Here is a 55,387-nt window from a genome sequence, read left to right on the forward strand (position 1 = left end):
TTGGTCCATGAAAACGTGACTCAAAACTACAATGAGATATATCTTACAGGCAGCTAAAGAAGAGCCAGCCTACCTCCATTTTGGCTTAAAAGCCATCTTATAGTAAAGACAAACTAGGTTCATCCCTATTTATGATTAAATCTGTTTTCAAGGGTTGGGCTATGCCCCACCTATAACCTTAACTACAAATGATTCTGTGCTGCCTGTTGCAGGAATGACAATTATGCCTTTGTCTCACAAAGTTATTATGATCATTCTGCAACTCTACCTTTTTTTCACAAGAGTTGTTATGACTACCTGTTGTTACAACTGCACTGCAATCATGTCTGTTTTAGGAGATCCTTGGGATCATCTTAAGATGTTCTGCTTCTGCAACTTTGCATATTTTACCAGACACCCCCCCCCCCAGCTATGAAACCCTCGTTTTCCTCACATCCAGTGCTGTCAGCCCCTGTACTTGAATGAAAAAGCTTGCTTTAATTAATTGTTTTAATAAACTTGGTCATAATGACTTCAGTTGGTGGTCTTTCTCCTCCCATCTTTGGGATTAATACTGTGATGGCTGTAATGATCTTTTTAAAAAAGAAGTTATAAATGTTGGCGAGGATGTGGAGAATATGGGAGCGTAAAATGGTGCTGATGCTTTTGTGAGCAGGTTGGTGGTTTTTCAGAATATTAAACCTAGAATCCCCACATGACTGGACAGTTCCACCCCTAGATGTAAATAGCCGAGACTGAAAGCAGGGACTTGACCAGGTGTTTGAACGAGCATGCCCATAGCAGCGTTAGTAACAACAGCCAGTGCTGAAGTAATCTGAAGCCAGGCGAGCCAGGTACACATCTACGATTTTACTACTGAGGAAGCTGAGGAAGGAATACCAAGAGCCAAGGCCAGTCTAGAGAGCCTGTCACAAATGAAAATGTACACACACACACACACACACACACCATAAACACACCCAAATACACACACACGGGGGTGGGGAGAGAGAGAGAGAGAGAGAGAGATAACCAGCAGATAATGCATGAATGAATGAATGAATGAATGAGTGGAATGTTGCATATAAATGCAGGGGAATGCTATTCAACCATTTAAAGGAATAAAATGCCAACACATGCTACAAAATGAATGGACTTTTGTTAATTTTGGCTTGCATTCTGCAGTGAAACATAATGACCAAAAACAACTCAAGGAGGAAAGGGCTAATTCTGCTTACACTTCCAGGTAACAGTCCACTCCCTGATGGAAGTCAGGGAAGCACCTTAAGGGCAGGACACTAAAGGAGGCAGGCGCAGATGCAGAGGCCATGGTGGGGGCGGGGTGGGGGGTGGAACCCAAGCCCAGAGGTGGAACCACCCACAGTGAGCTTGGCCTTCCTCCATCAATCACTAAGTAAGAAAATGCCCTACAGACTCACCTACTCAATCTTATGCAGGCATTTTCTTAACTGGGGTTTCTCTCCTCTCAGATGACTATAGCCTGTGTCAAATGAAGCAAAGGTTTGCTTGAGTAGCGATGGGATCTTGTTAATCACAGCCAGCTCCTCATCCCCAGCTAACCGGAACCTCCCATTCTTGACTCAGAAATGCAATGCTCATGACTGAGCATTTAAGTGACTCTCAAATGTTCCTCTGAAACTTCACAGCCAGGCTTCCATCATCTGTATTGTTCTCAACATTCTTATTTTCCAGGCTCCCATAGAACAGCTCGCCCAACTCTGAGCACCTAATGGTTTTCACCAGAGTTCCGGTCTTTCACCAGTCTTCCCACAAATAACATGGTCAGGTCTGTCACAAGGATACCCCATATTCCTGGCACCAGTTTCTGTCTTGACAGGAAGCTAGAGGTAGTTGCAAAGATGTTAACTATAGAGGTGAATATGTGGGTATGGAGCTCAGTTCTGGACTAGAGAGACACCCCAGTGTGCAGATGGTCTTTTTGGCCATAGGAGTAGTTGATAAGAGGAAGAAAAAAAGAATATCCACCCCCAGCCACAAGATACAAGGTCCCAAAATGGCAGAGACTCCAAGGAAGAGAGGAAACTTGATGTGGTTATTTAATGGAAGCTTCCTCTACACAGGGCAGAGCAATAATCTTACTCTTGACTGCAAGAAACTCTGGTGGGCTCAATTCAGTGGCTGCTTAATTCCTACCTAGAGAGTAGACACGTATGGCTAAGATTTGTGTTCTTAAACAGAACCCTTTCAACAACACACTGTATGTCAGAAACTTGGATGAGCAGGCTAACATGCATAAGGACTCTGATAAGTGATAAATCAATCTGACTTAACAGAGGGAGACTTAATTCAAAATATCACTAGGGGGAAAGGGACTGTTGCAACAGGGAGAACACTGGGGTCATGGGATGTATGAGAAGTTAGGCAGAAAGGGGGTTCTCATATAGAGATAAATAAACACAGCTGGAAAGAGTGGGAGCACAGAGAAATAGGACAAAGGGTAAGTTAGTGGCATGGCACATCAGAATGTCTTACTCAGAGACTAGCCTGTTCTCAGGAGAGGCTGCGAGTTGGCTAGCCTGAGGGTGGTCAACAAGGGGCATGTCTGAAGACAGGAGACTGCTAACCAGTGTATGGCTAATGAGTGGTTCGTCAGTGGAGTGGTGGGCTGTACAGTCCACTCATCACTTATGAGACCAAGAGTGGGAATTTGCTGAATTTGGGTGTTTTTTATTTTGTATTGCTTTTTTTTCCTTGCCACTGTGACAAATGCCTGATACAAATCAATTTAAGGAAGGATGGCTTTGTTTTGGTTCAAATTTGGAGAGTATAGCCCGTCTCAGCAGGGAGAGCATGGGTCAGGAGTATGAAGAGGCTGGTCACTCTTGTCCACCGTCAGAAATCTGAGAAGGGCGGAGATACAGCATGTCACCCCGTCACTTTCTCTGTTTTTCTTGGTCTGGAGCTCCCACCTCATGGAGTGGCGCCATCCACATCCAGGACGTCTTCCCTCCACTGCAGCTGAATCTCTCTGGAAAGGCCCCGACAGACATATATGTCCCAGGTTTGTCCCCTAGGTCAAATTGCCAATGAAGGTTGACCATCCCTTGTCAAATTGACACCCAAACACATCGCTTTTAATCCAGCCAAGTTGACAATCAAGTTTAACTATCATGGCCCTTCTGTTGTCTTATTCAAGTCAAATGGTAAAGAGAAGTTCATTATACAAAGCTATTTCCCAGAACACAAGAAAAGGTGGGGTTTACCTAAAGAGAAGAATTCCTTTAACACTTAGACTGCTTTTCCAGAGTCAGAAGATGCAGCTAAACCCTAATCTTGCCAACATACTCTGAGATGGAAACTTTATCCCTTCAGTTTGGGTGACAGCTTTACCTTCTGAGGCAGCACAGGCTCTAGTCCACAGCCCGAGGACCACCCTCTTTTTCTTGAATGTTTGAACTTTTTACTTTATTTTATTTCATGTGTAAGGTGTTTTGCCTACACATATGTGTACCACATCCATGTCTAGAAAGAAAAGGCATCAGATCCCCTAGAGCTAGAGTTAGAGATGGCTGTGAGCTGTCACATGGGTGCAGGGAATCGAACCTGAGTCCTCTAGAAGATCAGCCAGTGCTCTCAAAGCCCAAGGCTTTCAACTCCTCCCTCGAATGGGTTCTCCTGTTTGACTTACTAAAATCCTGTCTTATACTCTGAACTTTACCCTAAAGGCCCAGCCTCGTACTAACAACAACGGATTCACCATTTTGAGGACTGGATGTATCCATCCTATAGATAGAGCCCAAAGCACACTAGTGTTTTGTTCCCAGAGAGTTCGGCTTTGTTTTTTAAACTTGTATTTAAAAGCCCACGCCAAGTATATTGATGTCAAGAGGCTTTAATAACAAGGATATTAAATCTAAAAATCCAGATTTCTAACTTATCTTGAAAAGTGGATCGCTCCAGTGATTCTAGCTTTGTGCATGTGCTTTTGCCTTTTAAACTAGTTAACAAGATCCTAGACAGTGAAGTATGAAATCGAGTACTTATTTATGAAAACAGCTATTACTCTGGATGCTGTTGCTATTATGTAATCAAAGCAAAGGCAAGAACAGACTCGCTCTCTCTGCTCATCAATGTTCACCCAGCCTATTCGCTCACTTGTGTTTCCTGTGTGTGCATCCATTTCCTGCAGGGAGCTATTTTCCTCTAGTAACAGCACACACAGTGTAGCAAAGGGAATTTGCTTTCAGAGGATTTGTTAGTCAAGATACCAGCCGAGGGAAACTGTATGCAATTAATGCCACCAAGTTTATGCTGACTCATCTCATGAAGACTTGGTGTCATTAATGTAAGGTCCTCTGTGCCCTTAAACGCTTACCTGGACATCGTATCTGCCTCAAGACCAACTTAGATCTCATGAAATGTGACGATGCATATTTTGGTCACCTCCTGCTTCTTGACTTCTTCTATACACCAGGAGAGGCTGTTGGGCATCATTGGTGGGTGTGGGAGTCCTGGGGAAACATTTCCATATTCCTTTTCTTTTGGGTACAAAGCTAGCTTAATTTGGGGTATAGGCTTAATTCCTGTGCTTTAAAACCTTTCAAGCATTGAAGCCTTTGATCTCTGAGGTCTTTGATGTCTGAAGTGTCTCTGGCTTTCCTTCTCTTGAGTTAGGGGTTTCCCCCTGGTGTTTCCACAGCTTCCTGGGTCTGCTCCTGTTCTTGTTCACCATAAGGTATTGTACAGCCTGTTACTGAGAGCCATGACTGGAGCCCAAGTCTAGTCAGCCTTTGATCCAAGGGCATCATATACCCGCCCCCTTTCTCCCCACATCGGCCTTTCCCCAGAGCAGTTCCTGGGTGAGGCTTGAAACCTTAATGTCCGTGGATATCTTATGTCAAAACTTAGCACATCAATTTTCCAGTGACATTTAGAGCTCCTGAGCTCTGCCTTCTGTCTCATCTGTACCACTAAGTAGCCCCCTATCTCTTGATCACAAAGTTACTCAACCACTGTTGCCTTGCAGGGGGTTTTATAGACAGCGTGTCTCTACCGTTGTCTCTTGGGAACAGATGTAAAAAACGGCAATCAATTTATTCAGCCAACTGGCGTGCAGTACTCTCTGCATTCAGACTGCGGTGTTTACTCGCCCCACCCCGTCTGGCTGGACCAACCAGGCTTTTACACAGGTGGGTGAGTGCATGACCTTTGGCCAGCTGGCAAAGAATATGGCTGCACCCTTTCTCTCTATCCAAAGGGTGGGTTTTACTGTGGTGGTTCCCTAGATACCGTCAAGATCTGGGCTTGTGAAATACAAGCCTATTCTACCAAATTCAAGGTCCTCTGGCTGCTGGTCCTACCTTCTTGACGTTCACAGAACCTCTGCCCCTGCTGCCTACAGGATGTTTGGTTTCGATTATGTAAGCATTTATGTGATGTGATTTCTGAGGGCACACTAAATTCTACCTATCCACTCCCTAGTCTGTTTATTCATGCTTGAAATTGCTCTAACAAAATTTTCATCTCCAGTTAAAAGTTTTTAAGAGCCATAGACACAGACACACACACACACACACACACACACACACGTATACATTATACAGCTCATATTATAAATGCACATAATACTTCTAATTAATAATTTAATAATACACACTTCAATTAAATTAACATTTAATTAATAACTTAATAATTAATTTTCACCAGATACAAAAGAAACCCATGGAAGGATGTAAATCACAGCTGTAAAAGAGCCACTCACACCATGAGCACCATGGACGGATAGACCATTCCCATTCTCAGAGCTCTCACCTCTTGTCCTCTTCCCTTTCTAGTTTTGTTTTTTAGACGCTGCCAGTGACTTACAGCATTATTGGTGCATACATTTGGTTTTTAAAAAGTTGCTGGATAAAATATATTTCTGCTTACCCTCTCAGCAGATTGCTTTGAGATATACTTAAAACATGGAAGGACTAGACAAAGTTAATAACATATGCATTCTTTACACGAGCATCACATTTGTTTGCTTTTGTTCTTATCTTAAGATTTATCCACACAATGGTGTTCGGTTGTCGTTTGTCCAAGTTTTTTTTTTTTTTTTTTGGATGTACAGTAGTCTACTGTGCACTTAAACCAAACTTATTTAACTATTTTAAGTTGGGTTGCTTCTAGTTTCTTCCTTACTAATAGATTGCTATAGATATTCTAGTTCAGGCCTTTCAGTGAATATGAACATTTTGCTGTTAAAGAACCAAATAAATGAAACATTGATATGCTTATTCAACATTAGTCAGTGCTATTCAGCACTCTTCCCAAGCCTCGGCACCAGTGTGTACAAGTTAAGGTCTTGCACATCTTCACCATCAGTAGATCAGCTGCCGTCTCCTTTATCCACTCTGGTGTGCGATCATGTGTTCTGTGTTCACAGCCTGCATCTGTCCGATGACAGTAAACAGAAGTGCCATGCTGCACACGCTTTGGCTTTGGTGTCCTCTGTGAACGAACCGTTCAAGTCTTTAGCCATCTTTTCCCTACTGCAATTCTACTTTTAGTGCAACACGTTTCCCCCCATGCTTTTAAAAGAGTGTTTTAAATTTTTATCTGCATAGAGTTTTTCCTGTATATCTGTATAGCACATGTGTGAAATGCCCACAGAGGCAGAAGATGGCATTGGATCTCCTGGAACTGGAGTCACAGATGTTTGTGAACTGGCATGTGGGTGCTGGGACTCAAACTTGGACTCTCTGCACAACCAGCAAGTGCCTTTAGCCTCTGTGACATCTTTATAGACCCTAGTATAGTAGTTTTAAGTATAGTTCTTTAATGTATAAACACTCGTGGTGTGTGTGTGTGTGTGTGTGTGTGTGTGTGTGTGTGTGTTTGCATGCCTTGGTGTGAACATATATATTCCTTTTTTTCCACCGTGCAATTTAACTTTTCATTTTCTTAATAAAATCTTTTAAATGAACAGAAGTCTTAACTTATTTATGCTTCCTTGTGCACTCTATTTAAGTCTTCCTGGTTCTAAGGAAAAAAATATTTTAAAATACCATAAAGATGTTTTTCTGTTTTATTTAAAACTGACTTGTATATGATGTAAGGTAGGAATCAAACTTCACTTTTTAAACCATATGTTGTGCAGCAAGCTCTTCTAACTTCTTTTTGAACAACTTTTTTTAAAAAGATTTATTTCTTCTTGATTTTATATATACACACACACACGTGTAGAAGCAGGTGTTGGAAGAGACCAGAAGAGGGCGCTAGAACACTTGGAACTGTGCTTACAGGCAGTAGCCTGATGTAGGTGCTGGGAACTGAACGAAGGTCTACTGTAAGAGCAGTATGTTTGTGTTCTCAACCACAATTTCTTCCAAATTAAAATATTATATCCTGGAGGGAAGTTCCTAATTCTCTGTAAGGTCTGAAGGAAGGCCTGTTAAGATTCAGGCTGTAAACAACTTCTAAGTCTCAAGAAGTCCCTGAAACTTGCCAGACTTACAAGGCATCTTTCTCCTCACGGTTATTACTGCTGAGGAGAGGGAACTCTGACCTTCTGAGATGAGTGTGCTAAGAGCTCCAGGATGCTTGCTTTCATGAGTTATCACCCATACCAGGAGAGCTTTTGTAGATAGAGCTGCCCGTGGGTTGTCTGTGTTCCTGTAAGTAACCCTCACCAAACTCCTCTAGGTGAGCCCAATACAATCGCTGGTTCGATGGGCTGTACTTTGGTGGTATTGTTCCTATGGTCTGTCATTGGTCCCCTATCTGAAATGAGTAGCTGGGATGAGTATCATGCTTCCCCAGAAAACGTCTCATACAATAAATTTCTATTCAGTTGACCCAGAACTATGTATTAGGCAGACAATATTAAATCCTATGCTGTTAACCACAAGGCTGTGTATGTATTGATCTTGGGTATACTTGAGAAACAGTTAATAGTTGAACTTATTCTGACACTATTTGATTATTTTCACAAGTTGCACTTGCAATAGTTACTATGAACAAGGCATCATTTCACCAGAATCACTTCATTTTAAATTTCATCTGTCACTGTAACATAGATACTTGTATCACCCCATTTTACAGGTAAGGAAATAATTTGTCCATAGTTCTCTAGCTTGTAAATGGCAGGTCTATGACTTCAGGGAAATTCAAGTTGACTCTTGACATCTGAGGAGCTTTTGATGGGGGAAAGACAGTGATGATATCATGTTGTTAGGAGAGAGATAGAGAAAAGAGCTATTTTGTGACAGACTGGAGAGATCGCTCAGTGGTAAAGAGCATACAGTGGATCTGGGTTTGGTTCCCAGTACTCACATGGCACAGCTCAGCTGTAACTCCTGTTCCAAGAGTTCTGATGCCCTCTCCTGGCCTCCATGGTCACTGCATGCATTTGATATAAGCATATACATGCAGGCCAAAAAACCAAACCAAAACAAAACACACACACACACACACACACACACACACACACACACACACACACACAACCCCTCATTTACACAAAATAAAAATCCTTAGAAAAGAATGAAGATGCAGAGAATGTCTTAACTGAAGTATGCAAATATCAAAGTTTTTTACATAAGAGGTATTTTTAATCTTGTTGTGTGCTTTGTTAAAGTTTCAAATTTCCTCCAAAGCAAATTGATGATCACTCCAGGAAAATGTTATAATTTTTAAAAGTTATCCTCTTGGGTTCCACTGGGATGCTTACAATCCTTCAATCTTTTCAGCTTTAGAAGCACCTTTCATTTCTCTATTCCTCATCTTGTATCCATTTAGCTACAACTTCTACCATGCATTCCTTCAACTATTAAATTATTTCTTTCCGTTCCCAACACTGACTGCCATCTGTTCTGATGAACTCCCCGCTGTCCCTCCTGCCTCCAGCTATCCTATTAAATGGATAATATACTATTCTGCATTCTATTAAAGGGATGATATGTTACTAAAGCACTGTACATAGTGTCTCCTTTTTAAAGCCAAACCCTTTACATGCAGCATCTAAGCTGATTTTCACATCTTTGTCCATCCAAAATGACACCTCTGTTTCATAACTCTCCTTTATAAAGATGCCAACATTTAGTATTCAAGAACATTCTAAATCTGCCTCAAGATCCCTCTGTGGCATTACCTTCACTACTTTTTAAAATTCTGCTCTTAATGAAGTCACCCCACTCATTTCCCTAGACAAGTTGTAGATATTTCTACCTCCAGTTTTTATCCTGAAAGTCCAGTCTTGACTATCAACTCCCTTCCATAACCTTTAGTATTTAAGATCTACATTTAAATTGTAGCTCGTCTCCTTTCTTCTAAAGTCTTTCCCACATTTTACTAATCTTTTTCTCAAGTTATTTGGTTACTTTTCTTCATTAAAAAAAAAAAAAAAAAAAAAAAAAAAAAAAGCTCCTGACTTGCCCAAGAATCACAACTGCCGTCAGCCTTACCAAAAGACAGTAGATAATATTAAACACAAACCTGGAATTCACAGTCAATTGCATTTCGGCTCATTTATATCATCATGACTTTGGGAAATTGGGAAAATTAATTTCTCCAAATCTGCTTCCTTGTCTGTAAAACAGGGATGATAATACTTTGTCTTGTTTAACAATGTTTACATATGTACATTTTTTTGTGGGTGTAAACCTGTGGGTGTGACAGCATGAATGTGGAGGTCAGATGACACCCCAAGTGTTGGTCCTCAGAGGTCTTCCATTTTTTTTGAGACAGTACTTCTCTTGGCTCTGGACCCTGACAGGTAGTCAGCCTAAATGGTCCAAAAGCTTCTAGGAATCCACCTATTTAGCCTCGTTTTCACCATCACTGAGATTTCAGGGGTATACTAGCAGGCCCATATTTTTACATGGATTCTAAGGATTCAAATTCAAGTTCTCATGCTTTCAAGGCAAGCACTCAAACCATCTACTCATCTCCACCCCTTCAGCAAACATTTAGGTCAATCGCTTACCTACCATTGTGCTAAGGACTGAGGGCTGCAATAGTCATGGCTCCTGTTCTAGCGGAGCTCATATCTATCTCAATGATGGAGAATGGGATAAACCATTAGTGTGTATGTTTGTTAGTAGTGGGTACTGAAAGTGAGGTGTGGGTTATGGTATTCTCACCCAGTCTGTGTACCACTTATGAAAAGCCTTTCCTTTATCTATGAAGTTTTATAGTAAAGAAAGTCATAAATCAAAGAGCTTTCTGATACATTGATGATGTGATGGACATTCTTGGTTGTCAACTTGACTATATCAGGAATTAATTAAAACCCAACTGGCTGGGTACATCTGTGAGGGATATTTTTCTTAATTAAATCATTTGAAGTGGGAAAATCCACTTTTAATTTAGACCTTTGGGGGTGGGAAGGCCCATCTTTCCTCTGGGCCACACCTTCTGCTGGCAGCCTATATAAAACACAAGAAAAGGAAAGCTTGCTTTCTTTGCCTGATTTCTTTTGTAAGTCCATTTCTTCCCTGGCATTGGAGCCTACCTCTTTGGGATTCCAGTGTATACTGAAGACCAGCTAAGATATCTAGACTGAACTACTACTGTATTATTGGACCTTTTAATTATATGTGTGTGTATGGGTGTGAGTTTGTGTATGTTTTGTTCTTCTAGAGAACCTTGACCAATACAAATGATAACATGAAGTAGGTGGGTTATAACTAAGTTGGAGAATCTCTGTGACAGGCCATCTGATGACAAGGGTTGGGAAAAATAGCAGATGTTTGTGTTTTCCAAAAGGATTTACGTAATCTTCACAAGAATCTTAGACCACCCACAGGCGGGTAATACATAGTTATTTAAGGGCTAAAGATAGCCCAAGATATTTGCCACTGGATCTGCAACATTTTGACCTTCCATAAATTGAAATTGTAATCAATCAATTAACCTTGTAGAAAGATTAACATGGGTGGCTATTTTTCTTTTTCTGGGCATCTTTCTTAGTCAGAGTTTCTATTCCTGCACAAAACATCATGACCAAGAAGCAAGTTGGGGAGGAAAGGGTTTATTCAACTTACACTTCCACACTGCTGTTCATCACCAAAGGAAGTCAGGACTGGAACTCAAGCAGGTTAGGAAACAGGAGCTGATGCAGAGGCCATGGAGGGATGTTACCTACTGGCCTGCTTCCCTTAACTTGCTCAGCCTGCTTTCTTATAGAACCCATGTCTACCAGCCCAGGGATGGCACCACCCACAATGGGCTGGGCCCTTCCCCACATTGATCACTAGTTGAGAAAATGCCTCAGAGCTAGATCTCATGGAGGCATTTCCTCAACGGAGTCTCCTTTCTCTGTGATAACTCCAGCTTGTGTCAAGTTGATACAAAACAAGCCAGTACAGCATCTCAATTCACAACACATAGCAAATCACCTCAAGATCTGGTTGCTTGAAGCAACATTTAATTTGCATGAATTGCAATGTGGGTTGGACTCAGTGAAGATGGCTCGGGTCTATCTTACCAGCAAGGAGACAGAAAGGGTCAGGCAGGAGCTGCATCATCATTACAACTCAGCTTCACAAGACTCTCAGTATTATTTCTGTAGAGTTTGACATCTGGGCAGAAACTGCAGATATCAGGTTACCGTGGAGAAGTATCGATGCCATATCATTCTTAATGAAAAAAAATTCATGTGATCATTTTTGGAAAATAAAGTGTGCTCAGACATAAAGTATCAACAGGACATGTCTTAAAAGCATGACTTGATATTTTATGGCCATCATCATCCATCTCTGGCCATTATCTCATGCCTATCACAGCATTTTGTTGCTTTGAGATATGTAGCATCAATATATGGTTGCATTTTTGTAATCATTGATAACATATCTGAATGCCTGGGACCCGTAGGTTTCCATTTACCATATACTTATGGTATATGACAGAATACATTGATTTTACTATTTTATATGCTCTGCCTTTCAAACTAATTTGTCTTCGAGATGAAGAACTGGTTTTTATACATCTGTAATCCCAATGACTGCTCCATCCAATGCAGGTTCTTAATGGGTGTTTGTGTCTTTTAATACTGATTTGTAATTTGTTACTTGAGATTTTCCCCATTGGGTAAGTTTTTTGTCCTGTGTTGATTCAAATTTAGATAATATGATCTATCTATAGCATATATTTTGTATTTAATGTCTCCAGTAGCTGCAGACCTCAAAGCAAAAATGGAAACCTTTGATTGAATGGAAAATAGAAACACATATCTAATCAGAAGCTATTCCCTATGGGACCATGAACTGAGGGATAGGACCTGAATTATGTAAACAGAAAAGTGCTACCCAGCTCCAAACCCTCATGGACCTGTGGGGTCAAGATTCATGAACCCCCCATGTGTAAAACAAAACATGTGTTGAAGAGATGGTGTGTTACAGTTCTATTGCTGTGAGGAGACACCATGAGCAAGAAAATTTATAAAAGAAACCATTTAATGGGGGCTGCTTACAGTTTTAGAGGGTGAGTTCATGACCATCACAGTTAGCAAGCTTGGCAGCAGACAGGCATGGTGCTGGAACAGTAGCTGAGAGCACACATCCTGATACAAAAGTTACAGGGTAGGGGTATATACAACTGGATACACACACACACACACACACACACACAGAGAGAGAGAGAGAGAGAGAGAGAGAGAGAGAGAGATGTCCTGTGGGCTTTTGAGTTCCAATAAATTAGGACCAATCATTCAAGCATATGAGTCTGTGGGACCCATTCAAACCACCATAGTTGGCAAAGCTGTTGAGAGGCTTGCAGCTCTTTCAGAGGACCGGGGTTTGGCTCCCAGTACCTACAATGGATGGCCCACACCACTCTGTAACTCCTGTTCCAGGGCTTACAACCCCATCTTCTCTTCTCCATCTGTAATGTAACATGGAGAAGCGGGTACACATATATTACACATAAGCAAATTTTTAAAAATTTAAATGCAGGGGTTACAACAGCAGCACAGGATTGTTGGAAAACTAAAATGGAGTGGAACAAAATGTTAATGCATGTCAAATATTGGTATAAAAGAGTTGGATATAGGTTACTGGAGTTCTTATTATAAATAAAAGTGTTTGATTTTTCGATACCTACCAAAAATGACTGCTTAACAAAATAACTCAATACTATAATATTAAATTGTGAGGCTTCCTGTTTACAGTTTTAAGGAAACATTTTTACTGTATAATTCAAATGCATCTTTAAATACATGAATTTATAATCATGTAATTAAGAAGATGACACTTAACTGCTTTGTGTAAATCAGGGAGTGTCTATAATTTGCTGCCAGGAATAAAAAGACTTGAATGAATTGACAGGGATGTTGTCAATATACTGTTTAGGATAAAAGATTTAAAAGGAACGAGTATTAAGATTCAGAGTTTTTCTTAAAATGGACCCGCTGTAAAAGCAAGAAGCTTGCCAGTTCTATTCAGCAAATGTTGTAGTAGCTCCTGTGATTTCAAAGGCAGTGTTGGCTGTGGAGGGCGAGATGAATAACCGCTGGTACTGGAGGGAACAAGATCTGAACCCAGTGGAAAGAGGAATGGGAAAAGCACAGTGCAGAAGAGCTCCATGGAGCTTAAAATAATTTAATTTTGCCTGCCTGAGTCTTCTTTCCTTCCTTCCTTCCTTCCTTCCTTCCTTCCTTCCTTCCTTCCTTCCTTCCTATTTTTCTTTCTTTTTCTTTTTAAAAATTCTATATTGGATGTCCTTTCCGCGTATGCTAGGTCGCTTATTGGCATGGAATCCGCGACCCTGTGAAATCTTTCTCATTTCCCATTTCTTCTTTTCCTCGCCAACTCGATCTCTTCACCCGCCAGCACTGCATTTGGAACAGTATCTATTGTGTGGGTGGCGGAATGCGGAGAAGCTATTTTTGTTCTAATTATGAGCACAGTTTTCGTAGGGGGAAAAGAGGGGGTAATAAGACAGATCTGAGGCTGAGCCGCTGGCTGGGCGAGGATGCTCTGTTGAGGCGTTACTAAGGTTACTAGAGAGAGGACCGCAGGTGACAGGCAGGGCTTTTTCCCCCTTCTACAGCAAGATACATAAGATGAATTTTCCAATGAAGGACGTGGGCTAGGCAGTGCTACATTGTACCACATGCTGGATTCCCTAGAGGGAAAAGGAGACGGACCAAAGGAAAAATGAAGATCCAAAGCAGTGAGCCTCCGCTTCTTTTTCCGGACCTTTTCTTCCGCCGTCTTTGTTTACGCCGAGCCGTTCTTGCTGCAGCACACGGTCGGCGCGCCCGGGAGAACGGTACCTTGTCAATGTGACACGCCTTTGAGCCGGGCCGGAAGCGGTTCCCAGCCGGTACCCGTAGGGACTGGCGTGCAGCGGGCGGCGGCGCTGCGTGACTCTGGAGGACCGGCGCGGACCTGCAGCGGCTCGCTGAGGCCGTGGCTCGTCGCTGCAGCTGTCAGGACTCTTGGGGCGAACTTGCCAGACAGGAGCGGAAGGGAAAGGGTGTGTGTGTGTAGGGAGGGCCGTGGGCGTATTTGGTATCAGAGAAGACTTTGAAACTGGCTCCTCTTAGTAGTTGATTTGCCCCATTTATTTTCTTAACTCCCAGTCGATTGGTAGCCTGGTTTGAGTAAGAGCTTTTTAGTGAAGCTACTGAGTTAAGATAGCTCATGGGATGGATGAAGCTGCCAGAGAAATAAGAAATGGGGAATCGGAGGAGGGAAGTGGCGTCGGGGATGAGGGGTCAAGATGATCTACAAGTTCGCATTTACAGGTTTTACTGTACTAGATACGGTTCCCAAACTCTTTAAGCTTGATGTCTTACTTCTGCGAGGGCCGGACTTCTTTACATAATCTTAATGTTAACCTTTACATAAGAGGGGAAGCCGAAAAAGCATGTGTGTCAGCCAGATCTTCGGTTCTGCAGAGATCCAGGCGCCACACTGCCGTTTTCCACCATCAAAATAGGAAGCAAGTGAGGATATAGGATTAGAGGGTAGTATAATTTGAACAGCCATGATAAGATGTGCTAAAAAGTGTGAAATCTGGGTGTATAAAGCAATGATGTCAGTCAGGGAAGGTGGGAACTGTGGCCTGCAAACCTGTGTCCCCAAGCTTGACTGTCATCTTCTTTTTAGCATTTGGTGGGCTAGGGAAGAGAGGTATATACTCACACACCCAAGTTTGAAAATGGAGTTACAGAGACTCACAGAATTTAATGATGTGACATAGCTACCTTATTTAACAGATGGAGTGACATAAGGAAGGTAGTCAAGAATGGAAACACTGGCTGTCCTAGCTGTACTTGCCAACACACATGCTAAAGTTAATGTCACTACCTGGACTGGTTCCTTTCAGCTGTGGAGATTGCAACCCACCTTTACCCCTATTAGTGAGTGTCATAAATTCTGTGCACTTGCACTTGCTGACACAAATACCAAAGCTAAAAAATAGTATTACTTGACCTGGGCTGGCTCTTTTCAGCTGTAGGCGTTTAATATTGATGGCATACGATAGTGAAATCACCAGTAAGTACCCTTGCTCATGTGTTCCAAACTCTGTGTGACACTGGAATCAGATGCCTCTTCAGACACAACTGACAGCTGAAGCTTTTCAGCAATTCTAAGAATGTCAGTCTGAAAATAATAAAACTGACTAAGCCTAGGGGTAAGGAAACTTATCTTAAGGAAACCTCAAAACTAATGTTTAAAAATCAAGGGAAAAATTTAACCAGTTGATAATGTACTGTTTACAAACACTAATTCTGGCAAGTTGTGCCTAATATTCCCAAGAGACTGTTGAAGCTGGGGCCTTAAGAATCAAGTAGGTCAGTTTAACTACATTTTCATCCCTAAAATGCAAATACTTGTTTTTAACTTGAAAAATCATAAGCATGGTTTATAAAGTGCGCATCACTGTGTCTATGACAAAGTAAGAATATGGTCAGTCGTTCATTGCTTAATAAGAAAGAAACTTAAGTACTTCTTGCAACTTCATTGTTCAAATATCACAGAGTATGCTTACACAGTGGTATAGCCATCAAGCACCTATACCTCAGACAGCCCCCTATTTTAATTATTACTGTAGATAATTAAAATGATATTTACACATGTAAACGGTATAGTTGAAGTACTAGGCAATAATTTATCATTTTCCCCCCAGTGGTTTGTCAATGGCTGAAACATCTGTAGGGATGTGTAACAGAAACAAAAGTGATTCATGCGCCCCTTGCATGCAGTTGCTTCTCAGCATCCAGGCTTAGGTTTCACTGGAAAGGCCAATGATTAATCCTTGTTCCCTTAACAGCAATTAAAGGTAGAAAACATTCTGAAGTATCTGTCCCCTTACTTCAAAGAGGGTGAAAGCATTAGGTGGCTGGTAGCCCATGGGCATCAATCTGCCCACCCTGACTTGTAAAGCTTGTAGCTGCTTAAGGTCACTTGATCTTCACTCTCGTGTTTGCCGAGTGACTGGCATCGCAGGTCCGCACAGCTGACTTCACACTCCTTTGCAGATGCTCGGACACGGAGGCTACGACTCTGACTTCAGTGATGATGAGCAAGGTGGAGGGTCCAGCAAAAAGAGGAAGAAGTAAGTTCTCACTTCTAGATGGACACGAAGTGTACATAAATAATCTGGAAAGGTTTGGGATTGACTTTGCATATGGAAACAGCTGTAGCAAGTGAGGTTTTATTCATTACACTGTAATACATGAATTTCAGTTTGGTAGCAGTTGTGGGAAAAACAAAGTTTTGTCGTGAAGGAGTTTATTGAAAGGGAAAGAGGGAAAAGGAAAGATTTCTCTATTGCATGGTTTTTGTTTTGTTTGTTTTCTCATTTGTTAAGATTGTATGCCTACAAATGTTACAGCTTAAAGGAGGCTTAGTTGCTAGTACTTGTCTTCCCATCGAGGTCCAGGTGGAGGATGAACTGTAATTTAGAATACTTGTGATGTTTACTTGGATGAACAGGCCAGAATTGGGAGGACCAAGATCCTCTAGCATACAAAGCCTGGGCCTCACAAGGAGGACACATTCTTTTGTTGTCATTTTTGTTTCCAGAGACGATTTTATTATGTAGTTCAGGCTGGCCTGGAATTCCCTCTATAGCCCAGGCTATCCTACGATGGTGTGAATTGGCATGCCCAGCTGGAGGCAGCATCTTCTCCAAATTACTATGTTTAGGGGCATTGGTCTTAGTTTTCAGTGCTTAGAAATTTCATGTTATGTAGTGACCTAGGAGTGTTTGATTCATAGTAGCAGAACTTAGAGAAACTGTTTATTATCCCATGTTGAGACTTAATATGTTATCATTAACTAGGACTGAATGTTTTATAAGATCACCAGCTTCCATCAATAACAAAAGAATAGTAATGATTATAAAATATTATAACAATGTATGTTTTTTAGATTTCTTTCTTTTTTAAAGATTTACTTGTTATTTATGGGTATACTGTAGCTGTTCTCAGACACACCACAAAAGGGCATCAGATCTCATTACAGATGGTTGTGAGCCACCATGTGGTTACTAGAAATTGAACTCAGGACCTCTGGAAGAGCAGTCAGTGTTCTTAACGGCTGAGCCATCTCTCCAGCTCTGTTTTTTTTTTTTTTTGTTTTGTTTTGTTTTGTTTTGTTTTGCTTGTTTGTTTTTGTTTGGTGTTTTGGATTTTTCATTAAGAAACATTACTTTCTGATCTGATGATGGGACTGAGTTGGTAGAATGCTTGCCAAGGATATATGAAGCCCCATGTTCAATCCCTAGTACTGTGTAAAACAAAGAAAGGTGATATGTGTCCTTGAGAGGAAGATTAAGGCGCATCAGGAGCTCAGGTTTATCCTTGGTTACATAGTGATTTCCAGGCCATCCTGGGCTACTAAGGATCCTCCCTCAAAAGAAATGGTTTAGGAATAGAATTTGAGCAGATTTAGTTGGTTACTATGGTCTAGGGCTCTGTTTATATCAGTGAGGCTGATCATTTGTGGCTAGTGTCCTCTAGTCAGACTTTCCATATTTTTTACCTGCTAAAATTTTATTATACCTACTTTGCAGATGAATAACTTAGGGTAGTCAGTGATTGAGTCAGGAACTGAACTAGGAACCTGCTGGTTAGAAGTAGCCATTTTATCTTTTCCATTTTCTAAGTATTCATTAAAGTTAAGAAGCAAAATGTTTCACTAAAGATCAGAGGCTCTTTTAAAGTTAGTCACTTTCCTTGTTGTGAACCTGTGCCTGACAAGAAGAAACTGAAATATTTGTTTTGGATCAAGATTTAAGAAGGGGTACAGTGAGAAGGGGTAACACATAGAGGCAGGAGCATGAAGGGGCGCAGGCAGGCAGGGTAACACCTGGAGGCTGGACACACTGTGTCTACAGTCAGGAAGCCAAGAGCACATATAAAGTGAGGCGGGGTTATAAAAGGTCAGTCCACCTGCAGCGATCCACTTCCTCCAGCAAGACTCCGCCTTCCTAAGACAACTGAGACGGAGGTCACTAGGAGGACACCTGCCGAGCAGTTACAAACATGGGAAGACTCACATGGCATCCTTTAGGAAAAACTTTTAACACGTTTTCTTTTTGCTATACTAGGACAGTCGAAGATGAGTTGCTGCTTACAAAACCATTTCAAAAAGAAAAGCATGGAAAGGTGGCCCATAAACAGGTTGCCGCAGACTTGCTGGACAGGTGTGGTATTTTGGTGTTATGATGGTCTTTGGTTTAAGACGTTTTATAATCTCAGAACCTGTAGATTTGATTTTGTTAATAAAATATGGACATTTGAATTTACTTAAATTTTTTTAAACAGGGAAGAAGCAAGAAATAGAAGGTTTCATCTCATAGCTATGGATGCTGTATCCTTTTTATAGTCCTATTTTTATAACTAGTAGAGTATTTTTCTTGTTAGCCATGTTTTCCACTAACTTTTAAAAATCAAAATCTTGTCAAGTTACTTAGACTAGTTTTATTTTTACAGGTTAGTAATTATTGATATAGAAGTATACCATTCATATTTTCAGGTGTAATTCTCTTTTGTTAATATATAGGAAAAGTTAGTGATAAAAATAATGAAAAAAATATTAGTTGTGGTCTATACATAGACTTAGTCTACAAACTTACGAGTGTTCTAGCCTGCTCTTGGCAGACTTCCAGCCTTTCCCTTGTCTGTCCATATCTTCTTTAGCATCGTTTTAATTTATTACCTTTCTACCTGGTTCTTGGCTATTTTAAACTTTCTGCAAAACTTCTGTTTTAAAATTAAATCTGTCTGAATACCATCTCTAGGCCTGCTGTTGCTCTGTTCCTCAGGTGTGACTGGAGACTAAGCTGTAAGTCAGACTGTGTCATGCACTGCTACCCTGACCTCATGCTCCTGTGGCTTGTTAGAGGACAGGAGAGGCCAGGGAAGGACTGAAGAAAGAAAGCACCACACTAGAGTCATCTGATGAATTTTATCTCATTCCTTTCCTGTAAGTTACTGTGTTGTAAATTTTTAAAAAATCTCTTTTACCTCCTAACCCATTGGAAGCTTAGCTTAACCTAATGGTCTTATCTCCCATAAACAGCTACACATGTTCTCCCTTCTCTGACACTTTTCATGGAGTGTGTAGGGCGCCTAGTGAAAATAAAAATATAGGTGCCATTTTTCTGGCATAGATGGTAGAGGACCCGAGTTTTGGGGGATATGTTTAGCTATGGTAGAATAGTCACTATGTTAAAAGTTAGTGACTTTGCTAGGTGTGGTGGTGCACACCTTCAATCCCAGCATTCAGAAGGCATAGGCTGGCAGATCTCTGAATTTGAGGCTAGTATAGTTTACATAGTGAGCTTCAAGCTAGCCAAGACTACATAGTGTGACCCTGTCTCAAAAAACAAACAAAAACCTAAAAAGTTAGTGGCTGTCTTAGTTAAGGTTTCAGAATGAAGGGACAACATAACCTTGGCAACTCTTATAAAGGACAGCATTTAATTGGGGCTGGCTTACAGTTTCAGGGGTTCAGTCCATTATCATCATGGTAAGAAGCATGGCAGCATCAGGCAGACATGGTACTGGAGGAGGTGAGGGTTCTACATCTTGATCTTCAGGAGAATATCTTCCAGACTGGGCTGAGCTTGAGCATAGGCAACGTCAAAGCCCACCTACATAGGCCACACCTCCTCACAGTGCCACTTCTTATTCAAACACATGAATATATAGGGGCCATACCTACTCAGTTTACCACAGCAGTCTTCCTAGACTTACTCTTGGCTTTTCTGTGAGGGAGAGCAGGCTGTTGTGTCTTTTGGTGTTTTCAAATTGCTAGCCTCACTGTATAGATGCAAAAAAAAAAAAAAAAAGCCTGGGGAATGAATGTAGTTCAGTACAAGGGCAGTCCCCGGTGTGCCTTTAAATCACCATCTTTCACAGGCTTGTATTTGTTTTTATATATAACATCCATAGGCAAGAGGAGTAGGTTTTTGTCTACTCTATCTCCTGGAAGCTAAGCTCCCACTGCCCTGTTTTTGCTCAAGGAATAGTTGTGTTGACCACAGCCCTGCCTGTTGCCCATGACTGTCACTAGCAGAGCTGAGCTGTGACAGCAGAAACCACTAGACTGCAAAGCCTGTGAAATTTGTCATGTAGCTCCATACAGAAACAATGAACAGCTTGAATAGCATGCCCATTTAGGTAGTTGGAGCGTTTGAACCCAGGCCCTGAGGTGTTTGGCCTGCCTTCCCCTCAGTTTCATGTTCTTCTTAGGTACTGCATTAGAGCACAGTGATGGGTAGACCGCTGTGTCTGAGGATGTTGTCTCCGCAGTCGACAGCTCAGTCTGCAGTGCTCAAGGATGGAGGGTGCTGCCACGGTTTCCAACACTACTGTTCGATGTCCTGTTATTGTGCATGACAAATAGACATGGTTGTGTGGACTCTTGAATTTTAAAAAGAAACCTTACTGTGATTTATTTATTTTTCTCCTTTCTGAGACACTCTCTTACCCGGAGGCCCAGGCTGGCCAGGAACTCTTGTTGCTCCTCCTGCCTCAGCCTCTTGAATGCTGGTATGCTAGGTGTGAGCCAGCACACCTCCCCTTCTGACTTCTTAGGTTTGTGTTTTGTTTTTGAAACCTTAATGTTTGTGAGATTTAATTTTATAAACATATTCTATTTTTATATACTTCATCATTAATTATTACATTGTGTAACAATGGAAGATAAATTCTAATTTTTTTACCTTTAATTTAGAAGCCTCATTTTCTTTATTTGTAATATTACAATTAGACTGGATAAGAGATAAAGCTGTATGAAGTTTAGAAGCAGAACAGAAAGCTCCCTGTTTCCCCTGATGGTTATACATTTTTATCACAAGAATAATGTATGCATGTAAAAGATTCCAAACATTACAAGTAATACATGCTTGAAATGTTTTCAACAGAAAGTGAAAGTCTCTGTGCAGTTGTCCCTCATGACTTACATGTTTAAAAATGCTAGATGGATTCAAGCCATGCTTTCTTTTTATTTAGTAATATATTACAATGGAACAACTTCTGAACAGTTACAAAAATCCTTAATGTTTTGCATTGCAGTATCAAAGGCACACAAAGTTTGTAAATGACTATATTTTGTACTATGGTGGCAAAAGAGAGGACTTTAAGCGGTTGGGGTAAGTATCGTGACGTTTACATAGGATGGTAGGGCAAGTACAGATGGTTTTCTAGGCCCTCTATTGTAAACTACTTGACAACAGGCCTCAGGGAGTGTCCTCAAGATTGAACCTATGATGCTGGAAATAACAGTACATGTGAGAAATGCTTCTGTGTCTTGTTGATAGAACCAGGATTGCTTTTGCAAAAATAAGGCAATGGCCAAAAGACTCCTCAAATATAGTATATTGCTGTTGCCCTTAGTTGCTCCCTAGAGGTCTAAGATAAGCCCCTACTGCTGAGAACACCAGACACTTAGACACAGGATTCAGATGGCCCGAGATGATCTGATGAAAGCCTCCTTCCTCAGGACTAGCTTTCCTGGTACAATTGAAAAAGTGGCCATGGATTCGAGAGCAACGGAGGGGATGTGAGAGGAGTTAGAGGAAGAAAAGATAGGCTAGAAATGATGTAATCACATTTATAATCTTAAATGAGTAAAAACACTTAAAAAATAAGGCAAGAAGGAAACTTTTCTTGGAATTTCCCACACAAGAAAATTCTTCCTGTTTTGAGGCTGTTGGTCTTAACATGGATTCCCCTCTGACTTACCTGAGTAGGTAAGGCCGTAAAGACTTTAACACTGTCTTAGCTATCCCAGTTTTACCTTCCCCTGTCCCCTGAGCCCATGCTGCTCAAATGTTTATTCTACTTCCAAGCTGAGCATCTTTCTTTTTCTTCCCCTTTATTGGTCTTCCCAGGAAACTAGTAAAACGCTAGAACATTGCACACTATTGAGAGACTGTGACTTGGATCTATTCTGAAACTTGTCTTCATTCACATTTCCTCACTCAGAGTCTGAGCTTTTTTGTCCTTGACTTGGCAACAAAGCACCATTTGTGTAATTAACTCACTGTAGAATTGGATGAATTTGCTTCTCTATGGAACTTGTTCCTTTCTTGCATTTTTTCATAAGAAGCTTCTGAAAATATTGAAATATTTGTTTTATATAAAAATTTCCAAATAGAATTATATTTTTATTTAAATTTTCAGAAATTACAGCACTATTTAGCTTAAATCTGACTAATTTCATTTTTGTGCTAAATTAAAAATGTTATTTTCTAGGGAGAATGATAAGACAGATCTGGATATTATACGAGAAAATCATAGATTCCTATGGAATGAGGAGGATGAGGCAGATATGACTTGGTAACTTTACTCCATCATTTACTTGTTTTGTATGTGTGTGTGTGTGTGTGTGTGTGTGTGTGTGTGTGTGTGTGTGTGTGTGTGGAGGGCAGAGGACAGCTTAGAAGAGTGCTTCTATTCCCTCACCATGTGCTTCTCGGGGCTCAAACTCAGATCATCAGGATTGGTGGCAGGAGCCAGTACTGATCAGATTGCCATGCCAGTCTGATGGTATAGCAGTTTCAGCCATCAGACTCTAATGTAACCAGTGTTTTAGTCTTGTTTTTCTTATTCTGTTTTCTCTTTTATTATGTGTGTGTGTTTGTGTGTGTGTGGGGGGGGTGCAAGCATGTGTGCATATATGTGTGTGAGAACCCATATAGGCCAGAAGAGGGCAGCATATTGTCCAGATCTAGAAATAAAGGAGGTTGTGAGCCTCCCAGCCTGGGTGTTGGGAACTGAAGGACAGTACATGTTCTTAACCATTGAGCCATCTCTCCAGCCACAATATGTGTTGTTTTAATCTTCATTTACCAAGGCGGTCAGCTCTTTCATAGACAGTTTCTGAATCAAGGAGAGAAGCCTACATTTAGGGCTTTTGGTTCTGGTTTGCTTCCTTGTGTAATCTTTGGCAGTTTTAATTAACTTGTAATTGTTTGATATAGTCTTCAAAAATAATTATGCTATTGTTTATTATCTTATAATAAGCTTTTGTATGTTCCTTTATGTTTTAAATAATTTGGGAAAACAAAATACATGAAATTGGTTTTCAAAGTCAGACATCACTGAGGGTAATAAATGAAGAGTAATTTTCCATCTCATTCTCTGAGAGCTGCCATGGACAGTTCTGCTCCAAACAGTCATCACAGCCGCCTGTATCAGGCCTCTTAGCATTAATAATTATGTCTATATGTATCACCTATTTGATATTTCTTCCAAGTAGCAAACTATGGTTGAATTTCTGAATGTATAATACATAATTTTTATGAATTTAGGGAGAAGAGACTTGCAAAGAAATACTATGATAAATTATTCAGGGAATACTGTATAGCTGATCTCAGTAGATACAAAGAAAATAAGGTATGTCCTATCAATATTTATAGCTGGAGCTCTTGTTCAACTTTAGAATCAATTTTTATTAACTACTGTGACCCGCATTGTTCTTTTGTGGCGCTGATTTGAATCTGTTATCTTGCCCTTTGGAATATCATTTTGACTGCTTAACCTCTGTGGCCATGAGGTTTAAAGGAATTGAGATTTATGAAGGATGGGAGCTTTGTGTTTATAAGTCTAAAATTACACACAGTGGCAACTGGACTCCATCCGGGCTCTCATCTTGAGACACTTCGGAAGGATGTCTCTTTTCATAGCTCGTGTTTTAAATCAGCAGTTTTTTGATTGATTGCCATTTATGGAGTGGCAGATGCACTTTTGCTACATAAATATTTCTATTTTGGTAAAATTAACTTTCAGTCAGTGTTAATTAGTAGTGGCAGATTCCCATTTCCACATTTCATCTATAGTTAATATTAAGGCAAATTTTATTCCTATCTCAATTTCCATAGGAACTAGAGAAGGTAATCCAAGAATGGATGATCTCAGTTGGAAATATCAAAAGGAATGAGTGAATATTTGTATTTTACTAAAAATAATCCATTTATAAACAACTATCTTAAAAGAAATTCTAAGGATTTATTTTTTTGTTTGTTTTGATTTCTTTAGTGTCTTTAGTTTGTAAGTTGTTTTCTAGTTCTGTACAGACAGTAGCAATAATTACTTTGCATATTCCTGATACAAATCTGTATGGCTGTGGTAGACCAAAGACTTCCCTGCAAACAAATTGTGAATGATGCCATTTTAGAGCATTTGTCTGTACCAACTAATTACCATAATAACTAATTTGGAATCACCACAACAGCTTGGAATACTACTATTTAACTCTAGTCACTAGATTGTAAACCAAGTCTGAAGTACCTTTCTAGGGTCATGTGGCAAAGTAGATTTTTAAGACATGGATTTTTTTTTTATGACACACTCCAGTATTTATTGAAATTGGAGTGGACACTCTATATAGTGACTGTCCTTCAGAAAAAGCTGCAGTCTTGATGGGTGTGATCGTGTGAACTGTACACCCAGCATTCAAGAAGCAATGGCAGGATTGTGACTTCAGGGCCAGCCCAGGCTGCATAGCAAGTCTGGGGGAGATTCTGTCTCGAAAAAAATGTTGTAGTCTTTCTGAGGAGAAGAGATAATACACAATGTGTTTAAAGTCTCTATTTAAAATGATTACTAGAATCAGGGAGCTGGAAAGATGGCTCAGTGGTTAAGAGTGCTTGCTGAGGAGCCATAGGGGCCTGAGGGTCAGAGTTTGGATTTCAGCACCCATGTAACAAGGCCGGCAACCACACATATGTAAACACACATGCATGCACACCCTCAGTACCAGCCTGGATGTGGTCAGAGATAGGATCTCTGGAGCTTGCTAGCTTCCATCCTAGTCCCAACTCTTAGCGAAATTACAAACCCGAGGGATGGGGAGAGACTGCGTCAAAGGAATAGGTAAGGGTGAGTAAGGCACCTAAGGCACTCTTCTGCCCTCTTCTGCCCCCCCCCCACATGCATGCCCTCATGTGATCACGTTAAGGAGAATAATTCTGGTAGAAATTATATTTTGTTAGAATATGGTAACTGCATGTGAGAAGATAAGTGATAATAAATCAAATAGAAATGAGAGAATAGGGAGTTTGGAGGGGATGTATTTGGGGAATGTAATAGTTCTGTGTTCTAGTATACCATGTTTGACGTGCTGAAAAAAGTCAACTTACATCATGGTTCCAGAGTTAGGATGTATTTTCTCTTCGCTTCATTTACACAGATAGTACTTTATTCACTTTAAATAGCTCTTAATTAATCAGTGCCTACTCTACACAGTAGATACTTAAGGCACATCTAATGACTCTTCCTTTGCTCTGTATTCCTGTTCTTTTCTTTGAAAATTTTCCACATTTGAGACTGTATTTGAGTCCATCTTTCAACTAGAATTAGATTCAGCCACAAGGAAATGTGGGGAAAGAAAAAAGGAAAAACACTGCCTTAAATGAGCCAAAAGCTATTTTCTTTTATAAAAAGTCCAAGTAGACAGGATCTGTGTTGTGGGAAGCAGGATTCAGGACTAAGTATTGAATAAGTGCAGCTTGAATCCTGTGAGAAGAACTGGGGTTGCTAAAGGATATGAGGACACACAGCAGCTTCTAACTCCCCATAAGATTATAACAATATTGCTCTGTAAGGGTTTGCTTATTCTGGGGAGCTGGAGAGATGGCTTAGTAATTAAGATCATTGACTGCTCTTCCTGAGGTCATGAGTTCAATTCCCAACAAATACATGGTGGCTCACAACCATCTGTAACTGAAACTGATGCCCTCTTCTGGTGTGTCAAGGACAGTGTAGTCATATACATAATAAGTAAATTAATCTTTAAACAAAAGATTTGTTTATTTTTGTTTGATGTGCATGAATGTTTGCCTGCATGTGTATGCATGTACATGGGTGTATTGTGTCTGTGGAAACCAGAAGAGAGTGTCAGATGCCCTAGTACTGAAGGCTTAGATGGTTATGATCTACTCTGGATATTAGCAACTAAACCCTGGTCTTCTGCAGCAGCAGCACTAAGCACTCTTAACAGCCGAGCCATCTCTTCAGTCCCATTGTTTTTTCAAAGATTTAACAAGACATTATTTTAATAATTACCTGTTATTTTCATTTGAAATACAAGTCCAATAAATAGTTGCTTAACAAGTATATTTGTTAAATAGATTAATGAATAAATGAAAATGTTTAGAAAACTCTTTCTAGTAATACATTTGACTTTGTGCCTCAGTAGACACTCCAAGACAGTGTTGAATGACATCTATCTCTACACACAGATAGAAACTTCAGCACAAAATGAAAGGGAGTAATTTAAAATTTTTACCTCTTTTTTTTTTTTTTTTTGATACTTACTTGCTCTACTTTTTCCCCATAGATTTGAGAATTTTATTTTTATTTACATTTTAACTAGGATGTTTGGACGTTTTTTGAATCTCTATATGAACTTAAGATATAAATTTGACAAATTAAGATATAAATGGTTTTTAGTCTGAATGTTAACAAGAAATTGAATGTTTTATTTGAATTATTTATATTTTTCCCCTTTAAAAAGTGTGTATGGCTGTTTTGCCTGTATGTATATCTGTGTACCACATGTATGCAGTGCCTGTGGAGGCAGGAAGATGTCAGATCCTCCAGGCTGGAGTTGCAAGCAGTTGTGAGCCACCACATGGATGCTGGGAGTTGCACCTGGTTGTCCACACTAGCAGGCAGTGCTCTTACACTCTGGGCATCTCTCCAGCCCCTGATTCTTCCTTAGTGTAGATTCTCAGGGTTAACATGTTGAAGTAATGCCCTTGGCCATAACCGTAGTACCCTGTCCTTGTTAGTACTGCTTACTACACATAGTTTATAAGTGCAGATGCTATCCTGTAGCTTTTAGGTATGTTAAAGGTCATTTTTAACAGAGGTTGGTAATTGTCAGGAGATATCCTCAAGTTCCTGTAAAAAGAGAAAAAGCCATCACATTGATAATTAAGTTTATTTTTCAGGCTGAAAATGTCATTATTGTTGACTTTGTGTTTAGATGTGTACATATATTAGTTTAAAATTTGTATTTACATTTTTTTCCCACCAGTTTGGATTTAGGTGGCGAATAGAAAAAGAAGTAATTTCAGGAAAAGGTAACTTTTTTAAAAAATTACTTTCTAATAGAACACAGCTTATTTTGTCATATAGAATTGAAATCATTGCTATAATTAGCAAAGATCAGGATTTAATGCTTTCATGACTTCTTTAGAATTTGGTCCTTAGAATATTTGAGGATATGTGGACAGTTTTATAAGAATTAAAGATTTAATAACAAGGATCAAGTAAATGTTTGATTACCAATTATAATAAAATATTGCTAGTACTGTATTCTAATAAAAATCAATATTTTGAAAGAAGTTAAATATTACACATGAACCCAATAGGAGTTTTGTACAGCCTAGTTCTAGGTTGAACTCAAATATTTAGGCTAATATCAAACCATCAAGCATTCAGGGTGGTAAGAAGTGGAGTTCCAGGGGATCAGAAGCCTCTTCTGACCTCTCCCAGCACCATGCCTGGCACACACAAGTATAAATGGCAGGGATGCCTTCTGTGAATGATGAAGGCACTGTAGAAGAGAAGGAAAGAGAATGAACTTAAAGCAGCTCTTGGGTCAGTGAGGTGGTCCGTGGATAAGAACACTGCCACACCAGCCTAGCGACTGCATTTCAATCCCTGGAGCCAGAGTTGAAGGAGAGAACACACTCAACAGCATTGTTCTCTGATCTCCACATGCATGCCATGCACATGCATACAATGTGTGCTCACACACACACATGCCAAGCACACACAATAGGAAATAAATCTTTTGGTTTTGTTTTTTAAGGCAGGGGTTTCTGTGTAGTCCTGGCTGTCCTGGTCTTGCTCTGTAAATGAGGCTGGCCAGGAACTTGAGATCCTCCTGCCTCTGCCTCCTGAGTGCTGGAATTAAAGGTGTACACCAGTGCCACCACCGTCCCCAGCTCCCCATTCCCCTACTCTCCCACCCCACAGCTAAGTAAACATTTTAAAAGATAAGGTAATTAAAATTTTTATTAAGGTCATGTTTTATTTTGTATCTTTACCTAAAATTATGAGAGATTTGGAATGTCACTAATAAAAATATATGTATTAATTTTGTCAAGTGAAATTTTTAGGAGAGTATATAAAACTGCTTTTAAAAATGACAGGCATTCTCTAAGTTCTTAAGTGCAGATAGGGCTAATGGAGAAGCAGAAAACAAGCTGTTGCTCTGTTAAAATAGAATGTTGTGGCTGCTGTTTAACAGACATTGCTATGCTAAATGTGTGCTTATTTAGTTAGCTCTTCATTTGGGATGACTTAGTCATTCTGTGACTTCCTTACTCATTTTGTGGCATGGCATGTATGTATACACACACACTAAGATAGATGGATAGATAGATAGATAGATAGATAGATAGATAGATAGATAGATAGATAGATTTCATGTATGTATACACACACACTAGATAGATAGATAGATAGAGATAGATAGATAGATAGATAGATAGATAGATTTCATGTATGTATACACACACGATAGATAGATAGATAGATAGATAGATAGATAGATAGATAGATAGATAGATATAGATAAGATAGATTGATTTCATGTATGTATACACACACACTAGATGGATGGATAGATAGATAGATAGATAGATAGATAGATAGATAGATAGATAGATAGATAGATAGATAGATGCATGCATGCATGCATGCAAACAATGTGTTTTAAGTTCAAGTCATCCTCTGCTACGTAATGACTTTGAGGTTAGTCCGGGCCACACATGTGATAGATCCTACTTCAGAAGACTTCGTTACAAATTAGACTTTTGGATGCTGATGTTAGAATTTCATTTTGGCAGTCTTACGTTTTATGAAAAGGAATTCATGGTTTCTGTTTGTTACTCTTGGTGCAAATTATTGTGGTGGAAATTGTTCTTTGTATAAATCATTTTTACTTTCTCTTTTTCTTCCAAAATAGAGTCTTTTGAGTTGTTCTATCACATCCAAATTATTTGTTGTCCTTAGAAGTTTTTAGCTAGAATTTTAAGTAAGTGATATACTTGAAAACATCAATTTTAACATTTAGTTAAATACTGAAAGGACTCACATTTAAGAGCATGTATTTTGAGAAATGATCTCTTTCAGGGTTTTAGTTAGTATACTTAATATTTTCACTTTCCAAAGTGTAAGATTCTCTAATGTGGATTCACTAAAACTCTACTTAAATAAACAGTTCATTTACCAACAAGAATTCTGCGACAGTTTTTGTTTTAAAAGTTCAGCACTTTAGCCAGGTCTGGTGGCACAGTCTCATGGTCCTCGCTACCCTGGGGATGTCTGCAGGTTCATTCCTACCTTTAGAACAAGTTCTAGGTCAGCTTAGGCAATGTAGCAAGCAAGAAATAATAATAGTTTTTGTTTGTTTGTTTGTTTTTTCAAAGTGCTGGGATGTGGTTTAATGGTAAAGCAAATACTTTGCATGCACAAGGTCCTAGGTTCAGTTCCTATTGCAAAAAGAAAAAAGCATCTCTTTGATTTCATACTTCAGTATATGCATACTGTAATTATTGTGGTCAATTATTTTTCATGTTGAATTTGTATTGCATTTATTATATTTATTTTACAATTTTAAAAGAAAATGGTAGAGGTAATAGGTTTGTAGGCGAATCCTGTCATGTACTGTGGGTGACAGTCCTTTTCTTTTGCAGGCCAGTTTTTCTGTGGAAATAAATGTTGTGATGAAAAAGAAGGCTTGAAGAGCTGGGAAGTCAATTTCGGTTACACTGAGCACGGAGAAAAGAGAAATGCACTTGTTAAATTAAGTGAGTTGTATTCAGTGGAGAAACAGTTGATTTCTTCCAAGTTTATCGTGAATTTAGAATTGAAAAATGTATGTACTATTTATAACTAACTCAATTTTAAAAGATTTACTATATTTTTCTCAAAGTATATTTTTCTTTTTAGTTTCCCCAAACCCCAGATAAATTTTGAATCTAAAGTCTTCAGCATTATGTCAGCACTTTGATAAGACAATTCTAATGTCAGATTTCAGCTGGTAACTTGTAGAGGGGAGCTGTCACAAGCTTGAGGGTAGCACTAGATTAAGAGTCTAAGTAACAGTATCAGAAAAGGCAGTATATACCTTATGTCTGATTGTGTAGTCGTAGTGTGGTATCAGTAATAAATAAATTTCCTCTTTGATAGTGAGTGAAAAGTTTGGGAAGCATCCTTTTAAAGAAGTTTTTACTTAACTAACTTAATATAATACATTAATTTTACTTAATAATGGGTTTCACCGTGACATTTTCATACATGTGTGTGTGCATGTGTGAGAATGTGTGTGTGTGACTCAATAAGTGTAGTTAAGGTTACTTACATGGTGAGAGATTATTTACACGTGTCTACTTACTAGTTGATACATCTCTGAAAAAGTCTTCAGGAGTAAGTTGAAGTAATACTCATGAGTCTCCCCCAATTCTGCAAAGATGAAATGTTCATGCATTTAGTAGTATGCAGGTTGGTACAAGTACTCACAGCTGCTGAGAGTTCAAGGGTATAGTGGTTACGTCATGATCAGAGGACAGAGTTATACGACATACCGTGCAACCTTTGGGTTTTTTTTTTTCTTCTGCTTTCTTGATGGAGACGTTCCCTGGGCCTTGGAGGTTTTAATATAGGTTTTCTATTAAGAGCGGAGCCAGTTATTCTCAGCACTTTGACCAGTTATGAATCTCTGTACTCACAATTGTTTCCCACTGCAAAAAAGTTGACCTACCAACATTCTGAGTCATTAGGAGATGATTTGACAAGCACACCAGACTTTAGGAAAGCAGTAGCAATAGCTTCCCTACTAGGACCACCCACAAGCTTATGACAAGCATATTTAGAGTAAGATTTCCAGTACTTCATGTGACTTTTCTCCTCCATCCAAATCAGCTGGTTTTACAGTTACCCCATAACTGTGCCACTATCATGTCAGTGGGAACATCTTGCCAAGAAGATGGGCTGTGTAACCTGAAGGATTAATAGCTGAGTGAGACCATTGATGACGACTCTCCCAGAGCAATCTGCACAGTACCCTCTGGCCCTATGAAAGCTAGCCCGTAGAGAGGAAGCTTCCAGCTCCGTTTCAGCTTTGTTTCTCTCACAAGGAAAGCATATGCTATCTTCAATAGAGCCTTCTCTTCTGATCCTGGTGGTACAGACTGGTTTCTGTGAGTTCCTCTTACAAGCACCTGTCTGGAAAAGTCAGCCAGTTTGGAATGAGACTAGGGAAAAGAGGAAGTATTTATAGTGGACGAATTTGAACATTCTTTTTCTGTTTACTTGAAAGTTTTGAATACTTCAGAGGAGATGGCTATACACAAATAATAATAGTAATAATAATTATTATCATTATTTTATTAGTAGTATATTAATATTATTTTATATAGTATTATTTTAAAATAATATTATCTATTAATATATTATTATAATAATAAATGTTATTACTACTATTATTATATGTATATTATTATATCATGTTGTTATATTTAGAGAGATCTTTGATGTCAGATACTAATTTTGTCTATGAAATACAATGGATAGATCTTTTTCTAAAGCACCTTTAAAACAGCGTTTTCAGATATAACAGGGCAGATACACAAAGACAGTATACATAAGACACCCCAAGTTCAAACCATCTAGAATCCCAGCACCGACATGGACTTCTACCCCTAACCAGGAAGCTGTGTGTGATTGCTAGATGCTGGGAAAGGAAAAATAAGTTTTCTTTAATGGAGTGATCTTTTTTCAAAAGAGAGAAAATATGAAGTGGGGGATATCTTAGAGAAACTGAGGGAGGAGAAAGGATATGATCAAATATATTGTAAAAAAAAATTAAAACAAAGCATCGTTAAAATATTTTTAATCCTCAAATGTTGTAATATAATTTTGAGATATAATTTTGTTAGATTATTTTCTTTATATTATCTTCTGTATATAGTAAGGGATATAAAGAACATGAGAAATGACAATTAAAATGGAGTAACAATATAATTACATGGAATCAGAAGCTCAGTTGTATTTTTTTTTCTTTTAGGATTATGCCAAGAATGTTCCTTTAAATTAAATTTTCATCACAGGTAATTTTTCTTTTAAAATAGGCCATACTTATTTTTATCACACTGACTGTTTAAATCTCAATTTGGAAAGTGGATTTGTTTAGAAAATAGAGCATCATTGAGTGATCCATGGAATTGGAGATTCACTCTGCCCTGATCGAGCTAAGCAAGTCTATGTGAAGGTCTGTGTATAGATAGATGCCTGGTGTTAATTTGGAACCAATGGCCAGACACTATAATAATCCTAGAAATGATGTTATAAAGCTTACAGCATAAAACAGAGCATGCTTGCATGCCTGTGGACCTGTGTGCCCATGTGTTTCTTGGGAAGCTAAAGGAGGACACTGAGTGTGTGCTCTGGGACTGTCTCACCATTACTCACTAAGACAAGGTCTCTCGTTAAACCTGAAGCTTGCTGTTTTTGACTAGTCTGACTAGTGAGCCACAGTGATGCTCCTGACTCTGGTCTACACCTTCCTGCCCCTTAGCACCAAGATTATTGGTGAACATGGTCACCCCTGACATGTATGTGAATTCTTGGGATTCAGATTCCTCATATTTTCATTGCAGATGCTCTTACCCATTGAACCATCTCTCCAGTTCTTCTTGTGACTTTTAAACAGACGTTTGTTGTTTTGTTTTTCAAGTCAGTGTTTTTCTGTGTAGCCCTGGCTGTCCTGGAACTCACGCTGTAGGCCAAGCTGGCCTCTAACTCACAGAGATCCGAATACCTCTGCCTCCCTAGTGCTTCTTCCCTAGAAGCTAGAGTTTCTCAATGATTACTATTAAATCTGGCCTAGAAGAGGTAAAGGCAGAGCAATAAGAAGGTAAATTAGAAGTTGTCTGACTTTGACATCTGACTTTCTATCTCTATTCCTGGATATGTTTACTATAGTCTTTATTCTGAGAGGTGAGCATCACTCACTGTGGGATTAGATCTGTCACAAGACTTGTTTCTTGCTTCTCAGTGCTCAGTGGATTTGAGTTATGTGCTGGAAAAGGGAGTGGACATATAGCATGCACTGTTCGTGTAGAAAGTTTATAGAATAGTTCTTTGTCTCTGTTTAGGCTTTATCATCTTACAGAATGATCTTAATTTACATACTCTATCCTGGTAGTGGTGGCATATACCTTTACTCTCAGCACTCTGGAGACAGATACAGGTAGATCTCTGTGAGTTTGAGTCCAGCCTGGTCTACAGAGTGAGTTTCAGTACAACTAAGGTTACGTGCAGATACCCTATCTCAAGGTTCCTTATTATATAAATTATATGTACTTTAACTATTTTCTTTAATTCAGATTTTTGTTTTATAAAATCAGTTGAAAAATTTGACATCATTGTTGTTGTTTAACGTAAAGGAGAAAAGAAATCAAGTCAAAAAAAAGAAAGTCTAAAACCAGGACTGAGTTTGGCGAGTCACCTCATAAGAAATCCAGATCATCATCTTCAGAGGAAGCTTCCAAGGATGAAGGTAAAAGAGAACTGAGAGCTCCTTGTTCTGAATGTGAGATACGGTCGGCCGCAGCTTTAACCAGCGGCCACCTGGGCATGTGTTTAGAGCTCTGTTTTAGAGCAACTGAGAGTGGTTAGGAACTCAGATGTGAATTTGTAGTCACATAAGCAGTTTTAAGAACAGAATTGGTTTTGGTTCCTTTTGGGCATATACTATAGTATTATATAACAATGCAAACAGCGTTAAACTCCTGGGTGTATCTAAGCTTTATAACTTTGATAAGACACTGACTCTTTTGGGCTTACTTTTTCCATGTATGCTGGGGTAACATGGAACACCTGCCTGGATATTCATCAAGAGTCAGATGAGAACTTGAAGGCTTTCCAAGAACCGTAAAGCAGTGTAACAGTCTGTTATTCAATCGAAAATCTTGATTATAGTAGCTGTCTTATAGGATTAAGAGAAAAACGGAGATAGTTTATTTAGCAACTTGACTAATGCCCACCGTGTTAGCTGTTAGGAAGGTTAGGAAGGTTACTTCTAGTTGGTTTTTTGCACCAGGAGATAATCAGCTGTAACTGCTACTGAATTTAACCCAATGTTAATATAAGATCTGGACAGGAGAGGGCCCCCTTGCTCTAGATAGGAAGATAGTTGGCTCGGGCTCATTCCTTTATGCATATTTTTCCTTCTTGCATATCACAATGCCATGCAGTTATAATGTATAGTACAAAATATCACTGAATTGGAATGGGTGGTTATAGATGTGTTATTCTGTTGTTTTTGAGAGCTGGCATTTGAGGCTGAAAGCCTTTTCATTTCTATCTTAATTCCTAACTCCAAAATAAGTGTCAATAAATAAGTGTGAAAATCTCATCTGAGTTTTAAAAATTTGTATTTATTCTAATATACTGAAATAGTAATATGGCATTTGGGAATTTGGTTAGATCTATTATTGAATTAATAATATTATCTTACTGTAATCATACCATGTAATTGTGGCTTATTGTAAATTAAGGGAGAGCTCATCTCTACCTAGACTTTCTTAATTTGGAGTAATCTTTAATAATGACTGGACAGTTGGCATTCACGGTTTTATCCCGTGACATCCCTTGCCTGCTTACGTGAGACTGTGCACTCTATAAGTCAGTGAAGGGCTGGTGGACAGCTGAGTGCTATGTGGTAGAATGAATGTGTAGAAAAGAAACTAAGACAGATCAATAGCTTGTGATTGAAGAGTGGTTTGCTTTTGCAAGAAAGGAATGAAATACATGGATACAGATACACTCTCTTGGAGAAATGTTCAATATCTTCTCTCTCCATTTCCCCTCGAGCAGCCTCACCCTGCACGTTTCACTTCAGCTCCATTGGAAGGCCCTTCTTAACATCTGTCTCACTTCCCCAACCTAGCTTAGACCCCTGTTATGCCTTCTAAGAGCAGCCTGGACTTGTTTAGAGATGCACAGGACCCTTGAAATCATTTATTTCTGTGAGAGAAGGGATTATGAATTTCGTACCTGTTTAACTCATCCTCAATTCCTAAGACCATAAGAAGCATTTATTTAGTAGATATGAGTGAGGGAATCAGTGAATTCATTCATTTTTTTAATAGTTGAAGAAACTCCATAAATCAGTCCTAAACACAATCAAAAAATTGTTGTAGCATTTTGCTTTTCAAACTATGGTACTCTGGCCATCAGTGTTGTGATCAGCTCTAAATTGGTCTGAAGTTACTGTATGAGGACCCTGAGAATTTGTGGGTCCTCATATAGAGACGTGTGCAAAAGGCTCAACATGTGGTGGTTGTGACTGCTTCAGCATCTCAGGGAAGAGGAACCCACTCTCACGCACAGTAGCCTTCACGTGGTAGATGGTGCTAGCATGTTTCTTTGACAACCTGTACTTTCCCACTTTGGTTCTATTTATGTCAGTGGGTTTGCAGAGGAACCCTAACCTTTCCACCTACTTTTTTAAAAAGATTTTTTTTATTTTATTTATCTGAGTACACTATTTATTTTCAGACACACCAGAAGAGGGCATCAAATCCCATTACAGATGGTTGTGAGCCACTATGTAGTTGCTGGGATTTGACCTCAGGACCTCTGGAAGAGCAGTCAGTGCTCTTAACCACTGGGCCATCTCTGCAGCCCATTGAACACCTCCACTTCTTGAAAGCCCTTTGGCTTCTAAGAGACTAAACCTTAGGCTTCTCGGCCTCTCATCAGTTTTGTTGGGTGCTGTTTTGTCACCTGGTCTTTTATTTTATCGCCCTCCAGGAATCTCTCCTGAGGGCCTGTTCCTGAGGGCTCTGCAGAGTGCTGACTTACACATATGTATACAGCTGGGGGCTCTGCAGAGTGCTAACTTACACATATGTATACAGCTGGGGGCTCTGCAGAGTGCTGACTTACACATATGTATACAGCTGGGGGCTCTGCAGAGTGCTGACTTACACATATGTATACAGCTGGGGGCTCTGCAGAGTGCTGACTTACACATATGTATACAGCTGGGGGCTCTGCAGAGTGCTGACTTACACATATGTATACAGCTGGGTGCTGGTGGTGCATGCCTTTAATCCCGGCACTTGGGAGGTACTGGCAGGCAGATCTCTGAGTTTGAGGCCATCCTGGTCTACAGAGCAAGTTCCAGGACAGCCAGTGCTACACAAAGAAAACTTGTCTCTAAAAACTATATATATGTTTATATATGTTATTTAGTTAGAAAAATTATAATATTTAATTATATAAATATAATTTTTAAAGATTTGTTTATTTTATTTATATGAGTACACTGTGGCTGTCTTCAGACACTGGAAGAAGGCATCGAATCTTGTTACAGATGGTTGTGAGCCTCCATGTGGTTGCTGGGATTTGAACTCAGGACCTTTAGAAGTCAGTGCTCTTAACCACTGAGCCATCTCTCCAGTCCCATATAAATATAATTTAATTAATATAATTAAACATAAACAGTATTTAATTTTATAAATATACATTCTATGTAATGTAAATATGTATAAAAATGTGATACAATATAGTATTTTATAATATATACCAAGAAATGTTCTGTTCTTTTTGCTTCTTGTCCCCTGCAATATCTACTGCAGAGATGAGTTTTAGTTTTTTTGTCAAAGCAAAGCCTTGACAGCTGCGTTTGATTGTGGGCAGGGGTGTGGTCTGAGTGTGGTCTGGGTGTGGTCTGGGTGTGGTCTGGGTGTGGCTCAGTGGTAGAGCAGAAGCTCAGCATCTGTATGGAAGAAGAAGTCCTGGCTGCTCACTTCCTCCATTTCTACTTGTATGTGACCTTTAAGAAGTCTGGAAAAGGAGTTTCTGTACACTGTTCCGTGGAAGAGCTGAGCACCTCTACAAAGTAGAGGGGATTTATTATTGATGCTGTTGTTACTATCATCCGCATTATTATTTACAGCCATGTAAGACTTTTCATGGGCTTTCAGCTTTTAAGTTATATGTTAGCGATCAGCTGTCCCAGGCTCTATGAACAAATACGATGACCACTACCTAAAAGGACCTAATATTTTAATTGAGGAGATAAGAAAAAGGGACTTGAAAGTAGTAAAAGGTTTTTTTTTTTTCTTTTTTCTTTTTCTTTTTTCTTAGAAAGCATAAAAAATTTGTGGAGAATTTATAGCTTTAACTACAACTATCAATATCATCCAAAGATGATGCTTGGTAAAAACTGTTGTTTTTTTTGCAGGACATTCATCCTCAAAAAGGTCAGAAGATACTAGAAACAGTAAGTACCAAGCATTTCTTTATAGAAATATAGAATCTAAATAGAAATATATAGATTCAAAGCACTTGTAATTTGGTTTTTTTATTTGTATCCTACTGTGCTGTGAGTTATATTTGTTTTTGTATAACATGAGTAGAATCCTAAAGGACAAAAAGTAAATATTTATTTACTCTTACAATTTTATTGTAAACTACTTTTTTACAATTAAAAGTCTCTTATTTTAATTATGGAAAGCATTATCATTTTTAGTAAGCGTGGTGAGTGTACACTTCAGTCTCACACTATGCTGTGTGTGGTAAGGTTGGAATGGGAAGGAAAGGTGGGCAGGATTTAAAGAAAGCATCTCCCTGTGCAGGAGTCAATGCCCTGCGCTGCTTTGGATTGGACACATGGAGTGTGGTTCTCGTGTGAGAAGCTCTTGCTGTGAATGCTGCCTTTTAGTCTTGTAGTCACCACTTCTTTCAAAACACTATTTTACCGAAGGATTGCTACAGATCCTATATTTCCCATGAAGTGCTTCCCAGAGTTTTCCCAGTGACTTAAAAAGTACTTAGGTTGCTTTCAAATTAGTGATAAAAGAGTACTGGGAAACAAGGTGGGATCACAGTATAAAGGTAGACGCAGGATTGTATTCCTTTACCAAAGCCTGTCCCAGACTGCAAAGGCAGACCACAACCCTGAGCTCTTCTCCCCACAGCCCAAGCACACTGACTAATGCCCCTTGGAAATGGTAGGGACTGTGGTGCTTATTTACCTTTTTCCTGGCAGCTTTGAGAAAAGAATCTCCTGTAGGGTTAGAAAAGTTGTTTTTAAACCTTAGTCTTTGTGGTAGAAAAAAAAAACCTACCTTTATTTTTTAAATTGTAAAGGTTTGTTTTTATCATTTCTTAAATTATATATGTGAGTACATCTACTTTAGTGAAGGTGCCATTGAAGTGCAAGAGATGGGCATTGGCTCCCTTGGAGTTGGAATTGTAGGCTGGTGGTGTGGCTGCTGGGAACCAGCAGAGGCTCTCTGAAAGAGCAGTATTCACCCCTTACCACCCTGCCAGCTCTCCACTGCTGGCCCTCCCCTCCGTTTTTAAAAGATACTATTTTTATTATTTAAAAATTTTAATGTACAGATTTATTTTGAGGCAAGTTCAAGCTATTCTTGACTTTATAATCCTTGTGTCTCACTCTCCCAAATTTCTAGAATTACAGGCAAATGGAATCTAGCTCTCAGTTATTCAGTAGATGCCCTGAGAACCAGGGAGCTCAAGGAAATTATTTAAGGATAAAAAGTTAGTGTTAAAAATAGGGTTAGATACAAGTTTATAATCCCCAACTCAGTGCTTTTTTTGCTCTTACTATCAATAACCATTCACTATTGGGGAGTCAAATGGAAGACTTATTACTTATGTTGTAATATAATAGATAGATAGATAGATAGATAGATAGAGATACAAATAGATAGATATAGATAGATAGGTATAGATAGATAGACAGATAGATAGAGATAGATAGATATAGATAGATAGATAGATAGATAGATAGATAGATATAGATAGATATAGATAGATAGATACAGATAGATAGATAGATAGATATAGATAAATAGATAGAGATAGATACAGATAGATAGATAGACAGACAGACAGACAGACAGACAGACAGACAGATAGATAGATAGATAGATAGATAGATAGATAGATAGATAATAGATAGATCCATCTTAAATAATTGATTTGTCCATGTCTTGCTTCTTTTGTAAAGTGGGTATAAACAGGTCAGATTTATTGAATTATTGTCAAAAGAGAAGACATACACAAAAAGTCTGTCTCACACGAAGTCCTTGATAATCTGTAGCTCTGTTGCAATGCCAGCCAAAAGAAAAATGCCAGACTTTAAACAGTCTGTATTTACTCTCTGAATTGATCAGATCACAAGTTGATACCTGGCCATTTATTATGGTTATTAGAGACATTCACCATCCTTCAGTCAAGTGAGTTTTTAGTTATTATATAATATTCACAAAATGCAAGCATTTGGGAAAACTCAAAGCATTTAAGCACCATACACTAAGGAGAACTTTGAAGGCTGAAGCAGATCAAACACAGAGCAGCCAATATGTTACGAGAACTAAAATTGTATACTGCGGGTAGAATGTTGGTAAACTACAGATGGTTAGAGAAAGGAGGAGGAATGTGAGGACATGAGACGTAGAGGTGTTTGGAGGCTGTTACTAGATGGGAGGTGCATTTTTGGTGATTGGTTCATGGAACTTGAATCTGTAGATAAAAGAGCCTGAAAACACATTTTGGCCTCAATTTAAGGAAAACTGTCCCTTGGAATTCTCAGACAAATGGAAGTGAACTGTCTCAGGAGACAGATTGGATGCTACTTGTTATTGGAAGGGTTACAGTGACTGGGTTCATTTTGCAGTAGAGGTGGATGAGCAGATACACAGAGACCAGTAGAGTGACAGGCTGTGGCTCAGCAGATACAGGCTGTTGCTGCCAAGTCTGATGACCTAGTTCGGTCCTTGAGACTCATGTGTCCTCTGACCTGCACACATGCATTGTAGCGTGTTCACATTACGTCACACACATGAAAGTGAAAAGTAGACAAGAACTAATTGTTGCCCATCATTACTGCAGACTTGACAGAGTCCGACTGCTTGACCTGTCATCCCTTAGTGGTATGCTTTGCGTGGGCCTGGCGGATGGTTATAGTTTTAACTGTTTGTGGTGACTCTCACCCTCAGGGAATCAGGAAGTTTTAGACTCATTGGGACCTTACAGATCATTTAGTCTATTCCTATGGATTTGATTCTCTACGGTAATTTGGCCACTTTTCCAGTGAATACTCAGTCAGAGGGATTTGTTTTAAGATGATTTAACTTTTTAAAAGTAAAATTGCATTATCTAGTATCAGGAAATTGAAGTACTATTGGGCTGGTGCAGTAGTTCATTTGGTCCAGTGCTTCCATGAAAGCAAGAGATATTGAATCCAGTCCTCAGAGCCCACTTTGAAAGCTGGTCCAAGGTCAGCTCAGTGGGCGAAGGTGCTTGCACCAAACTTAACAGTTTAATCCCTGGAACTCATGTGGGAGTGGGGTAGAACTGACTTCCATAGCTTGTTGTCTGGCCTCCATACTCTGTCCTGAATGTGCACCCCTATATGCACGTATATAAAAATAGTGGACAATAAATGTCCAGGTATGGTAGCACACGTTTTCAATACTATTGCTGGGGAGGCAGGGACAGGCAGATCTCTGAGTTCTTGTCAGGAAGCCTTATCTGTTTAGTGAGTTCAAGGCCAGTGAAAGGACCCAAGGAACAGCACTAGAAGTTGACCTTTGGCCTCCATGCATACACGCACACACTGTACCTATGCATACTAAACACATAAACAACACTTATACAGAGGAAATTGGTGTAGGAACCTGACTTGTGGAAAGTATTCTTAAGAGGGAAGAGAGTGAACACCAGAGCTGTTTGCAGTGTGAGACTTAGGCACTTGTTTTTAAAGGCCATGTAGGTTCTGTTCTCTGACTCTGGACAGTAATGCCATACAGATGACTTCATTAGGCATGATTGGGTTTTCTGTTCTTTCTTATCTCAGCGAGTGGAAGATTTTATTCTTTCTTGTGTTATTAGTTCAGGACAATGGGAACTGTGGTGATGGCTGACAGGGAGCAGGAATCTTCCCCCAAGACTTTCTAGTTTCATCATCATGTGTACATACTCATTAGACAGCACCCTCCCCCTGCTATTTGCTAAAGTTGGTGCCACACAGGTTTAGTTAGGATCAAAGTTCAGGCATACGCATTGATTCAAGGATCAGAGTCCAGCAGGTAAAAGGCTAGAACCACCGTGGCAAATCAATGTGGCTTTATTTTTGTTCTGTGCTCAACTGAAGGACATTCTGTACTGGCAAGCCAAATCTGAGTTAAGTCAGAACTCTAGTGGTAACTACAAGGGAATTATCTCTTATTACGTCATTCTTGATTTAGCATCTTTTCTTTAACCATATGGGAGTTGTATAAGTTAAGGTCTGTAAAGAGCACACTGTTAGGATGTGTTAGCACATCAAGTACTAAGCTTCTGTGTGAGATTGTGCTGTTACACTTGAGAAGTATTTGTCAGACATTTTGTAAAAATAATGCTTATTACTTTAATTAGAAAAACGTATTCTGAGAAAAGACCTTCTCAGACATTGTTGGGAGGAATTGAAATTGTAACCTTTCTTCTGGAGGAAAACCTGGCCCTGTAACTGGGTTTAGAACACATGTGTGGCGGCCAGTGATGCTGCTTTTGGAATTTGATATTTTATTTGGAGTAGATAAGCACCGTAGATAAACATGGACAGAAATGCACACTGTGCAACAAGAAAAACAGCTTAGTTGGACTGTGTGCCCACTGTGGAGCCTCGCCAGCATGTTTAAGACCCTGGGTTTAATCACCAGACTCACCCACACTCACCCCCAATAAAAATAAAAATGGAAAACAGCCTAAATCCCCATCAATCAGGAATTTATGATCAGTTAATCAAATTCTATGTAACTGTTTTTGTTGTTTTGTTTGTTTAAAGTTTTCCTGGGGCTAGATAGGTGGCTCTGTGGTTAAAGCACATATTGGTCTTGGAGAGATTCCAAGTTCAGTTCTAAGCACCTTCATTAGGAGATTTGATACCTCAGCCCTCTGCAGATACCTGTACATACATATGCATCATTAAAAATAAAATAAATTCTAGAAAACAATCTTATTATAAAAACTTTGACATATTTATATGTATTGTCAAGAAAAACTGTCTATGCTATCTCAAATCTTTTATAGTTACAAGACTATGCACAGTATAATCCAATTAATTTTAACAGGTGTATGTTATACACATACATGTAATTATGTATCATAAGATTGTAAAAGCCAACCAAACTTAAAAAGTGATTGTATTACTGTGGCTTGGGATAACTTTTCCATAGGACAGTAAACATTTCCAGATTACTTTTATTTTAGACAGTGACAGTATGTATTACTTCTAAAATCAGTAAAGATAACACATTCCTATTTTTAAAATATAACAAAATAGACCAGACCTCACATGAATCATCTAATGCTCAACTCAGATTTATTTAATATTGGATAGTGTAGTATCAGACAGACAAACTATTCCATGATGTAATTACATCAGCAAGTGAGGCCTCTCCAGTGACAACCCATAGCCTGAGGAGCTGTTTGTGAGTATAGGTCTTGTCCATAGGGGTTCTCTACAAAAATCTTCATTTCATTTCTGTTGTGTGATCCAGGAAGTAACTAAGTCAGCTGCTACTCTAGTGTAGCAAGGTGAGGTTGTTCTTCAGGTACTAGTTGCATTCTCTTTTTTCTGAGGCTCTGGTATTTTTTAATATTGTTTAATTTTTTAAATTTATTGTATCTGGAGGAATAAGTTAAGCTTTATGGAATCATAGAAGTAGAAGCTAAATTATTGTTAAATTCATAGTTAATTAATTGTACTGGTAAATAATTTAAAATGTATTATGTTAAAAACAATGACAATATTTTCTTCTAAATGAGCAGGAGATGCTGATGAGGAAGACAGTGCTTCAGACTCTGAGCTCTGGAAGGGTCCACTGCCAGAGACAGATGAAAAGTCACAGTAAGTTGATCCAGAGACGCTCCAGTCCATCTCCAGCTTAGGTGGCTGTGGGTACTGCTGTTTTTGATAGCAGTTAATGAAAATATTCAATGCCATGAATGTTTATTTAGTGCCAAAGTCTCCGTGTCCTGGAAAGGTGAAAGTTTATTACCAGTCGTTGTTTTGGGATGCAAACAGCCAGTGTGTCCAGCGTCAGTTCACTTTAACAGGCAGCCTCTGTTCTTGCTTGGATTCTTTCCGAGACGCTGTTCAGTTGCATCTAGGACAGCTTGTCCCGTGGTGATACAATTCTCATAACCCATGCTGAGGAGCCCCTCGAAGATTTACACAGGTGTAGAGGATTCCTTGCCAGAAGGCATCTCAGCCTCCCACCCACAGATAGCTCAGTGCACTTGTTCTTGACTCCAAAGCCTCAGCTGTTTGGCTACTTGAGGCTGGCTGCAAACACTGACCTTACTTAGTGCTGCACTTCTCAGTGTATGTTTCATGTTATACTGAATGCAGTGTTCCCTCAAAGCTCTGTTCTTCCTTTAGATGTAACCTCTACTAACTATAAATATGTATCCATTGCTCAGACTAATAAAGCACTGTGGCCTGAACAGATGTCCTCACATTCCTGAGAGTAAGATGTGCTTTATTTTTTTAGACATAGTTTCTGTTTCAGGCATTTCTTAAGCAGATTGTAATTTGGGGAAGTGAACAGAGAAGGTGTAAAGTCAACCAGAAAAGCAAAGAGGAGCAATGATCTTTCACAAAGTACTTCAAAGAAAACGGAGGGGTTTTGAGCGAGGTACCAGCATATGAAGGATTCTAATTTTAACCATTTTGAGCGTAGACGTGATTGTTTAGAGACTTAGAGTTATTTGTATTATGAAAGCACACTGGTATACAGAATGAGAGCTAATATACCAGATGAAAATATTTGTATTAGTTTTGTATATCACTTAATTTTTTACTCTACTGATTTTTTAATTTATATTGGGTACTCTTGATTATAATTAATATTTGTACCTTTTTTAATAGGGAAGAAGAATTTGATGATTATTTTCAGGATTTGTTTCTGTGAGCTGGGAGAGAGAACCGTGTTCCTTGATGAGGAAATGTATACACACTCAACGTGTCCATGTTGTTGAGTCTGGACAGCCTTTGGGACAGATACTTCAGAAGCATGGGACATTTCAGACATTTTCTCCTTCACTTGTGTGGCTTCTCAGTTGTTTATCTAAAACCTGTTTTTGGCCCTAGCTCTCCAGCATATGATAAACTTGTTTCAAGTGTCATTTGAACATGGAGTGATTAGCATTGAGCTGTAAATAAATTATTTAGTGTCTTATTCTAAAATGTCAGAGTTTTTCCTTTCGTTAAATAATTGTATTAGTTCACTCTGAGTGCTTACCAGGCTTCTGATGTGCATGAACCACTATGCTGAGCACTGCTTTGAAAGAGCTATTGTGGAAGTCATTTTCCAATCCTTTCCAAACTATCAGAAAGTAGCAAAATTAGTGTCAGCGTACCAGTGTTAAATATTGTGTAAAAGTCTCCTTATTGCTCAAAGGTGGTGTTTCTTTATGTTAGAACTTATTTTGAGTAAAAAAAAAAATCTTAATTTCTGAGGGAAATTATCTGAAACATCCAACATCAAAGTTGGGATTTGTATAGTAGTGGAATTTCTATAGCTAAGCAATACAATGAAAATACATTGATCAATCAGTCTATTGGTCATAGAAAATAGAGTTATGCAAAATTAAGTGGTAGCCGGGAAGAGTACACACCATTTTACAACAGAACAATATATTTTGGGATGACAATATAGTTTATGATACCAAGTTCACGTATGAACTTAGATAATTATATAAAATCCCAGCGATCTAGCACAGTGGCCAATAACAGGAGTCATCTTCAGGGGTCTTTACAAGTCTGAGGTAATGTTAGACATCAGTTCTACAGCTGCTTCATGCTCAGTTCAGTCAGTGATGGTTGCCACGCCCTTGGTGAGGAGGCTGTGGGGTTCTGAGTTTACATTACACAGTCTCTGAAGCCAAGTGCTTATTAGAGACCTTATCAGACATAACACTAGCCTCAATTCAATCGCTAATAACTAAGGGGGGAGAAGTTACTTGAGCTGACTGATATTTCAGAGTTAAGAAAAAAGATGACACAAAACTAAAGGAATAGTTTGTCATTTGGTAGCCGAAATACTGAGCCTAGGAGAGCCTTAAATGAAGTAATGGGAAAAGGCAGTGTGTGTGCTTCCTAAGCCAGACGAAAGCTCAGTCTCTCCTCATAGCTGTTTCCCACGATGGCATTTGGACTAGCATTCATTCGTATTGACTGAGCACCTACCCTGCGCCAGGCACCACTGTAGATGCCTAGATGGAGCTTGGAGCAGACCTGGCAAAAACCCCCTCATGGTCTTTATGTCCTAACACGAGAGATTAAGCACCTGACTTGTAAAAGCAAAACAGGTGGTACTTTATTTCTTGTCTGTTTAAAACCATGTCTTATTTGTTTGCTTTATAATGATTTATTTTCAAAGGCAGAGCTCTCACGATTTAGATTCAATTCTGACAGTTGCTGGCAGCCAGCCACTATGCCACGATATATTTTCACTTCCGGATGCTCACCAGTGTTATCCGAGGGCTCTCTCGGGGAGGAAGTGGCACTAGCGTGTCATTATATCCACCCTTCTCACTCACCGTAACCTTCAACTTCTCATGGGTGCATTAACTTTTCTGCAATGGTATCAGAGATTTCAAACCTAAGTCCGTATTCCATGACCATAGTAATCTCTACTACCCCAAAACTGCCTAAGCCCAGACCTTTGATTAACAGGAAGTTACAGAGAGCATTTCTGGATCAGCCTTGTCGTAGAGCTCCAAGACAAAAAACTTGATTCTTGATTACTTTGAACACCAAAGTGGGTACGTTTACTCAGTGGCTGTGCAGAGACGTGTGGCACCTGCACTGCCCCTGAGGTTGACTGTATAGTCCTGGTCCAGGTTCCTGCAGAGCATAGGGTGGTCCTGAACTGTCCACCGAGAGTCAGCATGGGAACTCAGACCTAGTGAGGTGACAGACACAAAGGAAAGGACACAAGCCACATGGTTCCACCTACCCAAAATGCGTTGCTTAAAACTGAATCTTATCAGGACCAGAGAGATGGCTCAGCAGTTAAAATCATTGGCTACTCTTCTAGAAGACCTGGGTTCAATTCCCATCACCCACTTGGCAGTTCAGAACTGTCTATAACTCCAGTTCCAGGGGATTTAACACCCTCACATAGACATACACATGTAGGCAAAACACCAATGCACATAAAATAAAATAAATAACTTATTAAAAAATTGAGTCTTTGTGTGTAATATGCTTGAGGTGCATTAATTTTCATTGTAATATTTTTTTCCTACAAAAGCCTGGCCAAATATATGTTGTTTATTCTGTTTCTACTTTCATCTGTGATTACATATAAAAATAAAAGAAGAAATCTTAAAAATTTCTGATACCCAACCAGACATATATCATGTCTTGGAACTAACTGATAGTCTTTAGTTTCTCCTGACTATTTAAATTTCTATTTTAAGTGGGGTTTTTTTTTGCCATTGTTCTTGTGTGTACATATATATGTGGGTGTATGTGTGGATGCTTGTGCATGTGTGTGACATGCATGTAGAACCTGAGGTTGGTGTCTCAAATCATTCCCAGTCACTCTTCTACCTTATTCACTGAGGCAAGGCCTCTTCATCAAATGCAGAGCTGGCAAACCTGCTTGCTCTGGGGATCCCCTGTCTCTACCTCCAGAGGCTACACTCACTTCACATTTACATAGGTTGTGTGGCTTCACCCTGCTCCTTATGATTGCATAGCAAATACCTCAACAGGATTAAACAGCCTTCTAAAGACCAACCATAAACACAAACTCAAAAGCAGTCTTAACCCATCTTTCTAGACTTCTTTTGATAATAAGTTCTTGCTCGACTAAATACTTAATTCTGAATATTAACTAATTTGACTATAAAATTATTCCGTGGTGTTTTTTCCAAATTTTTTTTCAATAAGAGTAATCATGTATGTTAAAAATCATAAAATTTATTTTTAGAGTTGGAAAGGGAAAAAAGCATAGGGAAAAAGTTTTTTTATAAACTAAAACTATTTTGGCCATCACGCCATTATCAAAGGACAATAATAGAGAGGAGGCAGTATATGGATCTTTTCTGACATCGTGTTTTAGTTTGTTTTCCATACTGTATTTATATGCATGGCTCATTCTATCTTGTATCTTCCCTGAACATGTTGATGAGTGATTTTTAGTTTAGAAAATAGAAGTATGGATCGCAAGTCTGAGTGTTTGAGGTGGAGACCCTTCCCCTTACCAATTGTATTATAGAAGCCTAATCTTCAGTCCAACACGTTGAAGATAAGATCATTGATAAGGTACGTATGGCTGAAATGAAGTCTTAGGAATGAGTCTTAATCCAGTAGAACTGGTGTCCTTATAAGCAAAGGACACAAATGCCCATGTGATCACCCAGGGTAAACGGCCTTCTAAAGACCAAGGGAGCCTCACTTAAATCCGAGCATGCCAGCACACTGGTCTTAAACTTACAGGTTCCAACCCAGCAGTTACAGGAAATAAATGGCTCTGCTTTAAGCTACCTAGCATGTGGTACTTGTTACGGTAATTTTAAAAGTAAATACAATTAGTGACCTATTTTATACTAGTCCCTGAGGCTGAGAGATGGCTCAGCAGTCATGAGCACTTGCTGTTCTCCCAGAGGACTTGGGATCCCAAAACCCATGTCAGAGTGCTCACAGTTCCCTGTAACTCAAGTTCCTGGGGACCTGAAGCCCTCTTCTGGCCTTCACCAGCACTGGCACGTTTGTCACAAAGACTCAGACACAGATAAAAGTCAATCTTCATACGCACACACAATATATAAAACTGTGACCCATTTCAAGATAACTTTTTTTTTAATTTCAAACAAACTCATAAAATTCATTGTTTTTTGTCACATTTTGTTTTCTGACTGAACTTTATTGATTTTGTAGGGTTTCCAGGTCAGCGGCAGATGATCTGTGGAGAGTCACCCAGCAGAGTCTCTGGAGCTTTCTCTTCTGTCTCTTCATGGTCACTGGACAGAGCTCAGGGAGGTTCTTTTGGGTGGTTTTTTGTTTGGTTGGTTTTTTTTCCCCCGTGGAAACTAGGATGATACTTGAAATACTGACCGGATCAATCACAACATTAAGCACGTTTTGGACTTTCTTTCGTCTGTGCTGCCTCCTAAATCTGTGGCAGCTAGTGAAAAAGCAGAAAAAGCATCAGGAGTCAGCGTGGTGCAGTGCTTGTATTCTTACATTCCCATGGTATTGTGTCAGATCTATCATTCTAGCTTAGAACAGCTCCAAGGATTTGACTGTAACAATTACTTATTCACAACTGGCTCACTTAAAAATAAAACTCATGGGGCCCGAGCAGTGGTTCAGCAGCTCAGAGCACTAGCTCTTACAGAGGACTTCGTTCTCAGCACCAACATGATGGCTCACAACCATCTAACTCCAGTTCCAAGGGATCTGACACCCTCTTCTGACCTCTTTGTGCACCAGGCACATACGTGGTACACATATACAGGCAGGCAAGATACTCCTAAGACATAAATTGGGGAAATTTTGAAAAATAAAATTCAACAGCCAGATGTGGAGAAACATGTCTTTAATCCCAGCACTTGGGCGGCAGAGAGAGGCAGTTGAAGCTCAGTGAGTTCAAGGCCATAGTGGATTCCAGGCCAGTCAAGGCTACTTGGTGAGCCCTTGTCTCAAGAAAAGAAAGGGGCGGGGAGAGTCAAGTGAGGACACACCTGTAATCCCAGCAGTCAGAAGGCAGAGCCAGGCAGATCTCTGAGTTCCGTCTGGCTAGCCAAGGCTTCATAGTGAGACTGTCTCACAAACAAAATAAAGGTAATTTTGATCAGCAGTTACCCCATCAGCATCTCGGTGTCTGTTTCCGTGAGATTAAACAAGCTAGAATCTGAGCCAGGGGTACACAACCTGAAGCCTGTGGCGAGCACAATGGTTCTAATTCCCAACGAATTCTCCAAGTAATAAACAAAAGTTAGGAAAAAAAAAACTGTATGCAAATGAAGTAGAGACGACCTGTGTGCGGTCTGGGAGAAATTAGGGGAGGGGCTGTAGTTAAAGTAAATGGTGTCCGTGCATGAAATTCTCAAAGAGTTGATACAAACTTTGCACTAAAGAATGAAGGCCTACCTCCAACACGCTTACTAAGTAAACACCAGGAGTCGGTTGACAAAGTCATCAGTGTCATCACATTCCTTAGTCCTAAGAAATGTCTCCTCGGGGACTCACATTCTCATGTGAGAGACAATGTAACTTCAGAAGTTTAGCAAATTCATCAGTCTCTTCTCTTGTGTTTCTGGGGTGCAAGCCACACCCCTTGTTGACTGTAGGGTGGCTGGCTGCAGTCTGTGTGCTGTTGGCCAGCCACCTACACTGCCAGCTTCACCTGGTACTTGGGTTTCTGTCCCCTCTCGACTGTACGTGGACATACTTTTCAACGATTCTGCCACACACAGCTTATTCCTGGGTAACTATTTTATATATCTTTTTTTTCACCCACCTCTGCTCCTTTTTGTGAGTTGGGACTTGGTGTCTTGGGGCCTTAGCACAGATACCCCCTTTTCAGGGGAGCCTTCCTAGTGTATACCCCATGTACACCCCAGGGGAGCCTTCCTAGTGCGTACCCCATGTATACTCCAAGGCTCGCTGTTGGGTTTTGTATTGGTTGCTTCAGGCCCAGCTCTCCCTTCAGAGGTTAGGAGCTTGGACAGAAGGCCCTGTCTTTCCCCAAGGCATTCTGACACAGAGCTGTAAGAACACACACCTGTGAATGCATTAATGAGTGGGCACAGGGACATCATTTGGTTTCCCTAGCCTCAGTGAGCAGTAATATCTGACCGAGCAGTAGAGTTGTATAAAAGCATCGTCTTCCAAGGCCTTCCACACAGAGATGGCTTCTTTACCAATAGGAATTGTGTATAAAGCTTATGGTGCTAACCTTTGCAGACCGACTTTAACATCCTAGGCTGAGGAAATAGCTCAGTGGGAAAAGAGCTTGCCACTCAGGCACAAGGGCCCAAATCTGAGTCCCAGAATCCATGTAAAACAGCTGGGCATGGTGGTACATGCTTGAAGTACTGGTACTCAAGGGTCAGGGTTGTGGGGTAGAAACAGGTAGCTACATGAGACTAGCTAGCCAGCTTTGCTGAATAGGTAAGCGCCAGGCCAGTTACAAAACCTGTCTCAAATGACAAGGTACACAGCTCCTCAGGCTCCAACGTCAACACACAAACACACACACACACACACACACACACACACACACACATGCACATGCATGAGCAACCCACCCACCACCACCATCAAATTAGCATTCTGCTTTCTGAAATGCTGGGAATCAAAACTAGGCCCTTTGTACATGGTAGGAAGTCTTCCGCCATTGAGCTACAGTACAGCCCCAGCCCAGCATCCCACTACGAATATGAACATTCAGTAGAACAGCTAATAATTAAATCACTTGTAAGCATTTTAACAGGCTTTCTGAAAGCAACGATAAACCCAGTAAATGAATTCAGGAGTAGGAATTTCAAGCCAGAGTAAGTAGCACCTTGTGAAGATATTTGGGAGGCAAGTAAAGACTTGGACTTTTCTCCAAACCACCCTAAGTGGTGGCCAACTTTAACTTTACTTGTAGGACTTTCTTAAAATGTAAATCTGTAAAGCCCCTTGTATAACCTAGAGAGAGTTTCCAGACTTGCAGATGAGTTGTCCAGAGTTTCACAGCAGATGCAGGCTGTCAGACCTACACTGTGTCCTCTCTTCCTGACTCCTGGCCCTATGTTTTATTGAGAAGCCCTAGGACCACCTTTGAGATGGGCACTGGTGCCCAGTTGTAGCCTCTGCTGTACATGGTTGGACCAGTCTGGACCAGTCAACTCCACCTGGGATTATGCACAAAATCTAGCGGGGGTGGGGTGGGGGTGGGGCAAAACAACCCCAAACCCCACAAACTTCTTACCATACCTGCCTGCCTGAGCAAAGCAGTTTCCTGTCAGTACATAAGGTCTGTTTTCGTCAGGGACAGCCACCTGCCCACCCCCACACTCACACATACCAAACGCTGAATCCAGCTAACCTTTTGTATCTGGGGCTCCTTCTTCCTGCTTTCCCGTCTCCTCTTCAGTCACCTTCACCTTCGCCTCATACTCCTCCGCCAGGGATTTCCATTCTACCCGGTTATTCTGAAGGCCGGTCAGCATGGGTGTGATCTCCCCATGAAAGCGAGAGAACTCCTGCAGAGAAGTTGAGGTGGGAGGCTGGCCAATAGATGGTCAGCAGTGTTCTTGTGTAAAACAGAAGCCGTGAGGTGGGCAGTGTTTGGAGCTGTGGGGTGGGCCTGGCTGCTTCTGAAGCTTGGGAAAGGTGGGTGCTCTGCTGTCTGCCAAGTGGGTCTGTGCATGGCTCATATCTGTACATCTGAATAAATAAATGTGGGTGCTCAGACTACTGGGGGAGGAACAACCTAATGGCTTTTTACACTGGTAACTTTCTTTACTTTGGTTAGTTTTTATTTATTTACTAGATAAGGTCTTACTATATAGCCCAAGCTGGCTTGAAATTTAGCTTGTGGTTCAAGGTGACCTTGCAATCTTGACCCCCCTGCCTCCGGAGTGCTGGGATTTTGGGTGTGCACCACCACACCTGACTCACTTTAATTACAGTCTGAAAGAAAACTTCTCAAATGAAGTGATTATCCAATTCATTCAAATATCTTGTTTACTTACCTTATATACAAAAGTACAAACAAAGTCAATGAATCCCACTTGAAGTTTTGGGAGTTCGTCCTTTTTGTTTCTGTCCATCATAGGCTAGAAAGAGAAGAGAATCCTTTTAAGGTGTTTTCCAGGGACTTAAGGGTGGCTTCTAATAAGTAACAAGTTATGAAACGCTCTTTACGATTGGTTGCTGCTGAAGCACTCTTCTTTCCAGATCTCCTTGTTCCCAAAATTCATTTGCAACCATAAGTGCCACCTGCAAAAGACAGAGGAATGGCTTGTGAGCCAGCCCCACCCCTCGATAGCCAGAGAGCTCATCAGCATGGTGATATCCCAGAGGGCAGGGTTTCCAGACAACGCTTGAGCGCTCATCAAGCCATGTGCTCGGGAGTTATGGAAAGATGTCTGTTGGAGGTTCTGGACCAACACTGAGGACATTGTCTTGAAGTTGTTTCCATCACTTCTCAGTGAAGAGAAGGATGGGAAGATGTTGAGTTTCTCAAACCAAACTGCCTTGAGTCCGCATGGTTTCCAATCCTGTTTTAATCTGCTGTGGTCATATTGCATATGTCTGCATATGGTGAACACACACACACACACACACACACACACACACACACACACACACACACACACACAGAAGCGGGGTACACATGATGTATCTTGACAGCAGTGAGAGGTTAATTCACATAATGAAAAATGAATACAAGCTGATGGCAGACAGTGGTTAGCTGATCAACACTGACGTCAGACAGGCTTGCCAAGGATGAGATGAAATATTGTCTTTCTGACGCTCACGGTGCGGTGAGGACAGTTTGCCCTCAGTGAGTATGTACTACAGCACTAATGCTTACTGCTGCGGATGATGGAGGGGGAAGAAAAGAGACACTTCATGCCAGAGAGAGGCAGCGGTTCTGCTAGTGATAGGCTTTAGATTAAAAAGGTAGAGAAGGTGAAACAGACTGCAAGAGGCTTATCCGAGAGTTTAGAGTGTGTGGTGACAGCTTAGGGTGATGGGGGATGATCCTAGGAGTGTGAGGAAGGGACAGGTAATGGGTGACAGGTATGTGCACTTTATTGGGAAGGAAGAACTTAGCTTTCCAGGTCAAAGCTTTCTTCTCTGTCAAATGGTTATTTCTGTGCAAGCGTTAGGAGAAAAAAGTAGACTTTTTGTTTGCGTGCCTAGCTTAAAAAAATGCATTTCCTAAAAGCAAATGAGTAAGTGCGTTTGGAAACTTCTGCTATGTATTATTGAGAATCTCTCCGGCCAGGGAACCGTCAGCAGTTGGAAGAGGGACAGCGAGTCATGGGTGAAGATCAGCTAGGTCAACACTAGACTTCCCATCAAAGACTGAATACATTTTTTTCCCTTTTTAAGATGTGGTCTCATGTAGCCCAGATTGGCCTCAAATTGAGTAGGTAGCCAAGGATGTCCCTGAACTTTTGATTTTCTTCACCTCTGAAGAGGTGAAATTAGAGAGATGTACCAACATATCAACTTATGTGGTGTTGGATTCTGAACTCAAGGTTTCCTACATTCTAGACAAGCACTCTCCTGATGACACATCTTCAGTCCTGGATAATCTTAACAGAGGCCATATTAGGTGTGATAGACAGGAAGGATTCTGAAATGATGATGAGCTCAAGGGAGATCCTGGATATCTGACTTAAGCATCACACACACACACACACACACACACACACACACACACACACACACATGCTGCAGTGATGGCTCAGTGGGTAAAGTGTTTACAACAGAACCCTGAGGAACTGAGTTCAAACCCCCAGCATCCGTGTAAAATCCCAGGAACACCCCCCACATAATGGTTTTATCAGGATTCTGGTGAATACCTTAAGCTCACTGACCAGTGAGTCTAGTCCAAACAACAAGTTCCAGGTTCAGTAAAGACACTTTAACTCAAAAAAATGAGGCAGGAAGATTTTGAGAAAGACATCCCAACGTTGGCCTCTGGCTTCCATAGCTCCATGCATGAGCACACAGGCAAACACACACACACACACACACACACACACACACACACAGTATCTCTGTGCCCATGTCTGTGTGTGTCTGTTTGTCTCTTTGTCTCTGTCCCCCTCCTTCCAAATTTAGATGTTGTTTAAAATACACAAAGGTAACTTGCTTGAGTTTACTTATGAAGGTCCCTGGGCCATGTAAAACTTACATACATTTGTATACTTTACTCTTTGCAAACTATCTTTTACTCAGAACCTACAGCCACAAAACAGAGATGGCTGAAAACAGGCGCTTGTCCTCTCCCACAGTGAAGCCAGATGCCTTTTTCTTTCTAAATAAAATCAGGGTGGGCAGTGGAACCAAAGCAATCCTGGCTCTGCTACCGAAGGTCTCATCTAGAGGGCACTGGGAAAAGGAAGCCTCTTCCGTCCAGTCAGTGAGAGGACAGGTAGCTAAGCTTCTTCACTCTCACCCCAAAGGAGGTAGAGAGCAGCCCTGAATGTGGACCCTCAGTCAGTACACTCGGGTGGAAGTACACTCCGGTAAGAGTACACTCCGGTGAGAGTACACTCCGGTGAGAGTACACTCCAGTGAGCAGAGTACACTCCAGTGAGCAGAGTACACTCCAGTGAGAGTACACTCCGGTGAGAGTACACTCCGGTGAGAGTACACTCCAGTGAGAGTACACTCCGGTGAGAGTACACTCCAGTGAGAGTACACTCCAGTGAGAGTACACTCCGGTGAGAGTACATTCCAGTGAGCAGAGTACACTCCAGTGAGCAGAGTACACTCCGGTGAGAGTACACTCCGGTGAGAGTACACTCCGGTGAGAGTACACTCCAGTGAGAGTACACTCCAGTGAGAGTACACTCCATTGAGAGTACACTCCAGTGAGAGTACACTCCAGTGAGAGTACACTCCGGTGAGAGTACACTCCGGTGAGAGTACACTCTAGTGAGAGTACACTCCTGTGAGAGTACACTCCAGTGAGAGTACATTCCAGTGAGCAGAGTACACTCCAGTGAGCAGAGTACACTCCAGTGAGAGTACACTCCAGTGAGAGTACACTCCATTGAGAGTACACTCCAGTGAGAGCACACTCCAATGAGGAGAGTACACTCCAGTGAGCAGAGTACACTCCGGTGAGAGTATACTCCAGTGAGAGTACACTCTAGTGAGAGTACACTCTAGTGAGA

General features: G+C 40.2%; 2 protein-coding genes across 3 annotated transcripts in view; one reads left to right on the forward strand and one right to left on the reverse strand.

The window, feature by feature from the left end:
• The first annotated feature begins 14,284 nt into the window (after positions 1-14,284).
• On the forward strand, positions 14,285-44,697 carry LOC308418216 (protein FRA10AC1 homolog). Its single transcript, XM_080913595.1, has 14 exons — positions 14,285-14,421; positions 16,433-16,509; positions 18,508-18,603; positions 18,725-18,770; positions 21,482-21,558; positions 22,664-22,747; positions 23,722-23,806; positions 27,453-27,498; positions 30,124-30,237; positions 32,496-32,538; positions 33,877-33,989; positions 37,686-37,724; positions 43,286-43,364; positions 44,388-44,697. The coding sequence occupies exons 2-14, from the start codon at positions 16,433-16,435 to the stop codon at positions 44,428-44,430; spliced, it is 942 nt and encodes a 313-aa protein (XP_080769721.1). The 5' UTR covers positions 14,285-14,421; the 3' UTR covers positions 44,431-44,697.
• A 3,898-nt stretch (positions 44,698-48,595) lies between these two features.
• Positions 48,596-55,387, reverse strand: part of PDE6C (phosphodiesterase 6C) — a gene marked incomplete at both ends in the record, with an annotated part of 53,576 nt that continues 46,784 nt past the window's right edge. Inside the window, 4 exons of one of the 2 annotated variants that reach the window (XM_080912126.1) lie at positions 48,596-48,657; positions 51,571-51,727; positions 52,220-52,303; positions 52,392-52,466. In XM_080912126.1, coding sequence (XP_080768252.1) covers positions 48,596-48,657; positions 51,571-51,727; positions 52,220-52,303; positions 52,392-52,466 — 378 coding nt within the window. The remainder of the gene's footprint in view (positions 48,658-51,570; positions 51,728-52,219; positions 52,304-52,391; positions 52,467-55,387) is intronic. The other variant, XM_080912127.1, reaches the window with a different exon arrangement.

The sequence above is a fragment of the Micromys minutus genome (assembly GCF_963924665.1).
Source record: "Micromys minutus genome assembly, chromosome: 2".
NCBI classification, from domain to species: Eukaryota; Metazoa; Chordata; class Mammalia; order Rodentia; family Muridae; genus Micromys; species Micromys minutus.

Bases quoted from the DNA above. Each gene is read 5' to 3' on its own strand.
- LOC308418216 (XM_080913595.1), top strand. From the start codon at position 16,433: ATGCTCGGACACGGAGGCTACGACTCTGACTTCAGTGATGATGAGCAA. The intron at 16,510-18,507 runs GTAAGTTCTCAC...TTGCTATACTAG, and splicing joins TCCAGCAAAAAGAGGAAGAA to GACAGTCGAAGATGAGTTGC. The intron at 33,990-37,685 runs GTAAAAGAGAAC...TTTTTTTTGCAG, and splicing joins GGAAGCTTCCAAGGATGAAG to GACATTCATCCTCAAAAAGG.